Genomic DNA, 72,089 nt, shown 5'->3' on the forward strand with positions numbered 1-72,089 from the left:
TATATCTGATAATTCAATCATTTGATCTTATCTTCTAATTCCATTGATAAACATTTTGAAACAGATACAATCATATAAAATATTTAATCTAATATTTTGTTTACGTTTCAAGTTATAATATATATACACATATACATATATAATCATATTCGTTTAATGGTTCGTGAATCGTTGGAACTTGGTCGAGGTTGAATGAATGTATGAACATAGTTTAAAATTCTTGAAATTTAACTTAACAAATATTGCTTATCGTGTCGGAATCATATAAAGATTAAAGTTTAAATTTGGTTGGAAATTTCCGGGTTGTCACAGTACCTACCCGTTAAAGAAATTTCGTCCCGAAATTTGAGTGGAAAGGTTGTGAATGATAATAAGGATGTTTTCATGATGCATACGGGCTGAAAATTAGAGTTTTATCATCAGCGAATAATTTGGATAAACAATCCATTTATATGAAGAGTACGAATGATGCTAACATAGAAGAGTGAAATGAGTAAGTGTAGATTCATCTTATCATTTGACGTAGATATGATTGATTCCCAGATTTTAAGGGATTTGAAGAAAATCTTCTTAATAAGATTTGACTCTCCGGTAATCAAGGGAATTAGGATCCGCTTTAAATGCGATCATCCATTTTAATTGTTCTGTCGGAGATTTTCTTATAAATTCACCTCCTTCGTTTCCTTACAACTCACACCATCTGTTGATGCATTTTATGCAAGTCCCTAGACATCTACCCACGTCCATTGCAGGTACAACAGTTTACAGGCCACCATGATTGCTCGTTATTATCCTATCCGTGTTTGTATGTGGTTACAGGAACTGCAGGAACGAGATTTAGATGTTTGACTATGTTAGACTTAGTCAGACGTACGAGTGAAGCCTCACTAGTACGGCTGACAGGCTCATACGCATGGTTGATGCTGAGCTAAGTCACAATTACAACCTAAATGATAAGACACGAGTGAGTGATCACCCGTACGGTTGATGAAGCCAACTCGTACTTGTGATGAATGAATCGTATGGGTGTGTCAACAGCAGGGGTATATAAAGTCTTATGTTCTTCATTTTAGGTTAAGCCTCTCATTTGTTACACACACTTAGATCTAGTGAGCTCCTTCGATTCTCTCTCAGTCCAAATCACCCAGGTGGTGAATAATAGCTCTAGGTGTTGATCTAATCACACTTGATTTAGTTGTGGTTTGACTAAATTAATCAAAAAAAAACTTAACCTATTCACTAGAGGGTTTGATTCACTTATTCTGCCATTGTGTGAGTTAAATCTGTTGATTTCTAAGTTCCTAGTCATGTTTCATCACCTTCTATTCTTTCTCCCTCAACTCATATTTTAAAGTATTCATCAATATGCTCCATCCAGTTCTGATTCTCGATATACTTCTAACTTTCATATCGGTCATTCTTCTTTTTTTCATCTACCGCCGGAAGAATCTATTTACTTCTACTATACTCTTGGATTTATAGTGTTCCTAGTTCTCCCGTGTCTTTATATTGCTATATGCATCGATATATATGGTTTATAATTTCTGGTTTGTCGTTGGGCTTTATATGTTCCCTTATATTTCAAAGTCTCTGCTTTTGTCTTCTATAATCATTATCATTCACAGTTAATGCTCTCTTTTATTTGCTGCAATTTATACCCCAATTTCTATTTCGGAGTTTTGTCCTTTCGTTTCTTCTTCTTGCGATTAAGCACCGCTTGTAATGGTCCAGAATTCACAGATATGAATTTCGAAATGAACATTGTTAATGTTCTAGGAAGGAAATTGTGATGGCACGATCTTGACTTGTCAAATTACTAAAATACCTTGGAAAAGGCCGAATCATCAAGAAATATTTTCTTGATATTTTAGAGGTTAAATAGAATACAAGAGTCGTATAACATGGCACATGATGATGTTATGATCTGTGAATCATCACGTTCCATTTAGAAACTCAGCATGACTTACTGTAATATAATCACATTGATCAAGTGTCATTATATTATACTAATTCATGCTTCAGTTCCCAACACTACTTCAAAATATTCCTATTTTAAACTTGAATGTGTCAGAATTTAGAAACTAAAATAGTTTCTTTTATGATGTAATACAAATAGCGCGAAGAGGTAAATGATTTCAAATAAGAAAAATTAAGAAAATATCTTCAGAAATATGGAGGATATTTATAATGAAAGATATGATGATATTTTAGAATTTCTAATATCAGAGGATGATGAAGAATATTGTCCGCAGGGGTTTAGAGTCAGGAGCAAGGTATTCGTTAATGACTTCAGCAAATACTGAATTATTTGGATCCTTTGAAGTCAGGTTCAGTCTTTGTAATTTGTTCACAGCCTCCTTCCTACTTTGCTCAATCCGTTTTCCAGTTCCAAGACTTCTCTTTTTCTGCGCTTTGCCAGCACACCTATTCATTATCATCAAACTTTTACTGTTAAGGTCGTTTATAGTTTTTTTTTTTGCTGCTTCATCAGTATTTTTCCATTTTCGAAGAACCAATTCGTAGTTCGAAGTGTTTTTCAGAATCTTCACATTCAAATTAAGTCCAGAAGATATACGTTATATATACACATATAACTGTTGGCGTAGACATGCTGCGAGATTTCAAAATACTGATTGCTAATTCCCAATGATTCGTATGTAAATTCTCATTACAAGATGCGAATGAGTAAATGATGGGGTTTCAATGAATAATTATAATGACTTTTTGGAGAGGCTAAAGTCAAAGGGTAATGAAGTTGTTGATACATCTGTTAATAATGTGGTGGAATGTAAAAGGTTCCCTGATAACGATGGTGTATATCTCAAGGTTATAATAAGGTTAGTCTGACTGAAAAGTCGAAGTTGACTTGCTGGAGCTGTGACAAAACTGGCTACTTTGAATAGGAGTCGTAAAGTTATTTTTGCTAATAAATGCTAAAGAATCTGACGCGGATACGTTGTTTAAACTTTTACTTTGGTTTCAAGAGTTTTTCGGGTACATAACTGTGGGTAACATGTGGTTGGATCATCATCTCGATTGCTCATCATTCGAAGTGTCTTCAGAAATTTTCGAAGGGTTTGAACACAGATTGTAATCGTTAACATACATTTGATGTTCTAACACAGTTTTGAAGTCAAAATATAGCTTGTGAAAGATGTAAGGATCTAAGAGTGATGATTTTGGTCATATCTCAAGTTGAATTTTGAGATTTCAAAATCAGAATATGTAATTAAATTTTGAATGAGTATGGTTGTTTTGATTTCTATAAAAGAATGTATATTGTTGTGAAAGTAGGGAGTATAATGGATGATTTGCTGAATCAGATTCGAAGAATGTAATATATTAATTGTGAATTTATATATCTCTCGGGTATTACCTACCCGTTAAAAAAAATTCACAATTAATATTTTGTACAAAAGAATTTTATTACAGTCTTTATGAAAATATATATATGTATATTTTCTTCAGATGTAACATAGATTTAATGAGTTAATGTTAAATTAAACTCATTTGATTTACGGTTGAAACTAGAATTGAATAATCCCTAAAGGCTTTAAAAAGTACATAACTTTTACGCAGTATTTCTTTAATGACATTGAAATTATGAATCAATACTTCGTTATTTGTTGATGTATGATGTTCGGTTCGTGGAATTCTTGTGAATTTCGCAAAGTACGAATGATGTTATCTGAAAAGTTTCGGGTACATCGATAATGAAAGTGTAAAATCAAATATATACTTGATTTATTATGAATTGAAATTTGTTGAATTGCGACAGAGATTGTAGTTAACGCTGGTTAAGTTGCGGCCGAAGGACGTACATTATTGCATATTTGTAATATGAATTAACCGAGTAGTTAAGATTCACACACAATAGCTTAGCACGGAAAGATTTATTTTTATTTCAAAATATATAAAATATACATATAATTTCTTCAAAGGGAATGAGTTAATTCTTCATAACTCGTTGATACAATATACGGGTTATTGATTCGTAATGATGTCCATAGTGATTCTTGAGCTGACGGAGTTTGTGATGTTATAGGTGTTGTTGATTCTGATGTTGACTGTACTGATGATGCTGGTGACGCTGACGGTACTGTTGATGCTGTTGGTAAAACAAGTTTAGCTTGTTAATTACACACCATTTTTGTCAGGGTTTCTACTCTTCCTTCTATCATTTTGGTTCGCTTAACTGATTTATGGTTAGGGCTAGATTAGATAATCTCTAAGACTTTAGAGATTACATAATCTGCGCGGAATGTTTCTCCAATGAAGTTATGAATTAATACTTCGTCGGTTATTGTTGTTGGTATTCCTTGGTATCTACAGGGCGTATGACATTGGTGCTCGTGGGACAGAGTGTAAAGTTGAGGTTTACGACGTGGTTGTGGTTGGGGTGGTAATGGTACTATTGGCGTTGATGATGGTGTTACTGGTTATGCTGCTGATGCTGCTAATGGTGTTTGTAATCTCTGCACCATATTCTCCAAAGCCACTACCCGAGCGCGAAGCTCGTTGACTTCTTCTATTACACCGGGGTGATTGTCGGTTCGGACGAGCGGATAAATAAAATCTAAAATTTGATGTAATATATAATCGTGACGAGATACTCTGGAAATGAGCGAGAAAATGGTGTTTCGAACAGGTTCGCCGGTAAGTGCTTCAGGTTCTTCATCAAGAGGGCAATGTGGTGGATGGAAGGGATCACCTTCTTATTGTCTCCAATGATTGAGGAGGCTACGAACCCATCCCCAATTCATCCAGAATAGGTGATGACTGATTGGTTGATCTATTCCGGTCACACTGCTTTCGGAGCTGGAGTGGGATTCCATTTCGAAATCCGAGGAACTTGAATTAATGATGAATTCCATTTCGTACGATTGAATAAGGATTTTTTTTTTTTCCGATATGAAATGATTTTCGGTTATCGGATGGTATTCTAATTACATAGAATATCCATATATATAGAATAAAAGATTTCGTAAATTACGGAGGAATTTACGGGATATATCAGGCAACGTTTACAGTAATAGATACGATAAGATATGATTTAGCAGATACGCTAAGATATGAATTTTTGTCTATACACTATTCATGCAATCAATGCAGCAAGACGTGTCTTAGACTAAAAATGATAAGCAGGTAATTTTCTGAGGATGATAAGTAGTTAATTTTTGACACAAAATGATAAGCAAAACTATTGACGTGCAGACACGGTCGAAGTCCAGACTCACTAATGCATCCTATCGACTTATCTGTTAGACACACTAATGCAGACCTGGTTCGCTAAGACCACCGCTCTGATACCAACTGAAAGGACCCGTTCATATGCATTATAAACGATTCACAATAGTTGATTACATTGCGAGGTATTTGACCTCTATATGATACATTTTACAAACATTGCATTCGTTTTTAAAAGACAATCTTTCTTTACATCAAAAATTGACAGGCATGCATACCATTTCATAATATCCACTATCCAACTATAAATTGATTTAATAATAATCTTTGATGAACTAAATGACTCGAATGCAACGTTCTTCGAAATATGCTATGAAAGACTCCAAGTAATATCTTTAAAATGAGCAAATGCACAGCGGAAGATTTCTTTAACACCTGAGAATAAACATGCTTTAAAGTGTCAACCAAAAGGTTGATGAGTTCATTAGTTTATCATAATCATTTATTTCCATCATTTTAATAGACCACAAGAATTTCATTTCCAGTTCTTATAAATATACGTCCCATGCATAGAGACAAAAATAATCATTCATATGGTGAACACCTGGTAACCGACATTAACAATATGCATATAAGAATATCCCCTATCATTCCGGGATCCTCCTTCGGACTTGATATAAATTTCGAAGTACTAAAGCATCCGGTACTTTGGATGGGGTTTGTTAGGCCCAATAGATCTATCTTTAGGATTCGCGTCAATTAGGGTGTCTGTTCCCTAATTCTTAGATTACCAGACTTTAATAAAAAGGGGCATATTCGATTTCGATAATTCAACCATAGAATGTAGTTTCAATTACTTGTGTCTATTTCGTCAAACATTTATAAAAGCGCATGTATTCTCAGTCCCAAAAATATAAAGGGTAAAAAGGCAAATGAAACTCACCATACTGTATTTTGTAGTAAAAATACATATAACGTCATTGAACAAGTGCAAGGTTGGCCTCGGATTCACGAACCTATATTAATTATATATATTTATATGTTGGTCAATATTTGTATAGCAATTTAGGTCAGGTCATAGTGTAATCCTATCCTATAGCTCGAGTCTGACTCTACAGTATAGTAACATGTTATATTACTCATGCTCAATTAAGATTCTAGTAAAAGGTGACGTGTGAAATAACGTAACACAAATGGTTTCATAATCATAAAATAGTATTTTAGGTGTTTTTTTTTTTTTTTTTTTTTTTTTTTAGAGAAAATCAACACAAAAAGTTAACTGAAAAGTTAACAGGAAAAGTCAAAGTTCAAAGGTTAAAGTCAAAAGTCAAAGGTCAAAGTAAAAATGAGGTCGCATGCAAATATATAATAACTTATACAAAAATGATTTTCGGTCAAACATGACTAAACGGGCCACTTCAGCTATTTTTAGAAAAATTATCGGAACTCCGATTGATGAACGACCAAAGATAAAAGTTACACATTACCAAAAAGATTAAGCATAAATATTACAGAAGTAAACTAAACCTAGACAACTCGTAGTTGCCAACGCGTTTTCGGCGTTTCAAAGTTAATTTTTCAGCTTTAATAAATTTACAAAAGTGACCGAGTAGCCTACTTTGGAGATTTTTAGAAAATTCCTCAAAACTCGTATTGACAAACGGTCAAAGCCTGCAAATTCTCGTTACCACAAAGATATAACATGATTTTTGGCAAGAGTAAACACATATCAGGCCGACCATGACAACTGATACAAAACTGACATTTTTAAATAAAAAAGTTTCAGCTCTTTTTAGAATTTTAAAATGTGACCAAACCGTCAACTTTGATGATTTTTAGAAAAATCATCGAGACTCGAATTGACAAACGGCCAGAGTCGTTTGTTAGACCTTACAGCAAAGAATTCAGTGGTATTTTTTTTATATATGAAACAACGCAGATCAGCGAGAATTTCAGTTCCCATTTCGACATTTCATCAAAATTTGCAAAACTTCTTTTGTCCATAACTTGACAACCGTTCAACGAAACGAGACGTGCTTTATATGAAAATTCATCTACTCGACGAGTAGAATCCAAATAACCACTTTTCATAACCCAGAAAATTAGTTCACTAATTATCATCAGCAATTTTAATTACGAAATTAATTATGCAATTTGTTTATTTCATAACTTTCTAACCGTTACTTGGATTCAAGTGATTCTTAAACCAAAATTCAACTATTTTTCGCTAGCTTTCCAACGACATGCATATCTTATACCTTATCTCAATCGTATATGTAACTAATTCAGGAATCAACATAACCTATCTAATGGCAATATCAAAAGTACAAGCATGCATAATCCTATATACTCGAGCACTAGTCAGGGATACACTATTAGTATGTAAAAATTAAATTATGAGTACTCACATATCAATATTGAGATTCAATATTGCAGGAAAGGTACGTAAACGCAACGGAGATGATAAACACTATATTGACCTCACGAGCATACCCATGAACCATACTCAATCACCTCCATAGCTATAACCCATCATTTCCTTAATCCTATCCCACTCAAAAAAACAACTTCAAAATCACTCGGACAGCACTCCGTCGTAATATTTTATGTATACTAATAATATCTTGAGATAATACGGAGTAAATATATATATGTAAATCGATTGAGAGAGTTTAGAGAAAACTATTTTCAAGTTTCTATGAAATAATGAAACCTATTGAATTCTATTTATAATAGATTTTTGAATTATTAAAGTGAATTATTAAAGTATGAATTATTAAAGTGAATTATTAAAATATGAATTATTAAAGTGAATTATTAAAATATGAATTATTAAAGTGAATTATTAAAGTATGAATTATTAAAGTTAAAGTAAAGTAAAAATAAAGTAAAGGTAAAGTTTAAGTATAGTAAAAGTATAAAACTGTGTACGTATAATACGCGTATAAATATATATAATATTAATTTAAATCGTTATATATATTTAATAAAATAAAATATAAATATCGTTATCTTTATCATACTAGTTAAGTAATGAGTTGTCAAAAGTGGTTCTAGATATTTATAAAAGTTATATACGTTTTAATAATAAAGTTCTTTTTAAACTGAAAACTTTTTTGTACGTTTGAAACTAAATAGATCAATCGAGTCTTTATGAGATTCAATCTTCCACTATCCTTTGTCTAGTTCTCAATGATTGACAATTTATTCTTATTTATAAATCACTTTACCATTTTCCGAATATTGTTAAAATGAAAAGATTTCTCAAATCAACGTGGGCCTTTCAACAGAGACTTGTAATCATAATTTAATATATCTGATAATTCAATCATTTGATCTTATCTTCTAATTCCATTGATAAACATTTTGAAACAGATACAATCATATAAAATATTTAATCTAATATTTTGTTTACGTTTCAAGTTATAATATATATACACATATACATATATAATCATATTCGTTTAATGGTTCGTGAATCGTTGGAACTTGGTCGAGGTTGAATGAATGTATGAACATAGTTTAAAATTCTTGAAATTTAACTTAACAAATATTGCTTATCGTGTCGGAATCATATAAAGATTAAAGTTTAAATTTGGTTGGAAATTTCCGGGTTGTCACAAATGGACAACTTAATTTAGCACAAAAATCTCTACTCATATAGCTTCTATCCGCACCCGAATCAAATAAAACGTAAGCAGATTTATTGTCAATAAGAAACGTACCCGTAACAAGCTCCGGGTCTTCCTGTGCCTCTGCCGCATTAATATTGAAAACTCTTCCGCGGCCTTGTCCATTCGTGTTCTCCTGGTTCGGGCAATTTCTAATAATGTGGCCCGGTTTTCCACATTTATAACAAACTACATTGGCATAACTTGCTCCGACACTACTTGCTCCGCCATTACTCGTTCCGACACCATTTGTTCCTTTCGTTCTATTAACCCCTGGTCCGTAGACCTCACACTTCGCCGCGCTATGACCATTTCTTTTACACTTGTTGCAAAATTTGGTGCAGAACCCCGAGTGATACTTTTCACACCTTTGGCATAGCTGCTTTTGATTGTTGTTGTTGTTGCGGTTATTATTGTTGTTGGGATGATTGTTGTAGTTGCTGTTGCTGTTGTTGTTGTTGTTGGGCCGTTTGTTGTAGTTGCGATTAATGTTGCGATTGTTGGGATAATTGGTGCGATTATTGTTGTAATTACTGTTGTTGTTGTATTGGTGATTCTTATCACCGTTTTCCTCCCACTTTCTTTTGACTTGCTTCACATTGGCCTCTTCAGCAGTCTGTTCTTTAATTCTTTCTTCAATCTGGTTCACTAGTTTGTGAGCCATTCTACATGCCTGTTGTATGGAGGCGGGCTCGTGTGAACTTATATCTTCTTGGATTCTTTCCGGTAATCCTTTCACAAACGCGTCAATCTTCTCTTCCTCATCTTCGAATGCTCCCGGACACAATAGGCACAATTCTGTGAATCGTCTTTCGTACGTGGTAATATCAAATCCTTGGGTTCGTAACCCTCTAAGTTCTGTCCTGAGCTTATTGACCTCGGTTCTGGGACGGTACTTCTCGTTCATCAAGTGCTTGAATGCTGACCACGGTAGTGCGTACGCATCATCTTGTCCCACTTGCTCTAGATAGGTATTCCACCATGTTAACGCAGAACCTGTGAAGGTATGCATAGCGTACTTCACTTTGTCCTCTTCAGTACACTTACTTATGGCAAACACCGATTCAACCTTCTCGGTCCACCGTTTCAATCCGATCGGTCCTTCGGTTCCATCAAATTCCAAAGGTTTGCAGGCAGTGAATTCTTTGTAGGTGCATCCTACACGATTTCCTGTACTGCCAGATCCAAGGTTATTGTTGGTATGTAGCGCAGCCTGTACTGCGGCTATGTTTGAAGCTAGAAAAGTACGGAATTCCTCTTCATTCATATTCACGGTGTGTCGAGTAGTCGGTTCCATTTCCTTCAAAATAGTCAAATGGAACAAGTCAATCATACAGAATATTAAGAGTAGTTAATAGTATTTCGTAGCATAATATGAACTCATTTATAAAAGCTTTTTCTTCATATTAGCGTTTTATAAGTTTAAATTCGGGTAGTACCTACCCGTTAAGTTCATAATTAGTAGCTAATATACAATTCAACTACTACAATTCTATATGAAAAACTGATTGTAATAATATTTCGCGTTCAAACTTTTATACAATATTTTACAAACTTACAATACCGCTTATTTTACATAAAGCATGAAATATAGCACACAATAACTTTGATACAAGATAGTTGTGAAGATAATTCTAGCTAGTACACAAGTCGTTCAGCAAAGGCAATAAAGACACGTAATTCATACGTCCAGAAACAAGTCATGCATTCTGGTTTTACTAGGACTACTTCCCATCCTTGGTCTTGTGGAACATAACCGTTATGGCCGTTGATAAGACAGCGTGTTGTAACGTCGTCAAAGGGACGAGGGTTACGTAATGACCAACAGTCTCGTAATAACCTAAAAACCTCATTTCTTACCCCAATTACCGACTCCGTCACTTGTGGGAACGTTTTGTTTAATAGTTGTAGCCCGATGTTCTTGTTCTCACTTTGGTGAGAAGCGAACATTACTAACCCGTAAGCATAACATGCTTCTTTATGTTGCATGTTAGCCGCTTTTTCTAAATCACGAAGTCCTATATTCGGATATACTGAGTCAAAATAATTTCTTAACCCGTTGCGTAAAATAGCATTTGGGTTCCCCGCAATATATGCGTCAAAGTAAACACATCGTAACTTATGGATTTCCCAATGTGATATCCCCCATCTTTCGAACGAAAGCCTTTTATAAACCAAGGCATTCTTGGAACGTTCTTCGAATGTATTACAAACTGATCTCGCCTTAAATAGTTGTGCCGAGGAATTCTGACCGACTCTAGACAAGATTTCATCAATCATGTCTCCGGGTAGGTCTCTTAAAATATTGGGTTGTCTATCCATTTTGTGTTTTTATACTGTAAAATAGATAAGAGTTAGATTCATAAAAAAAATACTTATTAATACAAGCAATTTTTACATATATCATAAAGCATAAGCACACTATATTACATATATTACACCACACGAATACAACTATCTTATTCCGACTCGCTCGTTTCTTCTTGTTCGGTTTTGGTTCGTTTTGCCAAGTTTCTAGGGATATATGATGTTCCCCTAATACGAGCCGTCGTTGTCCACATTGGTTTAGAAAAACCTGGTGGTTTAGAGGTTCCCGGGTCATTTTTACAACTTAAGGACTTCGGGGGTTGACGATACATATAAAGTTCATCGGGGTTGGAATTAGATTTCTCTATTTTTATGCCCTTTCCCTTATTATTTTCTTTTGCCTTTTTAAATTCAGTTGGGGTAATTTCTATAACATCATCGGAATTCTCGTCGGAATCCGATTCATCGGAGAATTGGTAATCCTCCCAATATTTTGCATCCTTGGCGGAAACACCATTGACCATAATTAACCTTGGTCGGTTGGTTGAGGATTTTCTTTTACTTAACCGTTTTATTATTTCCCCCACCGGTTCTATTTCTTCATCCGGTTCCGATTCTTCTTCCGGTTCCGATTCTTCTTCCGGTTCCGACTCTTCTTCCGGTTCCTCTTCGGGAACTTGTGAATCAGTCCACGAATCATTTCAATTTACATTTGACTCTTCATTATTATTAGATGAGTTAATGGGACTTGTTCTAGAGGTAGACATCTATCACATAATATCAAACGCGTTTAGAGATTATTATATCACATAATATTCACATGTTAAAAATATATAGTTTCCAACAAAATTTGTTAAGCAATCATTTTTCAAGTAAACACGGTCGAAGTCCAGACTCACTAATGCATCCTAACAAACTCGATAAGACACACTAATGCAAAATTCTGGCTCTCTAAGACCAACGCTCTGATACCAACTGAAATGTCCCGTTCTTATTGATTAAAAACGTTCCATATTAATTGATTTCATTGCGAGGTTTTGACCTCTATATGAGACGTTTTTCAATGACTGCATTCATTTTTAAAACAAACCATAACCTTTATTTCATAAATAAAGGTTTAAAAAGCTTTACGTAGATTATCAAATAATGATAATCTAAAATATCCTGTTTACACACGACCATTACATAATGGTTTACAATACAAATATGTTACATCGAAATCAGTTTCTTGAATGCAGTTTTTACACAATATCATACAAACATGGACTCCAAATCTTGTCCTTATTTTAGTATGCAACAGCGGAAGCTCTTAGTATTCACCTGAGAATAAACATGCTTTAAACGTCAACAAAAATGTTGGTGAGTTATAGGTTTAACCTATATATATCAAATCGTAACAATAGACCACAAGATTTCATATTTCAATACACATCCCATACATAGAGATAAAAATCATTCATATGGTGAACACCTGGTAACCGACATTAACAAGATGCATATATATAAGAATATCCCCATCATTCCGGGACACCCTTCGGATATGATATAAATTTCGAAGTACTAAAGCATCCGGTACTTTGGATGGGGTTTGTTAGGCCCAATAGATCTATCTTTAGGATTCGCGCCAATTAGGGTGTGTGTTCCCTAATTCTTAGATTACCAGACTTAATAAAAAGGGGCATATTCGATTTCGATAATTCAACCATAGAATGTAGTTTCACGTACTTGTGTCTATTTTGTAAATCATTTATAAAACCTGCATGTATTCTCATCCCAAAAATATTAGATTTTAAAAGTGGGACTATAACTCACTTTCACAGATTTTTACTTCGTCGGGAAGTAAGACTTGGCCACTGGTTGATTCACGAACCTATAACAATATATACATATATATCAAAGTATGTTTAAAATATATTTACAACACTTTTAATATATTTTGATGTTTTAAGTTTATTAAGTCAGCTGTCCTCGTTAGTAACCTACAACTAGTTGTCCACAGTTAGATGTACAGAAATAAATCAATAAATATTATCTTGAATCAATCCACGACCCAGTGTATACGTATCTCAGTATTGATGACAACTCAAACTATATATATTTTGGAATCAACCTCAACCCGATATAGCTAACTCCAACATTCACATATAGAGTGTCTATGGTTGTTCCGAAATATATATAGATGTGTCGACATAATAGGCCAAAACATTGTATACATGTCTATGGTATCTCAAGATTACATAATATACAATACAAGTTGATTAAGTTATGGTTGGAATAGATTTGTTACCAATTTTCACGTAGCTAAAATGAGAAAAATTATCCAATCTTGTTTTACCCATAACTTCTTCATTTTAAATCCGTTTTGAGTGAATCAAATTGCTATGGTTTCATATTGAACTCTATTTTATGAATCTAAACAGAAAAAGAATAGGTTTATAGTCAGAAAAATAAGTTACAAGTCATTTTTGTAAGGGTAGTCATTTCAGTCGAAAGAACGACGTCTAGATGACCATTTTAGAAAACATACTTCCACTTTGAGTTTAACCATAATTTTTGGATATAGTTTCATGTTCATAATAAAAATCATTTTCTCAGAATAAAAACTTTTAAATCAAAGTTTATCATAGTTTTTAATTAACTAACCCAAAACAGCCCGCGGTGTTACTACGACGGCGTAAATCCGGTTTTACGGTGTTTTTCGTGTTTCCAGGTTTTAAATCATTAAGTTAGCATATCATATAGATATAGAACATGTGTGTAGTTAATTTTAAAAGTCAAGTTAGAAGGATTAACTTTTGTTTGCGAACAAGTTTAGAATTAACTAAACTATGTTCTAGTGATTACGAGTTTAAACCTTCGAATAAGATAGTTTTTTATATATGAATCGAATGATGTTATGAACATCATTACTACCTCAAGTTTAGTAGGTAAACCTACTGGAAGTGACAAGAAATGATCTAGACTCAAAGGATCTTGGATGGCTTGAAAGTTCTTGAAGTAGGATCATGACACAAAAACAAGTTCAAGTAAGATTTTTACTCGAATTAAGATAGTTTATAGTTATAGAAATTGAATCAAAGTTTGAATATGAATATTACCTTGAATAAGAAAGATAACCTACTGTATATAACAAAGGTTTCTTGATCTTAGATGATTACTTGGAATAGATTAGAAAGCTTGGAAGTAAATTAGTAAACTTGAAGGGATTTTTAAAGTGTTCTTGAAGTGTTCTTCCTATGATGATTATAGCTTGATTCTTGAAGTGATTTTTGATGAAGATGATGATTAACTACTGGAAAAATACATTCATAATAGTGTGTGTGTGTGTGTGTGTGTTGAGAGAGAATTAGAAAGAGAATTGAAAGTGAAATGGAGTGAATGATGAGTGGTAATTGGTGAGTGGTGAGTGGGGTTAAAAGGAGTTCTAGTTAGTTGACTAGCTCATGGTAGAAGTTAAAATTGATTAGTCATACATGACATAATCAAGAGTGGAATCCCATGCTAGTTCCTATTGGTATATACTCATAGTAAGTACGTTTTGAAGCTGTGTATAATACGGGTAAGAATACGACTAGAATTCTTGATGAAAGAAAAGAATGGAAAAGTAACTGTAACCATTTTCGTTAAGTATGAGTGTTTTGATATATGTCTTGAAGTCTTCCAAAAGTATTTTAATACATCTAAATACACTACATGTATATACATTTTAACTGAGTCGTTAAGTCATCGTTAGTCGTTACATGTAAGTGTTGTTTTGAAACCTTTAAGTTAACGATCTCAATTAATGTTGTTAACCCATTGTTTATTATATCTGATGAGATGTTAAATTATTATATTATCATGATATTATGATATATTAATATATCTTAATATGATATATATACATTTAAATGTCGTTACAACGATAATCGTTACATATATGTCTCGTTTCGAAATCCTTAAGTTAGTAGTCTTGTTTATATGTATATAACTCATTGTTAATATACTTATGGAGATACTTACTTATCATAATCTCATGTTAACCATATGTATATCCATATATATATATCGTCATGTCATTTTTACAAGTTTTAACGTTCGTGAATCGCCGGTCAACTTGGGTGGTCAATTGTCTATATGAAACATATTTCAATTAATCAAGTCTTAACAAGTTTGATTGCTTAACATGTTGGAAACATTTAATCATGTAAATATCAATCTCAATTAATATATATAAACATGGAAAAGTTTGGGTCACTACACGTAGCCTCCTTAATCATTGGAGACAAGAAGAAGGTGATCCCTTCCATCCACCACATTGCCCTCTTGGTGAAGAACCTGAAGCACTTACCGGCGAACCTATCCGAAACACCATTTTCTCTCTTATTTCTAGAGTTTCTCTTCATGATTACATACTACACCAAATTCTAGATTTTATTTATCCGCTCGTCCGAACCGACAATCACCCCGGTGTAATAGAAGAAGTGAACTAGCTTCGCGCTCGGGTAGTGGCTTTGGAGAATATGGTGCAAAGGTTACAAACACCAGCAGCAGCACCGGCAGCATAAACAGTACCACCATCAGCAACACCAACAGTACCATCACCACCACCAATAACAACATCCACATCCCACACCGCAACATCACAATCTGTATCTCAAACATCAACGTCATACCCCCTGTAAATATCCAGGAATATCAACAACAACAAATGATGAAGTATTAATTCATAAACTTCATTGAAGAGATATTTCTGCGGTAGTTATGTAATCTCCAAAATCTTAGAGATTATTTAATTCTGACCGTAAATCGGATGAGTGAACGGATATGGTAGAGTAGAAACTTTGATCGAAAATGGTGTACGATTTACAAGCTAGATTTGTTTTACCAACAGCATCAACAGGACCGTAGCATCATCAACACAGTCAGTGCCGTAAGTATCGTCAGAATCAACAGCACCTGTAACATCACAAACTCTGTCAGTTCAAGAATCATTGTGGACATCATTACGAATTAACAACAAATATATTGTATCAACGAGTTATGAAGTATTAACTCATTTCCAATCGAAAGATTTATATGTATATTTTATATGTATAAATTTTTTAAACTATAATAAATCTTCCCGTACTAAGCTATTATGTGTGAATCTTAACTACTCAGTTAATTCATATTACAAATATGCAATGATGTACGTCCTTCGTTCGCAACTTAACCATCGTTAATTACAATCTCTGTCTCAATTCAATAAAAATCCAATTCATAATAAATCAAGTGTATTATTCGAATATATGTTTGATTTTACACTTTCATCATCGATGTACTCGAAACTTTTCAAATAACATCATTCGTACCTTGCGAAGTTCACAAGAATTTCACGAAAACCAACAAATAACAAAGTAATGATTCATAATTTCAATATTATTGAAGAAATACTTATGCAATTTATAAAGTTTTAGGGATTACTAAATTCTAGTTCCAACCATAAAACGAATGAGTTTAATTTAATATTAACTCATTAAATCTATATTACATCTAAAGAAAATATACACATATATTTTCATAAAGACTGTAATAAACTTCTTTTGTACAAAATATTAATTGTGAAAAAATTTTAACGGGTAGGTAATACCCGAGAGATATATAAATTCACAATTAATATATTACATTTTTTGAAACTGATTCAGCAATCATCAACTATACTCCTTACTTTCACAACAATATCCATTCTTTCATATAAATCAAAACAATCATACTCATTCAAATTCAATTACATATTCTGATTTTGAAATCGCATAATTCAATTCGAAATATAACCAGTTTCATCACTCTTTGATTCCTATATCTTTCAAAGCTATACTTTGACTTCAAAACTGTGTTAGAACATCATATGTATTAACGATTACAATATGTGCTCAAACCCTTCGAAATTCCTGAAGACACTTCAACTAAGGAACAATCGAGATGATGATCCAACCACATGTTACCCACAGTTATACACCTGAAAAACTCTCAAAACCCAAGTCATAGTTCGACACGTATCCGTGTTAGACCCTTTGGCATTTACTAGCTAAAATAACTTTTCAATTCCGTTTCAAAATAGTCAGTTTTGTCACATCTCCAGCAAGTCAACTTCGACTTCTCAATCAAAACAGTCTTATTATAACCTCAATAGATACGTTGCCCTTTCGCCAACGTTACCGGGGAATCGTTTATATTCACCACATTAGCAATAAACTTACCAACAACTTCATTGATCTTTGACTTTCCGAAAAATCTTTATATTTATCAAAACCCCATCATTTACTCATCTGCATCTTGTAACGAGAATTGCCATACGAATCATCAGAAATTAGCAATCAGTATTTTGAAATCTCGCAGCATGTCTACACCAACAATTATATGTGTCTATCTTCTGGACTTATATACTTTGAATGTGAAGTTTCTGAAAAACACCCTAAACTGCGAACTAGTTCTCGAAATACTGATGAAGTATCAAAAACTATAAACGACCTTAATAGTAAAAAGTTTGATGATAAAGAGTAGTGTGTTAGCAAAGCTCAGAAAAAGAGAAGATTTGGTACTGAAAAATACGGATTGAGCAAACCATGAAGAAGGCTGTGGATAAATCACAAGGACGAAATCTACCTTCAAAGAATCCAAATGATTCTATGTCTGCTGAAGTCATTATCGAATACCTTGCTCCTGACTCTAAACCCTTACGGATAATATTCTTCATCATCCTCTGATATTAGAAATTTTAAGATATCATCGTATCTTTCATTATAAATATCCTCCATATTTCTGAAGATATTTCCATAATTATACTTATCTGAAATCATTTACCTCTTCGTGCTGTCTGTATTACATCATAAAAGAAACTATTTTAGTTTCTAAATTCTGAAACTTTCGAATTTAAAATAGGAATATTTTTGAAGTAGTGTTGGGAACTGAAGCATGAACTAGTATAATATAATGACACTTGATCAACGTGATTATATTACAGTAAGTCATGCTGAGTTTCTAAATGGAACATGATGATTCACAGATCATAACGTCATCATGTGCTATGTTACACGACTCTTGTATTCTCTTTGATCTCTAAATATCAAGAAAATATTTCTTGATGATTCGACCTTTTTCGAGGTATTCTGGTAATTTGACAAGTCAAGATCGTGTCATTACAATTTCCTTCCTAGAACATTAACAATGTTCATTCTGAAATTTATATCTGCGAATTCTGGACCATTACAAGCGGTGCTTAATCGCAAGAAGAAGAAACGAAAGGACAAAGCTCCGAACTAGAAATGGGAGTATAAATCATAGCAAATAGAAGAGAGCATTAACTGTGGATGACAATGATTATAGAAGAAGCAAGGACTTTGAAATATAAGGGAAGATATAAAACCCAACAACAACCCAGAAATCACAAACCGTATATATCAATGCATATAGCAATATAAAGACACGGGAGAACTAAAAACACTATAAAACCAAGAGTATAGTACAAGTAAATAGATTCTTCCGGAGGCAGATGAAAAAGAAGAGCGACAGATATGAAAGTGAGGAGTATATCAAGAATCAGCACTGGATGAAGCATATTGACAAATACTTTAAAATGTGAGTTGAGAAGGTGTGAGTTGTAAGAAAATAAATGAGGTGGATTTATAGTGAAATATCCGACAGAGAAATCAAAATAGATTATCGCATTAATTCGAAGAGGATCATAATTTCCTTAATCGCCGAATAATCAAATCCAATATAGATTACAAAGATTTTCTTTTCGGAGATCAATCGTGATGACGTTAAAAGATACAACGAATCACTATTATCTTATTTCATTCATTTACGATAACTTCACTCACACGCTTCGAGTAATCGAATTATTTTATCCATTCTTCTTGAACATGATAAAACTCTATAATCGTTATAATAACATTCTCATTGTTAGTCATGACGACCTCTATCAAATTTTGGGGACGAAATTTCTTTAACGGGTAGGTACTGTGACGACCCGAAAATTTCCGACCAAATTTAAACTTTAATCTTTATATTATTCCGACACGATAAGCAAAGTTTGTTAAGTTAAATCTCAAGAATTTTAAATTGTGTTCATACATTCATTATAACCTCGACCAAATTCCGACGATTCACGAACCGTTATATATAAATAGATATGTTATGTATATATATATTATAACTTGAGAATATCAATAAAGTATTAAACGTATAATACTTTACACGAATGTATTTGTTTCAATATGATTTTCCACGAAATTAAAAAAAATATATATTAAATGATTGAATTATCAGAAACATTGAATTATGATTACGAGTCTCTGTTGAGAGGTCCACTATGATTTGAGAAAATCTATTCCTCTTAATGATATTCAAAATAATTTGTAAAGCTATTTATAAATAAAAACAAAAAGTGTCATTTACGAAAGTTAGACAAAAGTTAGTGGAGAATTGGTTTCCATAATATTCTATTAATCTATTTTCAAACGTACAAAGACGTTTTCAGTTTAAAAAGAACTTTATTAATAAAACGTATATAACTTTTATAAATATCTAGAATCACTTTTGATAACTCATTACTTAACCAGTATAATAAATGTAACGATATTTATATTTTATTTCATTAAATATATATAACGATTTAAATTAATATTATATATATTTATACGCGTATTATACATACATAGTTTTTATACTTTTACTATACTTTAACTATACCTTTACTTTACTTTTACTTTTACTTTACTTTAACTTTAATAATTCATACTTTAATAATTCACTTTAATAATTCATACTTTAATAATTCACTTTAATAATTCATACTTTAATAATTCATATTTTAATAATTCACTTTAATAATTCATACTTTAATAATTCACTTTAATAATTCATACTTTAATAATTCACTTTAATAATTAAAAAATCTATTATAAATATAATTCAATAGATTTCATTATTTCATAGAAACTTGAAAATATATTTCTCTAAACTCTATCAATCGATTTATGTATATGTATATATATATATATATATATATATATATATATATATATATATATATATATATATATTTGCTCTGTATTATTTCAAGATATTATTAGTATACATAAAATATTACGACGGAGTGCTGTCCGAGTGATTTCAAAATAGTTTTTTGGAATGAGTCGAAGCTAAGGAAATTATGGGTTATAGCTATGGAGGTGATGGGTATGGTTCATGGGTATGCTCGTGAGGTCAATCTAGTGTTTATCATCTCCGTTGCGTCTACGTACTTTCCTGCAATATTGAATCCCAATATTGATACGTTCGTGAATCCGAGGCCAACCTTGCACTTATTAAATGACGTTATATGTATTTTTACTACGAAATACAGTATTGTGAGTTTCATTACTCCCTTTTTATATATATTTTTGGGCTGAGAATACATGCGCTGTTTTATAAATGTTTTACGAAATAGGCACAAGTACTAAAACTAATTTTATGTGGGTTTAAACCAGAAATATACCCTTAGCTTGGTAACATTAAACTACTTGTCTATGTACGGTAGGCGCGAATCCTAAAGATAGATCTATTGGGCCTGCCAAACCCCATCCTGACTATGGGATGCTTTAGTACTTCGAGGTTATTTTAAACACACCTGATCTGGTGTACTTCAGAGGGTAAAACATGAACGTTAAGGCTTGTTACCGGGTGCCTACAACTTATAGAATACTTTTATACACTTGCGAGTGTACATATATTTATAAACGAAAATCTTGTGGTCTATTAATATATTGAAATGATTGTTATGATAAACCTATGAACTCACCAACCTTTTGGTTGACACTTTAAAGCATGTTTATTCTCAGGTATTAAAGAAATCTTCCGCTGTGCATTAGCTCATTTTAAGGATATTACTTGGAGTCATTCATGGCATATTTTGAAAGACGTTGCATTCGAGTTATTGAGTTCATCAAGATTTTTATTAAGCCAATTATAGTTGGATGTATTATGAAATGGTGTGCATGCCGTCAACTTTCGTTGTAAAGAAAGTTTGTCTTTTAAAAACGAATGCAATGTTTGTAAAATGTATCATATAGAGGTCAAATACCGCACGATGTAATCAACTATTGTGAATCGTTTATAATGTATATGAATGGGTCCTTTCAGTTTTTAATTAACTAACCCAAAACAGCCCGCGGTGTTACTACGACGGCGTATATCCGGTTTTACGGTGTTTTTCGTGTTTTCTGGTTTTAAATCATTAAGTTAGCATATCATATAGATATAGAATATGTGTTTAGTTGATTTTAAAAGTCAAGTTAGAAGGATTAACTTTTGTTTGCGAACAAGTTTAGAATTAACTAAACTATGTTCTAGTGATTACATGTTCAAATCTTCGAATAAGATAGTTTTATATGTATGAATCGAATGATGTTATGAACATTATTACTACCTCAAGTTTAGTAGGTAAACCTACTAAAAGTGACAAGAAATGATCTAGCTTCAAAGGATCTTGGATAGCTTGAAAGTTCTTAAAGTAGAATCATGACACAAAAACAAGTTCAAGTAAGATTATCACTCGAATTAAGATAGTTATAGTTATAGGAATTGAATCAAAGTTTGTATGTGAGTATTACCTTGATTTAGAATGATATCTTACTGTAAACAACAAGGATTTCTTGAGGTTGGATGATCACTTTACAAGATTGGAAGTGAGCTAGTAAACTTGGAAGTATTCTTGATTTTATGAAACTAGAACTTGTAGAATTTATGAAGAACACTTAGAACTTGAAGATAGAAATTGAGAGAGATCAATTAGATGAAGAAAATTGAAGAATGAAAGTGTTTGTAGGTGTTTTTGGTCGTTGGTATATGGATTAGATATAAAGGATGTGTAATTTTGTTTACATGTAAATAAGTCATGAATGATTACTAATATTTTTATAATTTTATGAGATATTTCATGCTAGTTGCCAAAAGATGGTTCCCACATGTGTTAGGTGACTCACATGGGCTGCTAAGAGCTGATCATTGGAGTGTATATACCAATAGTACATACATCTAAAAGCTGTGTATTGTACGAGTATGAATACGGGTGCATACGAGTAGAACTGTTGATGAAACTGAACGAGGATGTAATTGTAAGCATTTTTGTTAAGTAAAAGTATTTTGATAAGTGTCTTGAAGTCTTTCAAAAGTGTATAAATATATATTAAAACACTACATGTATATACATTTTAACTGAGTCGTTAAGTCATCGTTAGTCGTTACATGTAAGTGTTGTTTTGAAACCTTTAGGTTAACGATCATGTTAAATGTTGTTAACCTATTGTTTATTATATCTAAAGAGATGTTAAATTATTACATTATCATGATATTATGATGTATTAATATATCTTAATATGATATATATACAATTAAATGTCGACGATAATCGTTACATATATGCCTCGTTTCGAAATCATTAAGTTAGTAGTCTTGTTTTACATATGTAGTTCATTGTTAACATACTTAATGATATACTTAATTATCATTTTATCATGTTAAACATAGTGTATCAATATCTTAATATGATTCATATGTAATTAGTAAGACGTTGATATAACGATAATCGTTATATATATAGTTTTCGAGTTTCTTAATTCAATAGGCTCATTTTTATGTATATAACTCATTGTTAAAATACCTAATGAGATACATACTTATCATAATATCATGTTAACTATATATATGTCCATATATATGTCATCATATAGTTTTTACAAGTGTTAGCGTTCGTGAATCACCGGTCAACTTGGGTGGTCAATTGTCTACATGAAACCTATTTCAATTAATCAAGTCTTAACAAGTTTGATTGCTTAACATGTTGGAAACACTTAATCATGTAAATATCAATTTCATTTAATATATATAAATATGGAAAAGTTCGGGTCACTACATCTTCGAACCTTTAATAGGATTTGTACTCTATTCAAAATCAGAGAAGTTGAGGATGAACAGATCTATCTCATGTTGTTTCCCTGGACTTTAAAGGGAGAAGCCAAAGATTGGTTAGAATTGCTACCTGAAGGGGCGATTGACACATGGGATGTCTTAGTTGAAAAATTTCTTAAAAGATTCTTTCCGGCATCTAAAGCCGTGAGACTTCAAGGAGAAATTGTTACGTTTACGCAAAAGCCAAATGAAACATTATATGAGGCGTGGACAAGATTCGAAAAGTTGTTGAGAGGATGTCCTCAGCACGGTTTAGACACTTATCAAATAGTACAAATATTCTACCAAGGTGTCGATGTTGCTACACGAAAAGACATCGATACAGGAGCTGGTGGTTCCATTATGAAGAAAACCGCAACCGAAGCTCACAAAATTATTGATAACACAGCCTCTCACTCGCATGAGTGGCACCAGGAAAAAGATATCTTCCGTTCATCTAAAGCGGCTAGAGCCGATTCTAGCCATGACTTTGATTCCTTTTCTGCAAAAATAGATGCTTTCGAGAGACGATTGGAAAAGATGAATAAAGATATTCACGCAATACGAATCAGTTTTGAGCAATGCGGTGGACCACACTTAGCGAAAGATTGTAACATTGAGCAAACGATGGAACAACGTGAGAATGTTTCCTACATGAACCAAAGGCCGGGAAATAATTATCAAAATAATTATCAACCGCCAAGGCCAAACTTTAATCGAAATCAAAACATTCTTTACAATCCAAATGGGCCAAACAATAACTCGTACAACCAACAAGGTCCGAATAACTAACCAACTCAAAACAACACTTTCAATCAACAAAGACCTAGCTTGTATAAACCACCACAACAAACCGAAGAGAAAAGGCCAAATCTGAAAGAAATGATGGCAAAGCTAATGGAATCTCAAACATAATTTATTACATCTCAAACCCAAACAACTGAAAGGTTTGATCAGTCATTAAGTACTCAATAAGCTTCCATTTTGAATCTAGAAAAACACGTAGGTACTCTTGCTAGCATGATGAGTGAGAGGGAACAAGGAAAGCTACCGAGTAATACTGAAATAAATCCTCGGAATGAGAATGTTAATATGGTATCAACAAATTCTGAAAAATCATCACCAGAAGATGGGAAGGTTTTAGATGTGAGTAACGATGAAGAAGTTACAACACCACCATGACCCGAGTATGTAAAGCTAGTGGGGGCACCATACAAACCACCTATCCCGTTTCCAAGAAAAGGAGTTGTGTATGAGCATGAGCAAGTGATAGGTAATAAAGTTTGTGATACCGCTGGAAAGAAGAAGAAGAATAAGAAAGTGCAAGAAACAAAAATCGTAAAAATAAACCCAGTGAAGACAGTTCCACCAAAAGTTCCACCCAGGTTGGGTGATCCGGGTGAATTTATTATTCCTTGTCTACTTAGTGATTGTGTCATGTATGATGCACTAGCAAATTTAGGTGCGAGTGTGAGTGTTATGCCTCTTTCATTATATAAGAGATTAGGAGTAGGTGACTTAAGTCCAACGGAAATGAGTGTTTGACTCTTTGATCAAACCATTAGGCACCCAGTTGGAATTGCTGACAACCTACCCGTTCAAGTAGGTAATTTAACCTTTCTAGTCGAATTTATTGTCATTGACATAGAAAAGGACCCAAACATTCCTCTAATTTTAGGTCGACCATTCTTAGCGTTCACCGGGGCATTATTTGATGTAAGAGAGAGTAGAATGACACTTAGTAATGATGAAAAATCAATCACCTTTATGAGTCGAAAGGCTAATCTCCACCAACCAAAACCGTTGAACCAACAAAAATGATTGGTAAGAACCATATTGTTTTACCAACTCCAACGGTAGTGCTTAACAATAATAAAATGCCTAAGTGTGGGGAAGATAAAGTAACACCTAATGATAACTTGATAACAAAGAACCCCGTTGTTGATACGAAATTATATGACCCCGTTATTAATAGTTCAATGAAGAAACTTATTAAATGGATTCGCGATGCTAGAACCAAGGGAAACTTTAAGTTATGTAACCGGTTAGTATTCAATATATCGCCTAAAGAAAAGGCGAAACTAGTTGAATTTGTGGATGTTACACAGGAATCCGACCAATGGTTTAAAGTAAAAGTCACAGATATGAAAGTTAATTATGGTCCAAAAGAAATTGACGATGAAGTTAATCACAATTTCGACACCACAGCTACCTAAGTGTGGGAAGATTCAAATGTTCTAAAAAGAAAACGTTGTCTAGAGTTAGTTGTTCTTTTCTCGTGTAGTTCCGAAAATGGAATCCGATTGGTCTTTTCCGCTAGCAGACACTAAAGAACTAGTTTTCTCCCCCCATTCTGAATTTTTGTTTTGTAGGTTTTGTATGAAATTAATTTGCATTTTTAAATTTAATTTTTGTGTGATTTTAAAAAACAAAAATTACTTTATTTCATTAAGTTTAAAAAATGATTTCTAAAATTCATCGTAAGTTGAAGACTAGGTCATGGAACCGAAATTGCTTTACCCGAGGGCGGGGTGAAAATTTTTGTTATCATTATTTTTAATTTTATTGATCTAAAGTATACCAAAAAAATTAAAACATCCAAAAATCTTTGTTTTTAAAACAATCGCTTTAACGACAAATTTTAAATTTTGTCAAGGGACGGACTAGGTAAACATACCGAAACTACCTAAATTAAAAGGAAACAAAATTTTAAAAAATTATTCATTTAAATTGTTTTAATAAATAAAGGTTTTATATATATATATATATATATATATATATATATATATACATATTTATATATGTATATATATGTTTGTATTTTATTTTATGTACAAAACAGGGTAAAACAACGCACTTTCAAAGACTGGCATTAAAGTTCAGCAAAAGCTACTAATTTTGACGACAAGACGCAAAATATCAAATGTGATATAAAATAATATGTTTGCAAACTCGGTATTTTTAATCACTTTTCTACACTAATCACCCTCATGAATTTATAATTATAGTCTGATATCATGCAAATGAGGGCATTGCATGATCTCAAGTGTGGGGAAGGGTTATAAATTCTCTCGGGTTTACACTTGGTTTAATTGCCAAATTTTATGAGAATTTGAAAAAATTTCAACTAAATGAATTCAAAATCATGTTTATACATATTTATGAACGATAAAACTAGGCGTTAATGCCGAAATTATTGTTACCTCGGAGAAAACATAAATGGAGAAACAACCCAAACGCTTGGATTCATTTAAAATGGAATAAAGAAGAATAAAAAGGCAAAGAAAAATAAAAGCTATGTGTGGAAAGAATTTACCAAGTTCTTTAAAACATATATCACATATTTTTGTACAAGATTATTGCAGGTACTTTTGCTTTGGACTAAACTAATCAGTTTTACCCGAATTACTGTAATATATTTGAAAGAAAGATGGATCTACACGATGAATCAATTCCATCATTAAAAGGAAGTAAAGTCTTCCGAAAAAGACACGCGCTTCTTGATTTAGGTCACGAAGTTGTCGTCCATACCAGGTGTAGGTTGACGAAAAATCTAGAAAAGTCATCTCTAAAATCAGCAGGAAATCCACGGACCTCAGTATCAAACAGGGTCGCCAAGTGGTCAGACTTATCCTAGCCATGAGAGGATCTGTCTCGTAAAATGGGGAGGGCTCCATGCAAATTAGCTTGATAAGACTAATGAATCAGACCCCCAGAAAGGATAATCTCCTTAAAGATTAAAAATCAGCTTTTAAGACTGATATTACTCAATCCTTGAGATTGACCTTAAAGATTGAGAATTCAAACTCATGGAATTCGATGATATCTAAACTCGACCTTGAACGAGAAAATATTTTGATCAAATTAAAACCGATTTGTTTTCTGAAAACCTATTTTCAATACGTTCATTACCATTGAACGTAAAATCCTAGGAATTCATCGGAATTCATTAGGTCACCTGAACCAAATCGGGTGTCAACAGTAAGAACGGTGGTTGCATAGCATGGTCGAAGACAGGACCTTGTGCCAGACCGAAAAATTATAGGATGATCTTTACTATTGCTCCTATAAAGGATAGTAATTGCATCCAACACGTTGTAGACCATGAACATCTACATGTCATTAGACATCGCCTTAACAGTTGCTTGTTCATCGCTTTCCTTTACAACCGGACGGTCGTTTACCGAAAGGTAATATACGGGACAAGTAAACTGGACGTGTTCTTTCCTAATACAAGGTTAGCAAGTGGGTGACACAAAACAACAAGTTTTTGAGCTAAAATTTTGAAATCTAAAACCCACAAAAACAATTTGCAAACACCAGTGAAGGGTTATTCCGGAAAACTTATCTAGGGTAAAATCTAGAATGAATTTTCAAAAGATCAAATGTTTTCATAAAGATCCAATTTCCTTAAAGGATCTACATTTTCATAGTCATGTGGGATTGTAAATCACATCGTTACTATCATTGTTCATACCGCCGTATAAAAATCACTGATGTACAAAGTGTGAAGAATAAAGAAGTGATTCTAGTAAAGTTTTATTCAAGTTCTATATTGCTTGAGGACAAGCAACTCTCAAGTGTGGGAATATTTGATAATGCTAAAAACGAATATATATTTCATAGCATTATCCCTGAAGAAAGACAAGCTTTTAGTTGCAATTGTTCTATTTAAAAGTGATATTCGTTTAAATAATAAAAGGTGAAGACAAAAGACAGATTCGACGATTTGAAGACGCAAATGACCAAAACGCTAAAAAGTACAAAGTACAATCCACGAGGTTCAATTTATTGATGAGAAACATCTAAAAGTTACAAGAGTACGAGCCGCGGAACGCAAAGTACAAAATATTAAATCATACGAAAGGACGCTCGAAAATCCGGAACTGGGACATGAACCAACTATCAACGCGCGACGCAACGGAGCTAAAATGACAAGTCAACGATGCACAAAAATATAATATAATATATGTATATATATAATTATATAAAATTATATATATTATATTATATATTAAATTAATCATAGCAGCCCACGTTTTGGAAGCTTTGTGACTAGGAAAAGGTGGCCATGCGATCGCATGGCCAGGCAGTGTTAAATCCATGCGGTTACATGGCACACTGTAGCGTGTCAGGTCCTATAAATTTCGCAGTTTCTGGCCGATTTATTTACTCCTTTATCAATCTCTCTCTCACAAATATATATATATATATATATATATATATATATATATATATATATATATATATATATATATATATAATTTTAATTTAATTTAAGATTAATAATAATAAGGTTATGGTAGCAAATATTGTAAGTTTGTAAGTCAAAATTCTGTCCATGTAACGCTACGCTATTAATACTCATTGTAAGTTATGTTCAACCTTTTTAAATTAATGTCTTGTAGCTAAGTTATTATTATGCTTATTTAAATTGAAGTAATCGTGATATTGGGCTAAAATATTAAAAACGGGGTAATTGGGCTTTGTACCATAATTGGGGTTTGGACAAAAGACCGACACTTGTAGAAATTGGACTATGGACTATTAATGGGCTTCATATTAACTAAACGATACCTCGTTAATTTAATATAAAGATTACAATTTGACGTATCTATATATAACCACATACGCTTAATCGGGTACAGTGGGCAGGATATCTATAAATACGAATTATCGTTCATTTTACCGGACACGGGGATGGATTAATAGTTAATGGACTCATTAAAATAGGGGTGGATTACATTCAAGGGTAATTGGTGTAATTGTGAACAAAGTAGTAAAACCTTGGATTACACGCAGTCGATAACCTGGTGTATTCATTAAACAAAGTATTAAGACTTTGTTACAGTTCGAGTCCCCAATTAGTTGAAATATTTGACTTCGGGTATAAGGATAATTTGACGAGGACTCTCGCACTTTATATTTATGACTGATGGACTGTTATGGAGAAAAACCGTATGGACATATTGAATAATCCAGGACAAAGGACAATTAACCCATGGTAATAAATTAAAATCAACACGTCAAACATCATGATTATGGAAGTTTAAATAAGCATAATTCCTTTATTTTATATCTTATCGCATTTTTATTTATCGTCATTTTATTCATCGCACTTTAAATTATCGCACTTTTATTATCGTTATTTACTTGACGCTTTAAATTAAGTTATTTGTATATTTAATCTTTTACATTAGGTTTTAATTGTGACTAAAGTTTTAAAATCGACAAACCGGTCATTAAACGGTAAAACCCCCTTTTTATAATAATAATAATATTAATTAATTATATATATATATATATATATATATATATATTAATTAATTATATATATATATATATATATATATATTCAAATATAGTTTTAAAATATAGCGTTAAACTTGGCTAGTTCCCTGTGGACGAACCGAACTTACTAAAAACTACACTATTGTAAGATTAGGTACACTGCCTATAATGTTGTAGCAAGGTTTAGGTATATCCACTCTATAAATAAATAAATAACTTGTGCAAAATTGTATCGTATTTAATAGTATTTCGCAATAAAAATATAACCATTTCGTATACGCTGCTGCACTCATCACTCACTAAACAAGTTTTGTACTGCTTTTCTGAAGTCTAAGTCATCGTTATTATCCCGCAATCAAGTATTTAAACGTATAATGCTTTATATGAACGTATTTGTTTCAATATGATTATCGACGAAATTAAAAAAATATATATTAAATGATTGAATTATCAGAAACATTGAATTATGATTACAAGTCTCTGTTGAGAGGTCTACTATGATTTGAGAAAATCTATTCCTCTTAACGATATTCGGAATAATTTGTAAAGCTATTTATAAATAAAAATAAAAAGTGTCATTTACGAAAGTTAGACAAATGCTAGTGGAGAATTGGTTTCCATAATATTCTATTAATCTATTTTCAAACGTACAAAAACGTTTTCAGTTTAAAAAGAACTTTATTATTAAAACGTATATAACTTTTATAAATATTTAGAATCACTTTTGACAACTCATTACTTAACCAGTATAATAAATATAACGATATTTATATTTTATTTCATTAAATATATATAACGATTTAAATTAATATTATATATATTTATACGCGTATTATACATACATAGTTTTTATACTTTTACTATGCTTTAACTTTACATTTACTTTACTTTTACTTTACTTTAATTTTAATAATTCACTTTAATAATTCATACTTTAATAATTCAATTTAATAATTCATACTTTAATAATTCACTTTAATAATTCATACTTTAATAATTCACTTTAATAATTCATACATTAATAATTCATACTTTAATAATTCACTTTAATAATTCATACTTTAATAATTTACTTTAATAATTCATACTTTAATAATTCACTTTTATAATTCAAAAATCTATTATAAATAGAATTCAATAGGTTTCATTATTTCATAGAAACTTGAAAATATATTTCTCTAAACTCTCTCAATCGATATATATATATATATATATATATATATATATATATATATATATATATATATATATATATATATATATATATATATATATATATATATATATATATATATATATATTTGCTCTGTATTATTTTAAGATATTATTAGTATACATAAAATATTACGACGGAGTGATGTCCGAGTGATTTCAAAATAGTTTTTTGAATGAGTCGAAGCTAAGGAAATTATGGGTTATAACTATGGAGGTGATGGGTATGGTTCATGGGTATGCTCGTGAGGTCAATCTAGTGTTTATCATCTCCGTTGCTTCTGCGTACTTTCCTGCAATATTGAATCTCAATATTGATACGTGAGCACTCATAACTTAACTTTTATATATCAATAGTGTATCCCTGACTAGTGCTCGAGTATATAGGATTATGCATGCGTGTACATTCGATATTGTCCTTAGATAGGTTTGTTGAATCCTGAATTAGATACATATGCTACTAAGATAAGGTATATGATATGCATGTCATTGGAAAGCTAGCGAAAAATTAAGAACTTTTCATTTAGATATCGAATGATTTCGATGAACGGATTTGAAGTTATAGTCAACTGAATTTTAGTATTATTGTTAAAATGATTATTATTACTATCGTCGTTATTATTTTAATAGAAATATCATTGTTATTATAAAATATCATTATTACTATTATGTTAGTATTATCATTTTATCATAATAACATTTTTAGTAAATATAAATATTGTTATTTTTTTATAGAATAATAATAATTATTATTACAAAATAATACACTTTTACTTATTATTATTATGATCAATATTATTTTATCAAATAAATAGTGGATACAAAGATATTTTTTACCACGCGTAATATAATTACATTAATAATACTTACCACTATAGTTTTACGATATTAAGTGAACTTTATAAATTTTACTACTTAAGATATATAAAAGTATATTTTATCATATATAAATGTTAATATAAATTTTTATTAATAAATGACTTTTATTATTATAAAATCTAATAAATATATTTAAATATATAAAACGACTATAGTTAAGTTATATAATAAACACGTATAAATTTTAGAAGTCATTTTGGGTCAAGTTGACTTTTGTTGACTTTTGTATATTAGTCTCGAGCATTAGGATTGTGGTACACTATGACTTGACCAAAAATTGTTAGACAAATATTGACCAACATATAAATATATATAATTAATATAGGTTCGTGAATCCGAGGCCAACCTTGCACTTGTTAAATGACGTTATATGTATTTTTACTACGAAATACAGTATGGTGAGTTTCATTTGCTCCCTTTTATATATATTTTTGGGACTGAGAATACATGCGCTGTTTTTTATAAATGTTTTACGAAATAGGCACAAGTACTAAAACTAATTCTATGTGGGTTTAAACCAAAAATATACCCTTAGCTTGGTAACATTAAACTACTTGTCTATGTACGGTAAGCGCGAATCCTAAAGATAGATCTATTGGGCCTGACAAACCCAATCCTGACTATGGGATGCTTTAGTACTTCGAGGTTATTTTAAACACACCTGATCTGGTGTACTTCAGAGGGTAAAACGTGAACGTTAAGTCTTGTTACCGGGTGCCTACAATTTATAGAATACTTTTATACACTTGCGAGCGTACATATATTTATAAACGGAAATCTTGTGGTCTATTAATATATTGAAATGATTGTTATGATAAACCTATGAACTCACCAACATTTTGGTTGACACTTTAAAGCATGTTTATTCTCAGGTATTAAAGAAATCTTCCGCTGTGCATTAGCTCATTTTAAGGATATTACTTGGAGTCATTCATGGCATATTTTGAAAGACGTTGCATTCGAGTCATTGAGTTCATCAAGATTATTATGTCAATTATAGTTGGATGTATTATGAAATGGTGTGCATGCCGTCAACTTTCGTTGTAAAGAAAGTTTGTCTTTTAAAAACGAATGCAATATTTGTAAAATGTATCATATAGAGGTTAAAATACCTCGCTATGTAATCAACTATTGTGAATCGTTTATAATGTATATGAACGGGTCCTTTCAGTTGGTATCAGAGCGGTGGTCTTAGCGAACCAGGTCTTGCATTAGTGTGTCTAACTGATAGTTTTAAGATGCATTAGTGAGTCTGCACTTCGACCGTGTCTGCATGTCAAAAGTTTTGTTTATCATTTTTAGTCGGAAATCATCTACTTACCATCCTTAGGAAATTACCTGCTTATCATTCTTAGTCTAGACACGTCTTGCTGCATTGATTGCATGAATAGTGTATAGACAAAATTCATATCTTAGCGTATCTGCTAAATCATATCTTATCGTATCTATTACCGTAAACTTTGCCTGACATATTCCGTAAATTCCTCCGTAATCTATGAAATCTTTTGATCTATATATATATAGATATTCTATGTAGTTAGAATACCACCCGATATCCGGAAAATCATTTTGTATCGAAAAATCCTTTATCAAATCGTCCAAAATGGAATTCGTCATCAGTTCAAGTTCCTCGGATTCTGAAATGGAATCCCACTCAAGCTCCGAAAGCAGTGTGACTGGAATGGATCAACCAATCAGCCATCATCTATTCTGGATGAATTGGGGATGGGTTCGTAGCCTCCTCAATAATTGGAGACAAGAAGAAGGTGATCCCTTCCATCCACCACATTCCCCTCTTGGCGATGAACCTGAAGCACTTACCGGCGAACCGGTCCGAAACACCATTTTCTCTCTCATTTCCAGAGTATCTCGTCACGATTATATACTACATCAAATTCTAGATTTTATTCATCCGCTCGTCCGAACCGACAATCACCCCGGTGTAATAGAAGAAGTCAACGAGCTTCGCGCTCGAGTAGTGGCTTTAGAGAATATGGTGCAAGGGTTACAAACACCAACAAATAACGAAATTTTAATTCATAATTTCAATTTTATTGAATAAATACTCCGTAAAAGTTATGTAATTTCTAAAGTCTTTAGGGATTATTCAGTTCTAGTTTCAACCGTAAATCAAATGAGTTTAATTCAATATTAACTCATTAAATCTATGTTACATCTGAAGAAAATATGCGCATATATATTTTCATAAAGACTGTAATAAAATTCTGTTATACAAAATATTAATTGTGAAAAATTTTTTAACGGGTAGGTAATACCCGAGAGATATATAAATTCACAATTAATATGTTACATTTTTCGAATCTGATTAAGCAAATCATCAACTATACTCCCAAAATCTCACAACAATATACATTCTTGTATAGAAATCAAAACAACCATTCTCACCCAAATTTGATTACGCATTCTGATTTTGACAAATCAAAATCCAAGTCATGATTTAACAGAAGACATCACTCTTAGATTCCTACATCTTTCAAAGCTATACTTTGACTTCAAAACTGTGTTAGAACATCATATGTATATTAACGATTACAAACTGTGTTCAAACTCTCCGAAGTTTTCGAAGACACTTCAAACAATGAACAATCGAGATGATGATCCAACCACATATTACCCACATTTATGTACCTAAAAAGCTCTCGAATCCAAAGTCATAGTTCGACGCGTATCCGTGTCAGATCCTTTGGCATTTATTAGCTAAAATGACTTTTCAATTCCTTTTCAAAGTAGACAGTTTTGTCACAGCTCCAGCAAGTCAACTTCGACTTTTCAGTCGGACTAGTCTTATTATAACCTCGATAGATACGTTACCCTTTCGTCATCGTTACTGGGGACCTTTCATATCTCGCCACCTTAGCAATAAACTTACCAACAACTTCAATTATCTTTGTCTTTTTGAAAAATCATTATATTTATTGAAATCACATCATTTACTCATTCGCATCTTGTAACGAGAATTGTCATACGAATCATCGGAAAACAGTAACCAGTATTTTGAAATCTCGCAGCATGTCTACGCCAACAGTTATATGTGTACGTAAAATGTCTATCTCCTGGACTTACATACTTTGAATGTGAAGTTTTGAAAAATATTTTGAACTGCAAACTAGTTCTTGAAATGCTGACGAAGCATCAAAAACTGTAAACGATCTTAACAGTAAAAAGTTTGATGACAAAGAATAGTAAGGTGGTAAAGCTGAGAAAAAGAGAAGGTTTGGAACTGGAAAACGGATTGAACAGACTATGAAGGAGGCTGTGGACAAATCACAAAGACTAAACCTGCCTTCAAAGAATCCAAATAATTCAGTGCCTGCTAAAGTCATTAACGAATACCTTACTCTTTATTCTAAACCTTTACAGACAAATCTTCATCATCATCCATCAATATTAGAAATTCTAAGATATTATCATATCTTTCATTATAAATATCCTCGATATTTCTGAAGATATTTTCACAACTAATCTTATCTGAAGTCATTTATCTCTTTGCGCTATCAGTGTTACATCATATAAGAAACTATTAGTTTCTATATTCTATAAACTTTCGAGTTTAAATTATGAATGTTTTGAAGTAGTGTTGGAAACTGAAGCATGAGTTAGTATAATATAATGACACTTGATCAACGTGATTATATTACAGTAAGTCATGCTGAGTTTCTAATGGGACATGACGATTCACAGACCATGCCGTCATCATGTTCCATGTTACACGACTCTTGTATTCTATTTAATCTCTAAAAATATCAAGAATATATTTTCTTGAAGATTCGGTCTTTTCAGGGTATTCTGGTAAATTAACAAATCAAGATCGTGCCATTACCATTTCCTTCTTAGAACATTAACTATGTTCATTCTGAAATTCATATCTGCGAATACTGACCATTACAAACGTTGCTTAATCGCAAGAAGAAGAAACGAAAGGACAAAACTCCAAAATAAAAATTGGAGTATAAATCGCAGCAAATAGAAGGGAGCATTAACTGTGGATGTCAATGATTATAGAAGACAAAAGCAGGGGTTTTGAAATATAAGGGAAGATATAAAACCCAACAACCACCCAAAAATTATAAACCGTTTATATCGATGCATATAGCAATATAAAGACACGGAAGAACTAAAAACACTATAAAACCGAGAGTATAGTAGAAGTAAATAGATTCTTCCGGAGGCAGATGAAAGAGAAGAATGACAGATATGAAAGTGAGGAGTATATCGAGAATTAGTACTGGATGAATCATATTGACAAATACTTTAAAATATGAGTTGAGGAGAAAGAATAGAAGGTGTGAGTTGTAAGGAAACGAAGGAGGTGGATTTATAGTGAAATACCCGACAGAGAAATCAAGATGGATTATCGTATTAATTCGAAGAGAATCATAATCTCCTTAATCACCGAAGCATCAAATCCAATATAGATTACAAAGATTTTCTTTAAATTCGGAGATCAACTGTGATGACGTCAAAATATATGACGAATCACTATAATCTTATTTCCTTCATTTACGATAACTTCCCTCATATGCTTTGAGTAATCGAATTATTTTATCCATACTTCTTAGACATGATAAAACTTCATAATCGTCATAATAACATTCTCATTGTTAGCCATAACGACCTCTAACAAATTTTGGGGACGAAATTTCTTTAACGGGTAGGTACTGTGACGACCCGGAAATTTCCGACTAAATTTAAACTTTATCTTTATATTATTCTAACACGATAAGCAATGTTTGTTAAGTTAAATCTCAAGAATTTTAAACTATGTTTATACATTCATTTAAACCTCGACCAAATTCCAATGATTCACGAACCATTAAATGAACATATATGAATATGTATGTATATGTGTATATGTTATAAATTGATAATGTCAACAAAGTATTTAAACGTATAATGATTTATATGAACGTATTTGTTTCAATATGATTATCGACGAAATTAAAAAAATATATATTAAATGATTGAATTATCAGAAACACTGAATTATGATTACAAGTCTCTGTTGAGAGGTCTACTATGATTTGAGAAAATCTATTCCTCTTAACGATATTCGGAATAATTTGTAAAGCTATTTATAAATAAAAATAAAAAGTGTCATTTACGAAAGTTAGACAAAAGCTAGTGGAGAATTGGTTTCCATAATATTCTATTAATCTATTTTCAAACGTACAAAAACGTTTTCAGTTTAAAAAGAACTTTATTATTAAAACATATATAACTTTTATAAATATCTAGAATCACTTTTAACAACTCATTACTTAACCAGTATAATAAATATAACGATATTTATATTTTATTTCATTAAATATATATAACGATTTAAATTAATATTATATATATTTATACGCGTATTATACATACATAGTTTTTATACTTTTACTATACTTTAACTTTACCTTTACTTTACTTTTACTTTACTTTAATTTTAATAATTCACTTTAATAATTCATACTTTAATAATTCAATTTAATAATTCATACTTTAATAATTCACTTTAATAATTCATACTTTAATAATTCACTTTAATAATTCACTTTAATAATTTATACTTTAATAATTCATACTTTAATAATTCACTTTAATAATTCATACTTTAATAATTTACTTTAATAATTCATACTTTAATAATTCACTTTAATAATTCAAAAATCTATTATAAATAGAATTCAATAGGTTTCATTATTTCATAGAAACTTGAAAATATATTTCTCTAAACTCTCTCAATCGATTTACATATATATATATATATATATATATATATATATATATATATATATATATATATATATATATATATATATATATATATATATATATATATATATATATATATATATATATATATTGCTCTGTATTATTTCAAGATATTATTAGTATACATAAAATATTACGACGGAGTGATGTCCGAGTGATTTCAAAAGAGTTTTTTTAATGAGTCGAAGCTAAGGAAATTATGGGTTATAACTATGGAGGTGATGGATATGGTTCATGGGTATGCTCGTGAGGTCAATCTAGTGTTTATCATCTCCGTTGCATCTGCGTACTTTCCTGCAATATTGAATCTCAGTATTGATACGTGAGCACTCATAACTTAACTTTTATATATCAATAGTGTATCCCTGACTAGTGCTCGAGTATATAGGATTATGCATGCTTGTACATTCGATATTGTCCTTAGATAGGTTTGTTGAATCCTGAATTAGATACATATGCTACTGAGATAAGGTATATGATATGCATGTTATTGAAAAGCTAGCGAAAAATTAAGAACTTTTCATTTAGATATCGAATGATTTCGATGAACAGATTTGAAGTTATAGTCAACTGAATTTTAGTATTATTGTTAAAATGATTATTATTACTATCGTCGTTATTATTTTAATAGAAATATCATTGTTATTATAAAATATCATTATTACTATTATGTTAGTATTATCATTTTATCATAATAACATTTTTAGTAAATATAAATATTGTTATTTTTTTATAGAATAATAATAATTATTATTACAAAATAATACACTTTTACTTATTATTATTATGATCAATATTATTTTATCAAATAAATAGTGGATACAAAGATATTTTTCACCACGCGTAATATAATTACATTAATAATACTTACCACTATAGTTTTACGATATTAAGTGAACTTTATAAATTTTACTACTTAAGATATATAAAAGTATATTTTATCATATATAAATATTAATATAAATTTTTATTAATAAATGACTTTTATTATTATAAAATCTAATAAATATATTTAAATATATAAAACGACTATAGTTAAGTTATATAATAAACACGTATAAATTTTAGAAGTCATTTTGGGTCAAGTTGACTTTTGTTGACTTTTGTATATTAGTCTCGAGCATTAGGATTATGGTACACTATGACTTGATCAAAAATTGTTAGACAAATATTGACCAACATATAAATATATATAATTAATATAGGTTCGTGAATCCGAGGCCAACCTTGCACTTGTTAAATGACGTTATATGTATTTTTACTACGAAATACAGTATGGTGAGTTTTATTTGCTCCCTTTTATATATATTTTTGGGACTGAGAATACATGCGCTGTTTTTTATAAATGTTTTATGAAATAGGCACAAGTACTAAAACTAATTCTACGTGGCTTTAAACCAGAAATATACCCTTAGCTTGGTAATATTAAACTACTTGTCTATGTACGGTAAGCACGAATCCTAAAGATAGATCTATTGGGCCTGACAAACCCCATCCTGACTATGGGATGCTTTGGTACTTCGAGGTTATTTTAAACACACCTGATCTGGTGTACTTCAGAGGGTAAAACATGAACGTTAAGGCTTGTTACCGGGTGCCTACAATTTATAGAATACTTTTATACACTTGCGAGTGTACATATATTTATAAACGGAAATCTTGTGGTCTATTAATATATTGAAATGATTGTTATGATAAACCTATGAACTCACCAACCTTTTGGTTGACACTTTAAAGCATGTTTATTCTCAGGTATTAAAGAAATCTTCCGCTGTGCATTAGCTCATTTTAAGGATATTACTTGGAGTCATTCATGGCATATTTTGAAAGACGTTGCATTCGAGTCATTGAGTTCATCAAGATTATTATTATGTCAATTATAGTTGGATGTATTATGAAATGGTGTGCATGCCGTCAACTTTCGTTGTAAAGAAAGTTTGTCTTTTAAAAACGAATGCAATGTTTGTAAAATGTATCATATAGAGGTCAAAATACCTCGCGATGTAATCAACTATTGTGAATCGTTTATAATGTATATGAACGAGTCCTTTCAGTTGGTGTTAGAATCATTTTTTTTATTAATATAAGCATATTATTATTATTAATATCATTATTTTTATTACTAATGAAATCATAACTATTAGCATTTTAATTAGTAATATTAAGTAGTATAACTATTATCATTTTTATTATTATTAATATTACTCTAGTATTACTATAACTAATATTTTGAAAACAAAAGGTTAAGTTAATAAAAATATGTGTAATAACCATAACATAAATATATAAACACATTACTTAAATATACAAAATGAATATATAATAAAGTATATAAATTATTAACATAAAACTTATCACTAATAATAATATAATTATTGGTTCCATTACAATTATATGTATTGATGAAAATTTAAATGATATAGGTTCGTGAATCCGAGGCCAACCCTGCATCCTTCATTATCGTCATATGTATTTTTACTACAAAATACAGTATAGTGAGTTTCATTTGCCTTTTAACCCTTTTTATTTTTGGGCTGAGAATACATGCGCAATTTTTATAAATGTTTTACAAAATAGACACAAGTAATCGAAACTACATTATATGGTTGAATGATCGAAGCCAAATATGCCCCTTTTGCTTGGTAACCTAAGAATTAGTAAACCGATCTACTAATTGACGTGAATCCTAAAGATAGATCTATTGGGCCTAACGTACCCCATCCGTTGGAGCGGATGCTTTAGTACTTCGATGTTGTTTTTATCATGTCCAAAGGATTTCCCAGAATGATAGGGGATATTCTTATATGCATCTTGTTAATGTCGGTTACCAGGTGTTCAATCCATATGAATGATTTTTGTCTCTATGCATGGGACGTATATTTATGAGAACTGGAAATGAAATTCTTGTAGTCTATTAAAATGATGGAAATGAATGATTATGATAAACTAATTAACTCACCAACCTTTTGGTTGACACTTTAAAGCATGTTTATTCTCAGGTACGAAAGAAATCTGTCGCTGTGCATTTGCTCATTTTAAAGATATTACTTGGAGTCATTCATGACATATTTCAAAAGACGTTGCATTCGAGTCGTCGAGTTCATCAAGATTATTATTAAGTCAATTATAGTTGGATATATTATGAAATGGTATGCATGTCATCAACTTTCGATGTAATGAAAGTTTGTCTTTTAAAAACGAATGCAATATTTGTAAAATGTATCATATAGAGGTCAAGTACCTCACGATGTAACCAAATGTAATGTATTCGTCCAGATGGATTAGGACGGTTCGCTTCAGGTTAGGGTTTATTTCACCCAAATCGAATACACAGATCAAAAAGGGGAACGGGTTGAAACAAAGTGACGAGTTTTGGTTTTTGACCCCAATCAAAATTTACAAACCCAAATTAGTCCCCCAATTTTTCATGTTTGTTGGGATTTAACAAGTTCATAATATACTTAAACCATTTTAAGAATTAAGAAAGCGGAAGCATGTTAATTACCAATTTTAGACTTGTTAAACTTTAACCAATTAAAGTTAAATCCCAATTAGGATCAAGTTGTGAAACATACTTACAAACTACAAGATAGATAAGAGATTATACCTTCTCCAAGCTATGTAGTTGATGATGAAGATGATGATGAAGAATAGAGCTTCAAATGGATGAAACCTCAAGTAGTTATACCCCAAACTTATGCACCAACACCTAGCCTTAGTTAGGATTTATAAACACTTGAATTATACTTGCAAAAACCAAACTTTGAACCCTCTTTTCTTCCCTAAAAGTCACTTGATATTGCTCAATTACATCATATATATCTATCGCAATATCACTTAAAACGCTCTATAATCGAAGATAATGAAGGTGATCTACAAGTAATAAGACAAGATGCGCGAATTTGTATCGGAAGAATGATTTGCAAAGAATTTCGATGATTTATGACATTGGTTGATCCCGATACGAGTTAGGGTCAAGATAGCACTCTAAAATGATATAACAATGCTTCCGATATGTTAGGCTTCGTCCAAATGAGCTAATATTAAAAAGAAAACGAAACAGTGCCTTAAATCCAACCAGGACGCCGTCTAGGGTCCCAGGACGCCATCCTGGCCTTTTAACTGGGACGCCGTCTTGCAGATTTGGGACGCCGTCTTGCTCTGTAAAGTGGGACGCCGTCCTGCCTTTTAGGACGACGTCCCAAAGTAGGTGTACCCGACTTTTCTGCTTTTTACCTAATTTCTCCACCTTAAAACTTCATTTTTGGGACTGTTTCATTAGAGTTACGAACCAGAGAGTTTTAGAGACGATTTTCAGGAGCATATTGGAGAATTCCAACCTCTTTGAAGAGGCTCAACATCAAGGCATCATCCATCAACATCTTCTTCATCCAAGAACTCTTGTTCTTGTAGGTTATTCACTTGTTCTCAGAAATGATTTCAGTTTATAATTTGATTGTATTGTTGTCTGTTACAATGATTGTTGGCTAGTTTCTATAATGTTTGTCTAGATTAATAACCAAGGTATTGGATGTAATCTTATTGATTGAATGTATTATGCGTGATAGATTGAAGCTTGAATTGAGAACCATGCTTATTGTTGTTAAAACCATTTGTATCTAGTTAATTGATATGTTGTTGATAAAGAGAACTCTTGTTGATGTATCATATTGATTTACAATTAACTTGTCTTAGATTGATTGTATGCTAAACCGGACCAAGGGGGTAAACTAGATTAAAACGGTTAAACAAAATAGGAATGAATTGTGTAGAGCGAACGCAAAGACAATTGTTATTCAAGTCTTTAATCTTGTTGATCAACTAGTCACAAACGAAAAGGTCTAAGTTATAGGGAACCCTCGCTTAGTAATTCTAGTTTGAGTACTTGCTAAAGAGAACTCTTGGTGAGTCGATTTAGGTGATTAGCATACTTATAGTTATTTGATTACAAATACAAGAACCATAGTAAAAAGGGAACCCTTGAGCTTGTTATTGTATTTGCGTGTTTATCCGAGAGAACTCTTAGTGAACCTATTAGATAACTACACACATAATTATTCAATCAGGGCTTAATATCTAATTTACATCCAATACCGAGGGTCAAATATCTAGATAAACATTTCATCTCTTTGATTTAATTCAAAACTATCTTACTTGCTTTATTTGCATTTATTTGTATCTTATAAACCAAAAGACTAAAAATATTGTTTTTACATTTAACCTTCTTTGATTTGGCTAAATCGTTAAAACAGCCACAAAACATAAAACTTGTACTTTTACTTTAATTCACTTAGTTAATCATAATATAGTTTCTAATTCTAGTTTGACTGATATAACTGTCCTTGGAACGATACACGGAACTAAACCAGTTTCTATACTACTACACGATCGGGTACACTGCCCGTTAGTGTGTAGCAATCTTTAAAACCGGTATTTTCCATACGATAATTCATATACCACTTTTCGCACATCAAGTTTTTGGCGCCGCTGCCGGGGACAGTTTTGTGTCAAAATAGGATTATTAACTAATTTGTGATTAAGTAGTTTCTTAATTATTTTAAATTATTAATAGTCTTTGATTTTTAATTTTGTAGAATCGGTATGTGTGATAGTTTTTGTTAGTTGTGTGATTGGCAGATTATAGGTTGCATATGCCACATACCCGAAGTTCAGAATCTCCATTATTTACACCATTGACAGAACCGGATAGAAAGCTTGGTAGAATTCCAAAAGAAGTGCTTGATATTTTTGAATCTTCATCAAAGCAGGAAACTTTTGATTCAGAATCAAGTACCACCAAGCCTAGATATTCAAACTTTGGTAAACCAGTTCAACCACCAAATTTTGAAATGGAAGGAGAAAGACCGTTGGTACCAAGACAATCAATGGCAGACAGGATGAAAGCGACGCGAACCGGACAAGGTAGTGCTATTACTCCGCTCACGGGTGAGGTAAATTTTGAAATTAAAGGACCTATTCTTCAAATGATTAATAATAGGTGTCAATTTAGTGGCGGTCCTAATGAAGACGCAAACGAACATATTCGTCTCTTTGAAGAGATATGTCTTCTTTTCAAATTAAAACCAGAAACTGACCAGGCTATATTTCTAAGACTTTTCCCGTGGACACTCCACGGGGAAGCAAGAAGTTGGTTAGATTCATTAGCCGAGGCTACGATAAGAACATGGGATAGTATGATGGAAAAATTTCTTAAGAAATATTTTCCAGCATCTAAGTCAGCGAGACTCCAACAGGAGATTACCCAGTTCTGTCAAAAGCCTATGGAAACCTTGTACGAAGCATGGAATAGATTTTCCAAAATGCTTAGAGGTTGTCCAAACCATGGTTTGGATACCTTTCAACAGGTTCAAATCTTCTATAAGGGTTGCGAAGTTGCAACCCGAATTTCCATTGATCAAGCATCCGGAGGTTCAATTATGGACAAAACCGAGCAAGAGGCTTATGAGATAATCGAAAAATTAGCCGATTATTCTCATGAGTGGCATCAAGAACGCCCAATTACTCGAAATGCTCAAGTCCAAAGCGCCGGTGCTTATGATGACTTCAGCTCCCTAGGTGTAAAAATAGACGGTGTTGTCCGAAACATGGACAAAATCACAAAAGAAATCCATAGTATGAAAGTAGGTTGTGAATACTGTGGTGGTCTACACTTAGGTAAAGATTGTGATGCCGGGTTAACCATGGCTCAAAAAGAAGAAGTGGCTTTTATAAGCCAGAGAAATAATAACCAGTTTCAGGGTAGAGCCCAATTTAACCGTAACTTTAACAACCCCTACAACCCTCAAGGTCAAAATTCTAATTTTCAACAAGGGTCAAGTAGTGGGTTCCAACAACAAACTCCGGGTTATTATCAAAAACCCCAACAGGAGGAGAAAAAGTCAAATTTAGATAATATGTTGGAAAAGTTAATTGCATCACAAAGTCAGCTTGTCACAAACATAAATCAAACCAACGAGAAAAACGAACATCAGTTTCGTAACCAACAAGCATCAATCCAAAATTTGGAAAAACAAATGAGTGGTTTAGCCAATTTACTGAGTGAGAGAAAACCCGGTAGTTTACCGGGAGATACCAACAAGAACCCCAGAAATGAGCACGCAAATGTTATTACCACACGGAGTGGTTTAGCATACGATGCTCCACAAATGCCCGAAAATTCTGATTTCAGAGTTCCATTGAACCAAAACGATGAACCGGTTAAGGAGCCGGAAAAAGTGGTTGAAAAGGAAGAACGGGAAAAACCCGTAGTGAAACCATATCAACCACCGCTCCCATTCCCAAGAAAACAACAACAAGAAAGGCTAGAAGCCGAAAGGCTAAAATTTCTAGATATGTTTAAACAGATAAACATAAACATGCCTTTTATTGATGTTATCTCCGGAATGCCAAAGTATGCTAAGTTTTTAAAAGACTTACTTACTAACCGAAAGAAGATGGAAAGCGTTTCATCAGTAACTTTAAATGCTATATGTTCCGCGCTGGTGTCTAACACACTTCCTGAAAAGCTTCAAGATCCGGGTAGTTTTACTATTCCATGTCTAATGGGTGACCTTGATTGCATGAGGGCATTAGCCGATTTGGGGGCTAGTATCAATTTAATGCCCTATTCAATTTACCTTAAGTTAGCCCCTGGGGAACTCAAAACCACACGAATGGCTATTCAACTAGCTGATCGCTCTATAAAATTCCCTCGAGGAATAATAGAGAATTTGTTAGTTAAGACCGGAAATCTGATCTTTCCGGCTGACTTTGTGGTTTTAGACATGGAAGTTGATGAGAGAATACCAATTATTCTGGGTAGGCCATTTTTAAATACTGCTCGATGTGTCATTGATGTTTATGACCAGCAGTTGACCCTTAGAATTGGTGAAGCTAGTGCGACTTTTGCAATTGACAAGTCATTGAAATATCCCGAATCTTCGGATGATACTTGTTATTTCATGCAAAGCATAGATTCGCATTACGAGTTCTTGCAGGAATCTCCCGAATCGGATGAAACAGGTGTATACGATTTGGCAAATGGAGATGATGAATTCACTGAAGAAGAAATGGATGTGATGGCCACATTTTTGATGGCAAATGAGTGTGAACCTACTGAAGAGGAAATAGAAAAACTGAGCAAGGATAGCGAGTACCGGAGTCGATCCTCAATTGAGGAACCTCCCATTTTGGAGCTTAAACCGCTCCCTGATCATCTTGAGTACGCTTTCCTTCAGGAAGATTCAAAGCTTCCGGTAATTATTTCCTCACTTCTCTCTCAAAATGAGAAAGAACGTCTTGTTTCCTTGTTACAGGCTCACAAACCGGCCATTGCATGGAAAATCCATGATATAAAAGGAATTAGTCCTTCTTATTGCACGCACAAGATCTTAATGGAAGAAAATTCCAAACCAGTGGTGCAACGTCAAAGAAGACTAAATCCTCATATGCAAGACGTTGTCAAAAAGGAAATCATTAAATTGCTAGATGCAGGTCTAATCTACCCGATTTCAGACAGTCCGTGGATAAGCCCGATTCATTGTGTTCCTAAAAAGGGTGGTATAACTGTTACCACCAATGATAAGGACGAGCTTATCACGACACGAACTGTTACGGGGTGGCGGGTTTGTATAGATTATCGAAAGTTAAACGAAGCCACAAGAAAAGACCATTTTCCTCTACCATTTATTGATCAAATGTTAGAGAGACTTGCAGGAAATAGCTTTTATTGTTTCCTAGATGGTTTTTCGGGGTACTTTCAAATTCCCATCTCCCCCGAAGATCAAGAAAAGACTACCTTCACGTGTCCCTATGGCACCTTCTCATATCGCCGAATGCCCTTTGGTCTATGTAATGCTCCTGCGACATTCCAAAGGTGTATGATGGCCATTTTCCACGATATGATTGAGGATTGCATGGAAGTGTTCATGGATGACTTTTCAGTCTTCGGTGACACTTTTGATTCATGCCTTCTAAATTTGGAGAAAATGCTAATCAGGTGTGAGAAGTCGAACTTAGTGCTAAATTGGGAGAAATGCCACTTTATGGTTAAAGAAGGCATTGTCTTAGGGCACAAAATCTCAAGTGTTGGTATTCAGGTGGATCCAGCAAAGGTTGACGTCATCGCAAACCTTCCACCTCCTTCAAACGTAAAGGGTGTGAGAAGTTTTCTTGGGCATGCCGGGTTCTACCGGCGATTTGTTAAGGATTTTTCAAAAATTGCAACGCCATTAAATAAACTTCTTGAAAAAGATGCACCCTTTGTTTTCACAAGTGAATGCACTAAGGCATTCACGATTTTAAAAGAAAAACTTGTCAACGCACCAATAATCATAGCTCCAAATTGGTCATTACCATTCGAGCTAATGTGCGATGCATCGGATTTTGCGGTTGGTTCAGTTTTGGGCCAACGGGTTGAGAAACATTTTCAACCCATTTATTATGCGAGCAAGACTTTACAAGGAGCCCAATTAAATTACACAACAACAGAAAAAGAGCTCCTTGCGATCGTCTTTTCCTTTGACAAATTCCGATCTTATCTTGTCCTATCAAAGACTGTTGTCTTCACTGATCATTCGGCATTAAAATATCTTTTCTCTAAGCCGGATGCAAAACCTCGATTGTTAAGGTGGGTCTTGCTTTTGCAAGAATTTGATATCGAGATTAAGGACAAGAAAGGTGCAGAAAATCTTGCAGCGGACCATCTTTCTAGACTCGAAAATCCCAATCTTGAAGTACTCCATGAATCGAGTATTAAAGATGATTTTCCCGGAGAATTCCTAATGAGAGTAGAGAAGGTGGAGGATCCGTGGTTTGTTGACTTCGCCAATTACATTGTTGGAGGGTACCTAGAAACTGGTTGGTCACATCAGAAAAGAAAGAAATTCTTTAGTGACCTAAAGTACTATTTTTGGGAAGACCCTTATTTATTCAGGCGATGTGCGGATGGAATTATTCGCAGGTGTGTTGCGGGGAAGGAATGCACCGAAATTCTGCTTGACTGTCACCGTGGTCCAACAGGTGGGCACTTTGGTCCCCAAATCACGGGGAAGAAAGTTTATGAGGCCGGTTTCTATTGGCCTACAATATTCAAAGATGCCTACGCTGTTTGCAAGGCTTGTGACGCGTGCCAACGGGCCGGTCAAATAACTAAAAGAGATGAAATGCCTCAACAAAGCATCCAAGTATGCGAGGTGTTCGATGTTTGGGGAATTGACTTTATGGGCCCCTTTCCAAAATCTCACTCTTACCTCTACATACTTGTCGCCATAGATTATGTGTCTAAATGGGCGGAGGCAAAGCCTCTACCAACAAATGATGGCCGAGTAGTGGTAAACTTTTTAATGGAGCTTTTCTCTAGATTTGGCACGCCTAAAGCTCTTATAAGTGACCGGGGCACCCACTTTTGCAATAAGCAAATGGAAAAGGTGTTGAAAAGATATGGAGTAATCCATAAAATTTCGACATCCTATCATCCCCAGACGAGTGGGCAAGTAGAAAACACCAACCGGTCATTAAAACGCATACTAGAAAAGACCGTTGGTGCTAATCCAAAAGAGTGGTCAAACAAGTTATATGATGCATTGTGGGCATTTCGCACGGCCTACAAAACACCAATAGGAACTACTCCTTTCCGTATGGTATACGGAAAAGCATGCCATCTCCCGTTGGAGATTGAACATAAAGCACACTGGGCGTTAAGGGCATGCAATTTGGATTACCAAGAAGCGGGTCGGTTACGTTTGACCCAAATAAACGAATTAGACGAGTTGAGGCTTGAAGCCTATGACAACTCTCTAATTTACAAGGAAAAAACTAAACAATGGCATGACAAGAGATTGAAACATCCAAAAGAATTCATGGAAGGAGATCGTGTCCTTGTTTATAACTCTCGTTTCAAGTTATCGCCAGGAAAGCTAAAGTCCCGATGGACGGGACCATTTGTGGTTAGAAGGGTGTACCCTTATGGTACAATTGAAATGGTAAACTGGAAAGGCGATACTTTTAAAGTGAATGGCCACCGGGTCAAACACTACGTTGATGGTCCCCTGGAAATTGAGGATGAGGTTAGCCTCAACTTCAAGAAAAACGCCTAAATCAAAACGGGGACGAGTTTGGTGAACGACTCGTAAAAAATGGTTCACATTTGTAATTAGGTTTGTATTGTGTGTGCTATAAATTTTTGTTTGGTACAAAATGATTACCGTATGACCCCGAAACGCAAACGACTCAAAATTACAGGTCAGTGGGTTTTAGTGTTACGGGACGCCGTCCCACAAGGGAAGACGCCGTCCCAATTTAAACTCCTAGACGCCGTCTTGTTTGGCTAGACGCCGTCCCACTTTGTATATCGAGACGCCGTCCCCAGACCTAGACGCCGTCCCACTCTGAATATAGAGACGCCGTCCTGTATTTTGGGACGACGTCCCGACTCCCTGATTCAGAAAATTAAACGCGTTTTATACCCTTACCCACTTATTTCCTATCCACAAAACACATTCTATCTATATTTTCTCTCCCAAAAACCGAACCACTCTCAAGAACCCTAAATTTCTACATCAAATTCGCGATTTTATCTTCAAATTCAAGCTTCCAATCATGAGCTTTTGGGTATGGATTCTACATTTCTTCACTTTTCTTTATCAATTACTTGAATTATATGTCTATATCTATAAATTGGTTAAAGATTAGTGTGGGGTGTTTGATTTGCATGATTATTGTTAAGATTAACATACCTTAGATGTTTAAATTGCCCTAATGTGTTTATTTTGCAAAGATTACATGTTCTTTAGGGTTTGTTCATGATGCTAGGGTTTGTAAAATTTAAATCCGAATTTTGAGTGCTTAATTTATGATGTTGGGTTTATGTTTGATGTTTATGATTCTTGTGAAGTATTTGATTGTGTTGGTGATGTTGATGTCAACTTGGCCGGGTCGTTTTTGAAAGTCAGTGAATTTCTAAGCATATTGTGAATTGTAATGAATTTATGAAATGAGTATGCTTGTTTTTCATTTGTTAGGTCATGTTGAATCAAATAAGGGAATGGAATGCCATAATGTATGATGTTATAAGGTCATTTGAGCTAAAAGTTGTGAAAATTGTATTATGATTTGTGATGAATATGATTAGAATACAAAGTTAAATGTTATGACCTATGACACAACATACTTGAATCCTTTAAGTCCTAAGTTTGTGCTACTTTGTGATGTTATGATTTTCATTTTTTGAAAGTGTGTTAATGAATTCAAGTTGACTTTGGTTGACTCTGGTATAAACTTGTGAACATGCACTTTGGTGTAAATGAATCATAATACTTCTGAACTAGGAATTGAATGATTAAGTTCTCCTGCTACTCGGTTATGTTTTAGCTAACATTAAAACAACGGTTTCTATGTTCTTTTGGTTTTGTGTATAATGTTTTGCAGGGACAACCAAGCAGAGGAGGACCGGCTAAAAGAGGAAGGCCATCAGGTTTGGCTCCACCAAGACAACCACCACCACCACAACAACATCATTCATCGTCTTCTTCCGGAGAAGAGGAGGAGGATCTAAATGATCCTCGGGTTTGGTTAACACAGGTACAGAATGACGAAGACTACACCGAAACTTTTGAGAGAATAAACCGCAGGCCCATTAATGCTACTTGGTATTTTATTTGGGGGCCATTGGAGGAGGCGGGCATGCGCCGACATGTTACTAATTTACTCGCCATTCCTTACGGTAGAGTAGTAGCCCACGCCTGGGAACATGTTTTTAGCATCAATGAACCAATCTACCCGGTGCTTCTTAAAGAATTCTACTCTACTATGCGGTTTAGCAATGTAAGTGATTATTTGTCAACTGAGTTTCTACGGTTTCGTCTAGGAGGCCAAGACAGGGGTTTGAGCAGTTTTCAGCTTTGTCGAATTCTGGGTATTTTTGAGGAACTCACCGACACACAGTTAGGTGAATACTTGAGGGCTTCTGATTATGTTGGCCGACATCAGTTTGATGACACTTCTTATTGGCGCAGAATTTGTAAGCCAAATAATGCGCCTGCACATTTTCGATCAAGCAAACACCGGTACAACGAAATCGCAGCCCGGGATGATAGGCTGCTTCATCGACTCATCGCATGCACGTTTAATGCGAGGATTGAGGGTAATGAGAAGGTGAAAACATTAGATTTGTGGATTATGGATCAAATCAAGCGGGGTGCCTATACCGACATTCCTGGGTTGATCGGTAACTATTTTCTTTCCATTGCTACAGAGACACGGCTACAGAAGCCACTTCTGGGGGGGCACTACATAACCCGATTTGCCCGACACTTTAACATTGATTTCGACAGATTACAGGAATTTACGAGTGTGATGAAACCATTGAAAAAGGTTTTTTATATTAATGCCGAAATCATTATGAAAGACAGAAATGGGCATTTGGTACCCTTTGTGGCAGCAGGTGCAGGTGGCGCGAGTAGCAGTGGTGTTCAACAGGAACAGCAGCAGGAAGAGGAGGCAGAAATGGAGGCACAGACCAATGTTGGTGAACAGGTTCCGTGGCATCCGTCCCAATCAAGTTGGGACAGTTTGGTTGGTAGTGTTAATAATATGAGGTTGAGCCCGAACGAACAAAGGATGCACAACGATCGAATGTGGGATAGTCAGCAGCGAATGGAGCAACGACAGATTGCTCAAGTGCACGATCAGGGATGGATGAGTTATGGTATTGATTGGAATAACCATAACTCAGAGTTGTTTTATTCCAACCCCGAGCAGTACTATGGGACGACACGTCTGACACCCCAATATTACACGGATCCTCAAAATCCACCTCCGCCTCACCCGATTTATGATAATACCGCTGCGTTGCAGGATGCTCGGAACAGATTTGAGCAGCAATATCCACAGGGACGCCCGTACAGAGATGGTTCGGGTAATTATTTTTAGCCGTTTGATAACTAGGCCTGCGTGCCTATTTGATCATTTTGTACTTTGGTTTGAGACTATTTTATTTGTGTGATGTATTTTGATACAATTTCGGTTTGTAATAATATACTAATGTGTGGTTTGATAAACGGATGTGGTTGTAAAAACACCGTTTTTTTTTATATGCTTTGTGTGGTTTGTTTATTTGTGCAGCATGATTGAACTTCAAAGACTGGCATTAAGTTCAGCGACATTTGATATTATGATGTGTGTATGATGATAATCGCGGACTAGACGATGCTCTTATGCTGGCAGTAAGTTCAGCGGCATCCGTCTACATGTTCCACGATTTACAGGTTCAAAATTGGAAATTTTTACAATCACCCTATCACTTTGCCCTCTAAATTTAATCCTTTTTCTGATTTCATGCAATGAGGGCCTTGCATGATCTCAAGTGTGGGGTGGGGAGTAGAAATTTATCGGGAACTCGTTTTACTAAAATTAAGGCGTTCAAAGCAACATAACTTGTAAAAGGTTAAATTTTATAAAATTGATTTTAAAATTTATCGACGGATTAAGATCAGGTTTAACAACCGAATTTCCGTTATAAATATAAATTTTTAAAAGATATTTTATAAACTTAATTGATTATAAGCTTATTTAAAAAAAGTTTAAAATTTTCAAGTAGCCTTAAAAACGATTAAAAGCCCAAAAACCACGTTATACACATTATGGTCTTAAAATCTAGAAAATAAATGTTGGTTTACATTTTAAATTATTAATAGTCTTTAAAGTTGCTCCATCATTCAATTATTTGAGTGAAAATCCTACTAGTTTAGTAAGCTAACTTGTAGGTCACTTGTACCAAAAACGAGTGTAAACCGTGAGAGAGCGGTGATTGTATAGCGTGGTCGGAAACCGGATCTCGCGCCAGATCGAAAACCCTAAGGACGATCCTCATTGTTTCTCCTAACAAGGACAATGTTGCGTCCGACCACTTATTATGACCATACAGGATGTATCCATTCCATCCTAAAGGGAGTCAAGTCTCCCGAACGACACACTTGCTGATTTATTTCAGAAGTTGTAGTCCAGACCAGTTGTAGGGTGACGAAAAGTCTTGAAAAGTCATTGCTAAAATCGACTGGAAATCTACCAGGCCTCAACATCAAACAGGGAAACTGGTAGTCAAAGCTTATTTCAATGAGGGAGATTTGCTAGCCAAATGGGAAGCGCACCATGATACACAAATTGTCAGTGATTGATCAGATTCCCAGTGGATAACCTCCGGAAAGGTAATATATCAGCTTTTAAGCCTGATGAACTTCAATCTTTATGATTGACTTAACGGATTAGATAATTACCTCATGATTATCAATGATATCCGGACGTAATGTGTATCCTCCTAAGCACATTATTTTCTACCGACATCTCATGATGTTAGGTACCGTGGGAGGGATTGGCTTGACCAATAGCGGGAAACCCGCACTCATTTTTTTTCAAAATTCAAAAATCCGACAAAATCGGAAAACGTGTCTAGTATTAAAAACTAGCATGATATTTTCAAAACCATAAAACGTTTTCATCAAGGTCCTGATTTCCCTAGGATCAATTTTTTCGGATACTTGGCTCTAATCTACCAAAAATGTGTGTGTGTTTCCATTGTGTATAAAGCGTGCGTGTGATTTCAATAAAAGTGTACTATACTTAAAGCGTGTGTTTCCATAGTGTATATAGCGTGAGTGTGTTACTTAAAGTGTGTGTTTCATATAGTGTGAGTTGTGTTTCATTTCAACGTGTGTGTTTCGTGTGTTTCGAGTAATTCATGTAATGTTTGATTATGATTGATATTGTTCTACTTTGTAACGAAAGAATTGCTTGAGGACAAGCAAGGTTTAAGTGTGGGGTGTTTTGATATTGCTCAATTACATCATATATATCTATCGCAATATCACTTAAAACGCTCTATAATCGAAGATAATGAAGGTGATCTACAAGTAATAAGACAAGATGCGCGAATTTGTATCGGAAGAATGATTTGCAAAGAATTTCGATGATTTATGACATTGGTTGATCCCGATACGAGTTAGGGTCAAGATAGCACTCTAAAATGATATAACAATGCTTCCGATATGTTAGGCTTCGTCCAAATGAGCTAATATTAAAAAGAAAACGAAACAGTGCCTTAAATCCAACCAGGACGCCGTCTAGGGTCCCAGGACGCCGTCCTGGCCTTTTAACTGGGACGCCGTCTTGCAGATTTGGGACGCCGTCTTGCTCTGTAAAGTGGGACGCCGTCCTGCCTTTTAGGACGACGTCCCAAAGTAGGTGTACCCGACTTTTCTGCTTTTTACCTAATTTCTCCACCTTAAAACTTCATTTTTGGGACTGTTTCATTAGAGTTACGAACCAGAGAGTTTTAGAGACGATTTTCAGGAGCATATTGGAGAATTCCAACCTCTTTGAAGAGGCTCAACATCAAGGCATCATCCATCAACATCTTCTTCATCCAAGAACTCTTGTTCTTGTAGGTTATTCACTTGTTCTCAGAAATGATTTCAGTTTATAATTTGATTGTATTGTTGTCTGTTACAATGATTGTTGGCTAGTTTCTATAATGTTTGTCTAGATTAATAACCAAGGTATTGGATGTAATCTTATTGATTGAATGTATTATGCGTGATAGATTGAAGCTTGAATTGAGAACCATGCTTATTGTTGTTAAAACCATTTGTATCTAGTTAATTGATATGTTGTTGATAAAGAGAACTCTTGTTGATGTATCATATTGATTTACAATTAACTTGTCTTAGATTGATTGTATGCTAAACCGGACCAAGGGGGTAAACTAGATTAAAACGGTTAAACAAAATAGGAATGAATTGTGTAGAGCGAACGCAAAGACAATTGTTATTCAAGTCTTTAATCTTGTTGATCAACTAGTCACAAACGAAAAGGTCTAAGTTATAGGGAACCCTCGCTTAGTAATTCTAGTTTGAGTACTTGCTAAAGAGAACTCTTGGTGAGTCGATTTAGGTGATTAGCATACTTATAGTTATTTGATTACAAATACAAGAACCATAGTAAAAAGGGAACCCTTGAGCTTGTTATTGTATTTGCGTGTTTATCCGAGAGAACTCTTAGTGAACCTATTAGATAACTACACACATAATTATTCAATCAGGGCTTAATATCTAATTTACATCCAATACCGAGGGTCAAATATCTAGATAAACATTTCATCTCTTTGATTTAATTCAAAACTATCTTACTTGCTTTATTTGCATTTATTTGTATCTTATAAACCAAAAGACTAAAAATATTGTTTTTACATTTAACCTTCTTTGATTTGGCTAAATCGTTAAAACAGCCACAAAACATAAAACTTGTACTTTTACTTTAATTCACTTAGTTAATCATAATATAGTTTCTAATTCTAGTTTGACTGATATAACTGTCCTTGGAACGATACACGGAACTAAACCAGTTTCTATACTACTACACGATCGGGTACACTGCCCGTTAGTGTGTAGCAATCTTTAAAACCGGTATTTTCCATACGATAATTCATATACCACTTTTCGCACATCATCACTGCTGGACAGCAGCAGTTGGGAGGAGTTTGGTGCAGTTTTTTTTTTTTTTGAAGTATATTGCATGTATGTTGTTCCAAGAAGTCAAGGAACATGTATATGGATATATGGAAAAGCATGACCAAAGGAATGGCATCTCTAGCATGTGTATGCACAACTCCAAGGCCACTACTAATATTAAATAAAATGGATTTATTTTATAAAATTACATTTTATAAAACTTAATTTATAAAATACATTTTATAAAACTTCCATTTTATTTATTATGTTTACATCATTTATAAAACCTATTTTATAAAATGTAACATAATTAATTAATTATTTAACCTATAAATAATTAAATCCATATCATATAAATTATTCCATGATTCATATAAATATACATCAAGTAATAATTTAAGAAAGCCATTTTCTTAAAGTTCAAGTGTCGCGTATTTAATCAACGATCCAATCGCTAAGATTAAATACATATAAGGTGTCGGTAAGCTTGTTATTGGGTATGACCCGACTTGGATCATAACACATTAGCCACATTAATTTAATATGTCTCTCGGGCATACGAAGAACCTTCAATCTCCCACTTGCACGAGAAACATAAGAAATTAATGCAAGTGATGGATACCACCTAATGACCGTCCATCACCCCCAATATACTATGACTTTGTGCCATTCAATAACATCATCCCTTTCGAGTTCCCACCTCGAATATGAATAGGTGAATCTTTCATTATTTCCTTTCGTCCTAGATGTCATGTTAAATCCAAGAGATACAGAGTGATCACTCTCTTTTAGATTTAACTTTATCAGGCCTTAGACATCTGACTCTCAACGAATAAGAGGGACAAATTCCATCTTGACTACATATGTCCTAAATATGTACCTTGCATTATACTTGAGCTCTTCCTTGTGAGCTACCATATTTCAGAATAGCGAAGGAAAGAATCAAGGCACAATACTTGGTAAATATCCGAACCCAATATGTATCTCAGGTCAGAGGATACAATGATATTCGCCTTTACTCAAGATTACAAGTGATCAACCACAAAGGCTCTATTTAGTAAGTCTTGAGAGCGGGTCTTCCAATATTTGTGTCCCACAAATATCTATGAACCTTGGTTGCAACCTTGCCCCACATTCATCCCATGAATGTATACAAATCCAAGTTCATAATAGTCTAAACCTCACACTTGTTCCCACGAATGTGATCGACTATGGAATTTTAGAATAATTACTTATTCATGGATAAAATATACAAAATAGGAACATGACTCAAAATAAATTAATACCATAATTATATTAATGAGTTTGAACAATTTCGTTCCGTTACAATACTTAAACAGATCATGACCAATCACTAGAATATCGAAGCCCTAATGCACAAACATGTCCAGTATGTTTTGCTCCATGTAAGAGCTTCGTGAGAGGATCCGCTATATTAAGATCTGTGTGAACTTTACGAATACATATCTTTCCTTTTTCAACTTCATCCCTTATGTAGTTGAATCTTCGCTCAATGTGACGGGTCTTTTGGTGAGCATGAGGTTCCTTGATTTGAGCAATCGCACCCTCGTTGTCACAAAAGATCTCAAGAGGGTCCTGAATGGAAGGGACTACTCCTAAGTCGTCGATGAATTTCTTCATCCATGCAGCTTCCTGAGCTGCCAATGATGCGGCGATGTACTCCGACTCTGTAGTGGATAAAGCAACAACATCCTGTTTTGAACTCTTCCAAGAGACTGCACCTCCATTTAACGTGAAGACATAACCGGATTGTGATCGAGAATCATCTCGATCAGTTTGGAAACTCGCGTCCACGTAACCTTTTACAGCGAGTTCCTCCTCACCAGACCCATATATTAGAAACATATCCTTAGTCCTCCTAAGGTATTTCAATATACTTTTAACAGCAATCCAATGACTGTTTCCTGGGTTATTCTGGTATTTGCTTGTCAGGCTAAGAGCGCATGACACATCCGGTCTAGTACATATCATTGCATACATGATTGACCCAATGGCAGACGCATATGGTACTTTCTTCATTCTCTCTTGTTCATCTTTCGTGGTGGGGCACTGAGATGAACTAAGGAGTGTTCCTCTTTGAATAGGTACCAAACCTTTCTTAGAGTTCTCCATCTTGAACCTTTTCAAGATCTTTTCAATGTATGCACTTTGATTCAAACTTATCAGTTTCTTGGATCTATCCCTGTAGATCCCAATCCCCAAAACGTATTGTGCTTCTCCAAGATCCTTAATGGAGAAGCATTTACTTAGCCAAGTTTTAACTCTTTGCATTGCCGGAATATCATTTCCAAATAACAATATATCATCCACATATAGTACAAGGAACATGATAGTGCTCCCACTAGCTTTCTTATATACACAAGCTTCATCACCATTTTTAATGAAGCCAAATTTCACGGCTTCCTCATTAAAACGATGATTCCACATTCTAGATGCTTGTTTCAATCCGTAGATTGACTTCTTTAACTTTCATACCTTTTTAGGATATTTCGGATCAACAAAACCTTCAGGCTGAACCATATAGACATCTTCCACAAGATATCCATTTAGGAAAGCGGTCTTGACATCCATTTGCCATATTTCATAATCATAATGAGCAGCAATGGCAAGTAATATCCTAATAGACTTTAGCATTGCCACAGGCGAAAAAGTTTCATCATAGTCAACCCCTTGAGTTTGAGTGAAACCTTTTGCTACAAGTCTAGCTTTATATGTATCCAAGTTTCCATGTATGTCGGTTTTCATTTTGAAAAGCCATTTACAATCAACTAGCCTTGAGCCAGCAGGTTGTGTAACAAGTTCCCAAACTTGGTTATCATACATGGATTGCATCTCAGCGTTCATGGCTTCCTGCCATTTATCTTTATCAATCCTTGATAAAGCATCTTGGTAGTTTATTGGTTCATCCAAATCAACCACATAGCAACCATCCATGAGAAACCCGTATCTCTCAGGAGGATTACTAATCCTACCAGATCTGCGAACGTCTTGTGTATTTTGATCATCCATCTGATCACTCTCAACATTTTCATGTTGAGTGCTAGTGTCAGCCAATTGTGTATCATCTACTTGATCTTGAACCTCTTCAAGATCTATCTTCCTTTCACTATTTCCTTCCATTAGGAACTTAGTTTCAAGGAATTCAGCCTTTCGAGCAACAAATACATTTTGCTCGGTTGGATCATAGAAATAGTATCCCATATCATCCTTGGGATATCCTATGAAGATACACTTCGTGGATCGAGCATTCAACTTATTAGGGACGTAACGCTTAGGATAAGCTTCACATCCCCATACCTTTAAGTATGATAGAGATGGAGGTTTTCCAAACCACGTCTCATGAGGTGTTCGTTCCACTTTCTTGGTTGGGGCCACATTTAAAATACGAGCCGCGGAGCATAGACAATAACCCCAAAATGATAGAGGTAACGAGCTTCTAGCCATCATAGATCAAACCATATCCATTAGGGTTCGGTTCCTCCTTTCGGAAACTCCATTCAGTTGGGGTGTTCCAGGAGGAGTGAGTTGCGAGATAATCCCACAACTTCTAAGATGATCTTGGAAAGCATCGCTTAGGTACTCGCCTCCTCTATCGGTACGAAGTACCTTGATTGTCTTATTGAGTTGATTTTGTACTTCGTTTTGATACTCTTTGAATGCTTCAAAAGTTTCGTCCTTATGTCTTAACAAGTAGACATATCCGAAACGACTGAAGTCATCAATGAAAGTAACGAAGTATCTTTCACCATTCCTAGTTATGGGCTTAAAGGGTCCACATACATCCGAATGTATTAATCCCAATAAGTCCTTAGCCCTTTCATAGGTCCCTTTGAAAGGTGCTTTAGTCATTTTGCCTTGTAAACAAGATTCACATACATCAAATGAGTCTAGTTCATTTGATTTCAAAAGGCCACTCTTTTGAAGTGTATGCATTCGATTCTTGTTTATGTGACCAAGGCGACAATGCCATAAGTAGGAATCACTCAAATCCCTTTTGAGTTTCTTGGTGCTAGTATGGTATATTGAGCTACTAGATGATGTGTCATCATGAACCAATTCATAAATTCCATTTGAAGGCGAAGCCTTAAAATAGAATACATTATCTAAATAAACGTGGATATCATCATTAACAAAATTAAGATAAAAACCACATTGTTTTAAACGGGAAACTGAAATAATGTTTCGACATAAATCCGGTGCATACAAAACATTGTTCAAAATAAGTTCCAAACCACTTGGAAGCTTTAATACAAAGTCTCCTTGAGCCTTCACTTGCACTTTGGCTCCATTACCCATAAAGAGACTTGATGTTCCCATTTGCTTGCTACTTCTTTTGAACCCCTGCAAAGAATTGCAAATGTGAGTTCCACATCCAGTGTCTAATACCCATGTATTAGAAGAAGTAATACTAAGCTCTATATATACCATATATATATTACCTGAGGTTTGCCCCGCATCCCTCTTTTCCTTCAACTCCTTAAGGTAGACCGGGCAGTTTCGTTTCCAGTGACCCATTTCACCGCAACCGAAGCACGGGTCTTCCTTGGGGTTTGCTTGTCCGGCAACCTTTTGCTTCTTGTTATTGTTTTTGGTTGGGGTAACCATCCTCCCCTTTCCCTTGCCATGATGGGCGGGTCCTTTCCTCTTAGCCGCCTTTGGCTTAGAGGTGTTATTACCTTTGGACCCACCATCATTGATCATTAGCACGGGTGAAGCCCTCTTACCCATGCTAGTTTCTGTCGTCCTAAGCATGCCATGAAGTTCGCCAATGGTCTTATCCATCCCATTCATATTGTAATTAATTACAAATTGGTCAAACCTCTTTGACAAGGAGTTTAGGATAAGATCCGTGGCTAGCTCATTAGATATGTTGAGATTAAGACGGTTTGCGCGATCAATGAGGCTTTTCATCTTAAGGACATAAGATGAAACGGATTGGGAGTCGTCCATACGACATGCATGAAGCGCTCGGACCGTTTCAAAGCGCTCGACATGAGCTTGTTGAAGGAACATCTCCTTCAATTGCGTGATCATGTCGTATGCAGTATGATGCTCGAAATCCTTTTGGAGTTCGGGTATCATAGTCCCAAGCATTAGGCAAGCAACTTGCACTGAATCGGCGCAATACTTATCCCAATAAGCCATGCCTTCCGTATCATCCTCGTCGGGTTGATCGGGAATGGGGTCTTCCAACACATACGCCTTATCCTCAAGTTTGAGGACAATCCTAAGATTGCGGAACCAATCCATAAAGTTCGTATGGTTGAGTTTGTCTTTCTCGAGGAGAGACCTTAATGATAGGTTGTTCAAGTTAATAGGTGCGTTTTGCATGTTGTTGTTATTGGCGGCCATCTACAAAATTTAACAAAGTTCATTTAAGTATCGATTTTAAATTTAACAATCAATACCCTTTAAATCCAATTGATATATATATTAAATTTTAGAATCCAACGGTAAACCAAATTTCGGTTAGGTGACCTTTATCCCGTCATTTGATTTAGCTAGGTAGTCATTATATGACAATTGCAATCCTTTTGCAACTTCTAAGTTATGGGATCATGCAATCCTTTTGCATGACATATTATCCCATCAACGCCTATTTGTTCATCATGCTTCGGTGACCCTAAGTTCATGATTTCCAAATCAAGTCGTCCTACTTGTTTAGACATGTAAACTTAACATACAAGTGGTTAGGTGACCTTTATCCCACAAGTGTGCAAAATTTACCTTAATCATATTAGTTTGCTCATAACGGTTAGGTGACCTTTATCCCATTGTGAGTTCCCTAATATTTTTAAGCGTTGCACAAAAGGATGGCGTTTAACTTGTTTGCCTCGATAATAAGGGATTTTAAGTTTTCATTAATTCTAGTTTGAGAAAACTTTTATGCCATACACCAACATGCATTTAGTGCATGGTTCATTTGAAATCCATTTTCATGTCTATAAAACATTTTATATATATGATCCTAATCATGTTCTTAATAACCGTTTATTAATGTCCTTTTAGCCATTTTTAATTTAACCAATTAAATTGTCGTTTTGCTTGTTGTTAACTTGTGTGATTAACTTGTAGCATACAACCATACAATCCACAATCATACAATAAACAACCATGCATGCAAAACAAATATGTTCACAATCAAGCCATTTTGGTAGACATTTGTTTAGCCGAAAACAAATGCCACCGGATAAGGGGTTATAACACAAAGTAGGAGATTTCAAATCTCCCACTTAACCTTGCATCCAAATGCTTCTTCATGTGTTCTTCAAGTCTTCATCATTCTTCATCATTTTACAAAATATATCCTAATACATTTTGTCTAAAAAATGAAATTACAACCTAATCTATTTTACATACCAAATATAAAATAAATTACATAACCAAATGAATTATTACATGCCAAATGAATAAATATTATTACAAACCAATTGAATAAATATCAATCAACCATGCATGCAACCAAACACAAGGTCAAGGCTAAGATTGTGAACTTTAACTACATAAGAGATAGGCAATATAGAATCACAAGTGATTGGCAGTACAGAATCACAAGTGATCGGCAGTACAGAATCACAAGTGATCGGCAGTACAGAATCACAAGTGATCGGCAGTACAGAATCACAAGTGATCGGCAGTACAGAATCACAAGTGATCGGCAATACAGAATGCAGAATCACAAGTGATTTTGGCCAAAATGACAAACCACCCAAAACCGAAAATTTTACATTCTACTTCATGCATGTTCATAGAATGAAAAATTATAGTGGGTTTAATAAATCATCTCGAAGCATATTCCATCAACTTCGGCTCTAGATACCATTGTTGGGATTTAACAAGTTCATAATATACTTAAACCATTTTAAGAATTAAGAAAGCGGAAGCATGTTAATTACCAATTTTAGACTTGTTAAACTTTAACCAATTAAAGTTAAATCCCAATTAGGATCAAGTTGTAAAACATACTTACAAACTACAAGATAGATAAGAGATTATACCTTCTCCAAGCTATGTAGTTGATGATGAAGATGATGATGAAGAATAGAGCTTCAAATGGATGAAACCTCAAGTAGTTATACCCCAAACTTATGCACCAACACCTAGCCTTAGTTAGGATTTATAAACACTTGAATTATACTTGCAAAAACCAAACTTTGAACCCTCTTTTCTTCCCTAAAAGTCACTGCTGGACAGCAGCAGTTGGGAGGAGTTTGGTGCAGTTTTTTTTTTTGAAGTATATTGCATGTATGTTGTTCCAAGAAGTCAAGGAACATGTATATGGATATATGGAAAAGCATGACCAAAGGAATGGCATCTCTAGCATGTGTATGCACAACTCCAAGGCCACTACTAATATTAAATAAAATGGATTTATTTTATAAAATTACATTTTATAAAACTTAATTTATAAAATACATTTTATAAAACTTCCATTTTATTTATTATGTTTACATCATTTATAAAACCTATTTTATAAAATGTAACATAATTAATTAATTATTTAACCTATAAATAATTAAATCCATATCATATAAATTATTCCATGATTCATATAAATATACATCAAGTAATAATTTAAGAAAGCCATTTTCTTAAAGTTCAAGTGTCGCGTATTTAATCAACGATCCAATCGCTAAGATTAAATACATATAAGGTGTCGGTAAGCTTGTTATTGGGTATGACCCAACTTGGATCATAACACATTAGCCACATTAATTTAATATGTCTCTCGGGCATACGAAGAACCTTCACTGTTAACCCAAACAGTCCCTGTTTTAATAATTCTATTTAAACTAAACCTCAACTTTTTGAAACTTTACAAACAAAGTCCCAAAGTAACGACTCGTAAACTTTTATTGTTTCAAATAAAACAAAAAATAGTGAGTGGATTATCGATTGTGGTGCCACCGACACCATGACATTTAATAAAAAAGATATCATTGTTAATACAAAACCCAACAAAACCAAAATTAAAACTGCCAATGGCGGGATTATACAAGTCAAGGGCGGGGGAATGGTCGAAATTTCACCAACTTAAAAACTTAAAAATTGACTTTGTGTTCCCGCCCTTTCTCACAAATTAGTGTCTGTTAGTCACGTAACGAAAGAACTTAATTGCACCGTATTATTGCACCCTACCTTTTGTATCTTACAGGACATCAGGACGGGGGAGATAATTGGATGTGGTACTGAACGAGATGGTTTGTATTTTGTGGATGAGGTCACTCAAGATGGTAATGTCATGCTAGCTCATGGTACTTTCGAAAAACAAGCATGGTTATGGCATAGGCGTCTTGGTCATCCGTTTGCTGGTTATTTACACATTCTATTTCCTAGTTTGTTTTCTTCCAATAAAAGTATTGAGTGTGAGACTTGTATTTTGGCCAAAAGCCATCAAAACTCGTTTAAAACTAGTAATACAAAAACCGAACGTCCTTTTGCTCTTGTTCACTCCGATGTTTGGGGATCCGCAAGGGTTAATGGGGGCATAATTTCTGATATTTTCTTTTATTTATTGATGATTGTACTCGCATGACTTGGACATATTTTTTAACTGCCAAATCTGAAGTGTTTGATAAATTTACTACCTTTTTTAACATGATTCAAACACAATTTAAAAGTAATAAACAAGTTTTAAGGTCTGATAATGGTGGTGAATTTGTCAACACTCAATTGAAATGTTTTTGTGAAGAAAAAGGCATTATTCATCAAACTACATGTCCTAACACACCTCGACAAAATGGGGTAGCTGAAAGGAAAAATCGTATCTTGTTAGAAATAACCCGTGCTCTAATGATTGAGTCGAATGTTCCAAGGTCGTTTTGGCCAGAAGCTCTTGCCACATCAACTTATCTTGTGAATAGACTCCCGACCAGAGCCTTAAAACTTAAAAATCCTCTCGAAGCTTTAACCAAATTTTATAAACCTCCATCCAATCTCACCCTAAAACCTTGAATATTTGGGTGCACGGTATTTGTCCACATCCCTAAAGTAGAACAGACCAAACTGGATCCCTATGCTGAAAAATGTGTCTTTGTGGGATATGGGGTGAATCAAAAAGGGTATAGATGTTACAGTCCTAAAAGAAAACATATGTTCACTACAATGAGCTGTGATTTCTTGGAGACCGAATACTTCTACGCCCAACACACAAGTCAGGGGGAGACAGACTCTAGTGACGCTGTGAATTGGCTAGATATTCCATCATCTGAAGAAGTGACTCATAATACCACTCCACAAAGTACTCCATCTGTCAGTACTACTAAAAATGATCTTCCCAACCTTACAGAGGTAAATCCCGAACCCCCCGATGATAATTTTACTAATGTTACTAATCATGAAAATTTAGAAAGTGCCTCAGTACAGGAAAACAATGATCAAGTAAATTCTGACAACAACCAGGCAAATTTAGAAAGTGAAACACAACAAACAAACCAAGCACAAGAACAATATGTTCTCCCTCCAAGAATCAACAGAGGGGTCCCTCCTTGGAGATACTCTCCTGAGAGAACATCCTCAAGATCAAGGTGTCCGATGGCAAATATTGATAAAGGAAACTTATCCAAAGAAGCAACAAAGTTCACTTCCTCTTTATACTCTGAAGAAATTCCAATCACAGTTGAACAAGCTCTAAAATCACCACACTGGAAAAAAGCAATGGAAGGCTCTCAAGATGAATAATACTTGGGAAAAATGTGTTCTTCCAGAATCAAAGAAACCAATTGGATGTCATTGGGTATTCACGATCAAACACAAAGCCGATGGATCTATCGAAAGATATAAAGCCCGATTGGTTGCCAAGGGGTACACTCAAAACCTACGGTGTTGATTACTCAGAGACTTTTTCACCAGTTGCGAAAATCGACACTATTAGATTTCTCTTCTCCGTTGCTGCAAATGAAGACCGGTCACTCCACCAATTTCGATGTTAAAAATGCCTTTCTTCATGGAGAGCTCATAGAAGAAGTCTACATGGAAGGCCCTCCGGCTTTATATCAGACTTCAAAGAAATGGAAGTTTGTCATCTTAAAAAATCTCTTTACGGTTTAAAACAACCCCCCCGGGCTTGGTTTGTGAAATGTCCCGTTCTTATTGATTAAAAACGTTCCATATTAATTGATTTCGTTGCGAGGTTTTGACCTCTATATGAGACGTTTTTCAAAGACTGCATTCATTTTAAAACAAACCATAACCTTTATTTCATCAATAAAGGTTTAAAAAGCTTTACGTAGATTATCAAATAATGATAATCTAAAATATCCTGTTTACACGCGACCATTACATAATGGTTTACAATACAAATATGTTACAACTAAATAAGTTTCTTGAATGTAGTTTTTACACAATATCATACAAGCATGGACTCCAAATCTCGTCCTTATTTAAGTATGCGACAGCGGAAGCTCTTAATAATCACCTGAGAATAAACATGCTTAAAACGTCAACAAAAATGTTGGTGAGTTATAGGTTTGACCTATATATTATCAAATCATAATAATAGACCACAAGATTTCATATTTCAATACACATCCCATACATAGAGATAAAAATCATTCATATGGTGAACACCTGGTAACCGACATTAACAAGATGCATATATAAGAATATCCCCATCATTCCGGGACACCCTTCGGATATGATATAAATTTCGAAGTACTAAAGCATCCGGTACTTTGGATGGGGTTTGTTAGGCCCAATAGATCTATCTTTAGGATTCGCGTCAATTAGGGTGTCTGTTCCCTAATTCTTAGATTACCACACTTAATAAAAAGGGGCATATTCGATTTCGATAATTCAACCATAGAATGTAGTTTCACGTACTTGTGTCTATTTTGTAAATCATTTATAAAACCTCCATGTATTCTCATCCCAAAAATATTAGATTTTAAAAGTGGGACTATAACTCACTTTCACAGATTTTTACTTCGTCGGGAAGTAAGACTTGGCCACTGGTTGATTCACTAACCTATAACAATATATACATATATATCAAAGTATGTTCAAAATATATTTACAACACTTTTAATATATTTTGATGTTTTAAGTTTATTAAGTCAGCTGTCCTCGTTAGTAACCTACAACTAGTTGTCCACAGTTAGATGTACAGAAATAAATCGATAAATATTATCTTGAATCAATCCACGACCCAGTGTATACGTATCTCAGTATTGATCACAACTCAAACTATATATATTTTAGAATCAACCTCAACCCTGTATAGCTAACTCCAACATTCACATATAGAGTGTCTATGGTTGTTCCGAAATATATATAGATGTGTCGACATGATAGGTCGAAATATTGTATACGTGTCTATGGTATCTCAAGATTACATAATATACAATACAAGTTGATTAAGTTATGGTTGGAATAGTATTTTTTACCAATTTTCACGTAGCTAAAATGAGAAAAATTATCCAATCTTGTTTTACCCATAACTTCTTCATTTTAAATCCGTTTTGAGTGAATCAAATTGCTATGGTTTCATATTGAACTCTATTTTATGAATCTAAACAGAAAAAGTATAGGTTAATAGTCAGAAAAATAAGTTACAAGTCATTTTTGTAAAGGTAGTCATTTCAGTCGAAAGAACGACGTCTAGATGACCATTTTAGAAAACATACTTCCACTTTGAGTTTAACCATAATTTTTGGATATAGTTTCATGTTCATAATAAAAATCATTTTCTCAGAATAACAACTTTTAAATCAAAGTTTATCATAGTTTTTAATTAACTAACCCAAAACAGCCCGCGGTGTTACTACGACGGCGTAAATCCGGTTTTACGATGTTTTTCGTGTTTCCAGGTTTTAAATCATTAAGTTAGCATATCATATAGATATAGAACATGTGTTTAGTTGATTTTAAAATTCAAGTTAGAAGGATTAACTTTTATTTGCGAACAAGTTTAGAATTAACTAAACTATGTTCTAGTGATTACAAGTTTAAACCTTCGAATAAGATAGCTTTATATGTATAAATCTAATGATGTTATGAACATTATTACTACCTCAAGTTCTTTGGATAAACCTACTGGAAATGAAAAAAATAGAACTAGCTTCAAAGGATCCTTGGATGGCTTGAAAGTTCTTGAAGCAGAATCATGACACGAAAATAATTTCAAGTAAGATTTCCACTCGAAATAAGATTGTTATAGTTAGAGAAATTGAATTAAAGTTTGAATATGATTATTACCTTGTATTAGAAAGATAACCTACTGTAAGTAACAAAGGTTTCTTGATCTTGGATGATTACTTGGAATGGATTTAGAAAACTTGGAAGTAAACTTGCAATCTTGGAAGTATTCTTGATTTTATGAAACTAGAACTTTTGGAATTTATGAAGAACACTTAGAACTTGAAGATAGAACTTGAGAGAGATCAATTAGATGAAGAAAATTGAAGAATGAAAGTATTTGTAGGTGTTTTTGGTCGTTGGTGTATGGATTAGATATAAAGGATATGTAATTTTGTTTTCATGTAAATAAGTCATGAATGATTACTCATATTTTTGTAATTTTATGAGATATTTCATGCTAGTTGCCAAATGATGGTTCCCACATGTGTTAGGTGACTCACATGGGCTACTAAGATCTGATCATTGGAGTGTATATACCAATAGTACATACATCTAAAAGCTGTGTATTGTACGAGTACGAATACGGGTGCATACGAGTAGAATTGTTGATGAAACTGAACGAGGATGTAATTGTAAGAATTTTTGTTAAGTAGAAGTATTTTGATAAGTGTCTTGAAGTCTTTCAAAAGTGTATGAATACATATTAAAACACTACATGTATATACATTTTAACTGAGTCGTTAAGTCATCGTTAGTCGTTACATGTAAATGTTGTTTTGAAACCTTTAGGTTAACGATCTTGTTGAATGTTGTTAACCCATTGTTTATTATAACAAATGAGATGTTAAATTGTTATATTATCATGATATTATGATATATAATATATCTTAGTATGATATATATACAGTTAAATGTCGTTACAACGATAATCGTTACATATATGTCTCGTTTCGAAATCATTAAGTTAGTAGTCTTATTTTTACATATGTATTTCATTGTTAATACACTTAATAATATATTTACTTATCATTTAACATAATTAACCAAGTGTATCAATATCTTAATATGATTCATATGTACCTAGTAAGACGTTGTTATAACGATAATCGTTATATATATCGTTTTCGAGTTTCTTAAATTAATAGTCTCATTTTTATGTATATAACTCATTGTTAAAATACCTAATGAGATACATACTTATAATAAAATCATATTAACTATATATATAACCATATATATGCCATCGTATAGTTTTTACAAGTTTTAACGTTCGTGAATCACCGGTCAACTTGGGTGGTCAATTGTCTATATGAAACCTATTTCAATTAATCAAGTCTTAACAAGTTTGATTGCTTAACATGTTGGAAACACTTAATCATGTAAATAACAATTTCATTTAATATATATATAAACATGGAAAAGTTCGGGTCACTACAGTACCTACCCGTTAAATAAATTTCGTCCCGAAATTTTAAGCAGTTGGAGGTGTTGACGTATCTTCTGGAAATAAATGCGGGTATTTCTTCTTCATCTGATCTTCACTCTTCCAGGTGAACTCGGGTCCTCTACGAGCATTCCATCGAACCTTAACAATCGGTATCTTGTTTTGTTTAAGTCTCTTAACCTCACGATCCATTATTTCGACGGGTTCTTCAATGAATTGAAGTTTTTCATTGATTTGGATTTCGTCCAACGGAATAGTGAGATCTTCTTTAGCAAAATATTTCTTCAAATTTGAGACGTGGAAAGTGTTATGTACAGCCGCGAGTTGTTGAGGTAGCTCTAATTGGTAAGCTACTGGTCCGAAAAGATCTATAATCTTGAATGGTCCAATGTACCTTGGATTTAGTTTCCCCCGTTTACCAAATCGAACAACGCCTTTCCAAGGTGAAACCTTAAGCATGACCATTTCACCAATTTCAAACTCTATATCTTTTCTTTTACTGTCCGCGTAGCTCTTTTGTCGACTCTGGGCGGTTTTCAATCTTTGTTGAATTTGGATGATTTTCTCGGTAGTTTCTTGTATTATCTCCGGACCCGTAATCTGTCTATCCCCCACTTCACTCCAACAAATCAGAGACCTGCACTTTCTACCATAAAGTGCTTCAAACGGCGCCATCTCAATGCTTGAATGGTAGCTGTTGTTGTAGGAAAATTTTGCTAATGGTAGATGTCGATCCCAACTGTTTCCAAAATCAATAACACATGCTCGTAGCATGTCTTCAAGCATTTGTATTGTCCTTTCGCTATGTCCATCAGTTTGTGGATGATAGGCAGTACTCATGTCTAGACGAGTTCCTAATGCTTGCTATAATGTCTGCCAGAATCTTGAAATAAATCTGCCATCCCTATCAGAGATAATAGAGATTGGTATTCCATGTCTGGAGACGACTTCCTTCAAATACAGTCGTGCTAACTTCTCCATCTTGTCATCTTCTCTTATTGGCAGGAAGTGTGCTGATTTGGTGAGACGATCAACTATTACCCAAATAGTATCAAAACCACTTGCAGTCCTTGGCAATTTAGTGATGAAATCCATGGTAATATTTTCTCATTTCCATTCCGGGATTTCGGGTTGTTGAAGTAGACCTGATGGTTTCTGATGCTCAGCTTTGACCTTAGAACATGTCAAACATTCTCCTACGTATTTAGCAACATTGGCTTTCATACCCGGCCACCAAAAATATTTCTTGAGATCCTTGTACATCTTCCCCGTTCCAGGATGTATTGAGTATCTGGTTTTATGAGCTTCTCTAAGCACCATTTCTCTCATATCTCCAAATTTTGGTACCCAAATCCTTTCAGCCCTATACCGGGTTCTGTCTTCTCGAATATTAAGATGCTTCTCCGATCCTTTGGGTATTTCATCCTTTAAATTTTCCTCTTTTAAAACTCCTTGTTGCACCTCCTTTATTTGAGTAGTAAGGTTAGTGTGAATCATTATATTCATAGATTTTACTCAAATGGGTTCTCTGTCCTTCCTGCTCAAGGCGTCGGCTACCACATTTGCCTTCCCCGGGTGGTAACGAATCTCAAAGTCGTAATCATTCAACAATTCAATCCACCTACGCTGCCTCATATTCAGTTGTTTCTGATTAAATATGTGTTGAAGACTTTTGTGGTCGGTATATATAATACTTTTGACCCCATATAAGTAGTACCTCCAAGTCTTTAATGCAAAAACAACCGCGCCTAATTCCAAATCATGCGTCGTATAATTTTGTTCGTGAATCTTCAATTGTCTAGACGCATAAGCAATCACCTTCGTTCGTTGCATTAATACACAACCGAGACCTTGCTTTGATGCGTCACAATAAATCACAAAATCATCATTCCCTTCAGGCAATGACAATATAGGTGCCGTAGTTAGCTTTTTCTTCAATAATTGAAACGCCTTCTCTTGTTCATCCTTCCATTCAAATTTCTTCCCTTTATGCGTTAATGCAGTCAAGGGTTTTGCTATTTTGGAGAAATCTAGGATGAATCTTCTGTAGTAACCAGCCAATCCTAAAAATTGACGTATATGCTTCGGAGTTTTTGGGGTTTCCCACTTTTCAACGGTTTCGATCTTTGCCGGGTCCACCTGGATACCTTCTTTGTTCACTATGTGACCGAGGAATTGAACTTCTTCCAACCAAAATGCACACTTTGAAAACTTAGCGTACAGTATTTCTTTTCTCAATACTTCTAGCACTTTTCTCAAATGTTCTTCATGCTCTTGATCATTCTTTGAGTAAATAAGTATGTCATCGATGAAAACAATGACAAACTTGTCAAGATATGGCCCATACACTCGGTTCATAAGGTCCATGAACACAGCTGGTGCGTTAGTCAATCCAAACGGCATAACCATAAACTCGTAATGACCATAACGCATCCTGAAAGCAGTCTTTGGAATATCATCTTCTTTCACCCGCATTTGATGATACCCGGAACGTAAGTCAATCTTTGAATAAACAGACGAGCCTTGTAGTTGATCAAATAAGTCGTCGATTCTCGGTAGTGGGTAGCGGTTCTTGATGGTAAGTTTGTTCAACTCTCGGTAGTCGATACACAACCTGAATGTACCATCTTTCTTCTTGACAAACAAAACAGGAGCTCCCCACGGTGATGTGCTTGGTCGAATGAAACCACGTTCTAAAAGTTCTTGTAATTGGCTTTGCAGTTCTTTCTTCTCGCTGGGTGCGAGTCTGTAAGGAGCACGAGCTATTGGTGCAGCTCCTGGTACAAGATCTATTTGAAATTCAACAGATCGATGTGGAGGTAGTCCCGGTAATTCTTTCGGAAATACATCGGGAAATTCTTTTGCGACGGGAACATCATTGATGCTCTTTTCTTCAGTTTGTACTTTCTCGACGTGTGCTAGAACAGCATAGCAACCTTTTCTTATTAGTTTTTGTGCCTTCAAATTACTAATAAGATGTAGCTTCATGTTGCCCTTTTCTCCGTACACCATTAAGGGTTCTCCTTCTTCTCGTACAATGCGAATTGTATTTTTATAATATACGATCTCTGCTTTCACCTTCTTCAGCCAGTCCATGCCAACTATTACATCAAAACTCCCTAACTCTACTGGTATCAAATCAAGATTAAATATTTCGCTACCCAGTTTAATTTCTCGATTCCGGCATATATTATCTGCTGAAATTAATTTACCGTTTGCTAATTCGAGTAAAAATTTACTATCCAGCGGCGTCAATGGACAACTTAATTTAGCACAAAAATCTCTACTCATATAGCTTCTATCCGCACCCGAATCAAATAGAACGTAAGCAGATTTATTGTCAATAAGAAACGTACCCGTAACAAGCTCCGGGTCTTCTTGTGCCTCTGCCGCATTAATATTGAAAACTCTTCCGCGGCCTTGTCCATTCGTGTTCTCCTGGTTCGGGCAATTTCTAATAATGTGGCCCGGTTTTCCACATTTATAACAAACTACATTGGCATAACTTGCTCCGACACTACTTGCTCCGCCATTACTCGTTCCGACACCATTTGTTCCTTTCGTTCTGTTAACCCCTGGTCCGTAGACCTCACACTTCGCCGCGCTATGACCATTTCTTTTACACTTGTTGCAAAATTTGATGCAGAACCCCGAGTGATACTTTTCACACCTTTGGCATAGCTGCTTCTGATTGTTGTTGTTGTTACGGTTATTATTGTTGTTGGGATGATTGTTGTAGTTGCTGTTGTTGTTGTTGTTGTTGGGCCATTT

General features: G+C 33.9%; 1 non-coding gene across 1 annotated transcript; it reads right to left on the reverse strand.

Moving 5' to 3' along the window:
* Positions 1-23,285: 23,285 nt before the first annotated feature.
* LOC139886914 (small nucleolar RNA R71) lies at positions 23,286-23,392 on the reverse strand. The gene has a single exon (XR_011772774.1). It is a non-coding gene; the product is annotated as a small nucleolar RNA R71 (small nucleolar RNA).
* Between the last annotated feature and the right edge of the window lie 48,697 nt (positions 23,393-72,089).

This window comes from Rutidosis leptorrhynchoides, chromosome 1 (assembly GCF_046630445.1).
Source record: "Rutidosis leptorrhynchoides isolate AG116_Rl617_1_P2 chromosome 1, CSIRO_AGI_Rlap_v1, whole genome shotgun sequence".
Lineage (NCBI taxonomy): Eukaryota > Viridiplantae > Streptophyta > Magnoliopsida > Asterales > Asteraceae > Rutidosis > Rutidosis leptorrhynchoides.